The 67,263-nt window shown below is 43.9% G+C and overlaps 1 protein-coding gene and 1 pseudogene across 1 annotated transcript; both read left to right on the forward strand.

Annotated features, from left to right (window-relative positions):
- The first annotated feature begins 20,497 nt into the window (after nt 1–20,497).
- On the forward strand, nt 20,498–23,394 carry LOC100445784 (uncharacterized). Its single transcript, XM_002812599.5, has one exon. It carries the CDS (start codon nt 21,692–21,694, stop codon nt 22,349–22,351), a length of 660 nt encoding a protein of 219 aa, XP_002812645.1. The 5' UTR covers nt 20,498–21,691; the 3' UTR covers nt 22,352–23,394.
- Nucleotides 23,395–39,196: 15,802 nt separating this feature from the next.
- On the forward strand, nt 39,197–40,169 carry LOC129058035 (small ribosomal subunit protein uS2-like; annotated as a pseudogene).
- The last annotated feature ends 27,094 nt before the right edge of the window (nt 40,170–67,263 follow it).

Raw genomic sequence — 67,263 nt, forward strand, 5'->3', positions numbered from 1 at the left:
GTTTGCCCTCATTAAAAAGGGATCGGGGTACCTGAGTTGTAGGCAGGGATTCCCAGACATTTTGCAACAGATAATCTATCCTTTCTCTGGCCCCATCTTTCCTGAATGACAGGTACTTTGAAAAGAGGTAAACTCCTGAGAGTTTTTCCTACAGATCAGGGTAAATAAAGCTATCAACCCAGGAAAACACTCACCTGATTTTACTATGCTTTCTAGCAGGATAGCCCCCATTATCCTTTGTATATGGGAGCCTCTACCAAGGAGAAGGAAGATCTTGATTTCAACTTAAATAAATATTCTTGCTTGCCATATCCATCTCTGGCTCCATCAAATATCATTCAAGTCCTGTGTCCTTGCAGAGAAAACAGAGCTAAGTAAGAACTTAAGTGGAGGTTCTTAGAAGACTTAGACATTGTCATAAACTAGGAAAAGTGTTTTCTTAGATTAGCGTGGACATTTAATCAATCAATCAATATCCTTGTTTTATCCTTAGAAAAGGATGTAATCAAATGGCCTTAAAATGGCTCAGTTATGGTCGGTTACATATGTAATGTGAACTTCATAGGCAATTAGCACGGACTCTAAGCTTGAGAGCTTTAGGCCCAGGCCCAATATCTGAAAAACTCAAACTATAACAGCCAAAGCTTGAGTGCAATGAGATTTCCAAAGCCTAGTGGTTGACCCAGAAATTTAATCCAACAGAATTTTAATACAGCAGAAACTTTCTTAATGGAACACTACCTAAACAATTCAGTGCATTAACAGACACTGTCTATTCCTGTCTAACAGCCACTGACGCCAGTGTGTACTGAAGACTACACTACTCTTTAACACAGTATTTTTCAAACTGCAGGTCTTCATACCAATTTACTAGGTGAAATAAATTCATTGAGTCATGACCAGCATTTTTAAAATGAAACAGCACAGATCAGTTGAGCTGTAGGTTTAGACTTGGTGATTTGTCTTGAAACTTCTTTATGCCTATTACATATAAGAATGAAATATGAGTACAAAAAAGCCACCATGAAACAAACAAAAAAAAACAAATTATGAAAATGAAGTTGAATATTTTGAAAAGACTAAAGGCAGTTTACTTTAAAAAAAAACAGTAAAAATTGTTGTCAAATTAGTTATGGGCTAAAAAACTAAAAGATTAGGAAAAGAAAGTGTAAAGCCTAAAAGACTCCACACTCATATTGTTTTTTAAGTGTCTAAGCTCACTCTTCTCTATAGAAAAACAAAGGCTGGAAACCATAAACCCAGTGTATCATGGGCAGGGTTAATGCAAGAAAAACAATGAGTAATTTCAATCAGAGGATTCCAACACTGAGCCCAACATCAAATCATTGAGGAATGAATGTACAATTATACACTTTAAGTAAAAATAAAAAGTTTAGGGTTTTTATATTTTACAAATTTCAATCTTACCTGATAAAATGATTGATATATTTTTAAAATTTGGTCAGTTCTTAGACTATGGTGGAATAGGACTTAAATGTTATAAACTCATTGCATTTCTCAATGATGGAAAGAATCATGAAGCACACCCTTAATGTAGCAGAGAAAGTAATCAGATAGACAGTATATAAGACAACATGATTATGACAAAGTATAGAAAAAAACAATAGCCTCACGTCAGGAAAGACTACCCACTTATAAGCTAAAGATTCATAATCAGCCCAGATAACCAGTTGTCTCTGAAGTTCTTTTCTGCTCCCTCCTCTTTGCTGCCTCCCTGCCCAACTAGAACTGGCTTCTCATTTTTGTCCCACTAGCTGCTAGAAGTCTGTCTACCTGGATCTACTGAAGCCCTTGAGACAATTTTCTACATATCACTGTTTATATATGAGTGTTCATCAACTAGACCCTAAGCTTCTGAAAGATAAGGACCAGGTCTTATTTCTTGTTTCCAGCATCAGCACATGGCCTGGCACTTAGTAAATTTTTGTTGAATGAATGACTCTATGTACAGATAAATTGAAGTGTTGTCCTAATTTTCAGTAAAAGTGGAAGGTAACTCCAGTTGAGTGAATTATAACTTTGTAAATTGTTGCGTGTGTGTTTTTTAATCTTACGGTAATATAAGCAGAAGATCACTGGTACATCCTAAAGCCTTGAAAGAAAAAATAATAATAGTAAATAAATAAATAAATAAATAAATAAATCACAGGAGGCCAGCACAGTGGCTCATGTCTGTAATCCCAGAGCTTTGGGAGGCCAAGGCAGGAGGATTGCTTGAGGCCAGGAGTTCGAGGCCAGCCTGGGCAAGACCCCATCTCTACCAAAAATTTAAAATATTAGCTGGGCGTGGTGATGCACGCCTGTAGTCCCAGCTACTTGGGAAGCTGGGGCAGGAGGATTGTTTGAGCCCAGAGGTTCAAGGCTTCAGTGAGCTATGATTGCACCACTGCATTCTAGCCTGCACAGAGCAAGTCCCAGTCTAAAAAAAATAAATAAATAAAATAAATCACTGAAAAGGTGAAAGTTCACTAAGCTAGTTGAAATAATCATTAAGAACTTCCCCAATCTAGCAAGGCAGGCCAACATTCAGATTCAGGAAATACAGAGAACGCCACAAAGATACTCCTCAAGAAGAGCAACTCCAAGACACATAATTGTCAGATTCACCAAAGTTGAAATGAAGGAAAAAATGTTAAGGGCAGCCAGAGAGAAAGGTCGGGTTACCATCAAAGGGAAGCCCATCAGACTAACAGCGGATCTCTCGGCAGAAACCCTACAAGCCAGAAGAGAGTGGGGGCCAATATTCAACATTCTTAAAGAAAAGAATTTTCAACCCAGAATTTCATATCCTGCCAAACTAAGCTTCATAAGTGAAGGAGAAATAAAATACTTTACAGACAAGCAAATGCTGAGAGATTTTGTCACCACCAGGCCTGCCCTAAAAGAGCTCCTGAAGGAAGTGCTAAACATGGAAAGGCACAACCGGTACCAGCCACTGCAAAATCATACCAAAATGTAAAGACCATCGAGACTAGGAAGAGACTGCATCAACTAACGAGCAAAATAACCAGCTAACATCATAATGACAGGATCAGATTCACACATAACAATATTAACTTTAAATGTAAATGGACTAAATGCTCCAATTAAAAGACACAGACTGGCAAATTGGATAAAGAGTCAAGACCCATCAGTGTGCTGTATTCAGGAAACCCATCTCACGTGCAGAGACACACATAGGCTCAAAATAAAAGGATGGAGGAAGATCTACCAAGCAAATGGAAAACAAAAAAAGGCAGGGGTTGCAATCCTAGTCTCTGATAAAACAGACTTTAAACCAACAAAGATCAAAAGAGACAAAGAAGGCCATTACATAATGGTAAAGGGATTAATTCAACAAGAAGAGCTAACTATCCTAAATATATATGCACCCAATACAGGAGCACCCAGATTCATAAAGCAAGTCCTGAGTGACCTACAAAGAGACTTAGACTCCCACACATTAATAATGGGAGACTTTAACACCCCACTGTCAACATTAGACAGATCAACGAGACAGAAAGTCAACAAGGATACCCAGGAATTGAACTCAGCTCTGCACCAAGCAGACCTAATAGACATCTACAGAACTCTCCACCCCAAATCAACAGAATATACATTTTTTTCAGCACCACACCACACCTATTCCAAAATTGACCATATACTTGGAAGTAAAGCTCTCCTCAATAAATGTAAAAGAACAGAAATTGTAACAAACTGTCTCTCAGATCACAGTGCAATCAAGCTAGAACTCAGGATTAAGAATCTCACTCAAAACCGCTCAACTACGTGGAAACTGAACAACCTGCTCCTGAGTGACTACTGGGTACATAACGAAATGAAGGCAGAAATAAAGATGTTCTTTGAAACCAACGAGAACCAAGACACAACATACCAGAATCTCTGGGATGCATTCAAAGCAGTGTGTAGAGGGAAATTTATAGCACTAAATGCCCACAAGAGAAAGCAGGAAAGATCCAAAATTGACACCCTAACATCACAATTAAAAGAACTAGAAAAGCAAGAGCAAACACATTCAAAAGCTAGCAGAAGGCAAGAAATAACTAAAATCAGAGCAGAACTGAAGGAAATAGAGACACAAAAAACCCTTCAAAAAATAAACGAATCTAGGAGCTGGTTTTTTGAAAGGATCAACAAAATTGATAGACCGCTAGCAAGATTAATAAAGAAAAAAAGAGAGAAGAATCAAATAGATGCAATAAAAAATGATAAAGGGGATATCACCACCGATCCCACAGAAATACAAACTACCATCAGAGAATACTACAAACACCTCTACGCAAATAAACTAGAAAATCTAGAAGAAATGGATAAATTCCTCAACACATACACCCTCCCAAGACTAAATCAGGAAGAAGTTGAATCTCTGAATAGACCAATAACAGGAGCTGAAATTGTGGCAATAATCAGTAGCTTACCAACCAAAAAAAGTCCAGGACCAGATGGGTTCACAGCCGAATTCTACCAGAGGTACAAGGAGGAGCTGGTACCATTCCTTCTGAAACTATTCCAATCAATAGAAAAAGAGGGAATCCTCCCTAACTCATTTGATGAGGCCAGCATCATCCTGATACCAAAGCCTGGCAGAGACACAACAAAAAAAGAGAATTTTAGACCAATATCCTTGATGAACATTGATGCAAAAATCCTCAATAAAATACTGGCAAACAGAATCCAGCAGCACATCAAAAAGCTTATCCACCATGATCAAGTGGGCTTCATCCCTGGGATGCAAGGCTGGTTCAATATACGCAAATCAATAAATGTAATCCAGCATATAAACAGAACCAAAGACAAAAACCACATGATTCTCTCAATAGATGCAGAAAAGGCCTTTGACAAAATTCAACAACCCTTCATGCTAAAAACTCTCCATAAATTAGGAATTGATGGGACGTATCTCAAAATAATAAGAGCTATTTATGACAAACCCACAGCCAATATCATACTGAATGGGCAAAAACTGGAAGCATTCCCTTTGAAAACTGGCACAAGACAGGGATGCCCTCTCTCACCACTTCTATTCAACATAGTGTTGGAAGTTCTGGCCAGGGCAATTAGGCAGGAGAAGGAAATCAAGGGTATTCAATTAGGAAAAGAGGAAGTCAAATTGTCCCTGTTTGCAGATGACATGATAGTATACCTAGAAAACCCCATTGTCTCAGCCCAAAATCTCCTTAAGCTGATAAGCAACTTCAGCAAAGTCTCAGGATACAAAATCAATGTGCAAAAATCACAAGCATTCTTATACATCAATAACAGACAAACAGAGAGCCAAATCATGAGTGAACTCCCATTCACAATTGCTTCAAAGAGAATAAAATACCTAGGAATCCAACTTACAAGGGATGTGAAAGACCTCTTCAAGGAGAACTACAAACCACTGCTCACGGAAATAAAAGAGGATACAAACAAATGGAAGAACATTCCATGCTCATGGGTAGGAAGAATCAATATCATGAAAATGGCCATCCTTCCCAAGGTAATTTACAGATTCAATGCCATCCCCATCAAGCTACCAATGACTTTCTTCACAGAATTGGAAAAAACTTCCTTAAAGTTCATATGGAACCAAAAAAGAGCCCGCGTCGCCAAGTCAATCCTAAGCCAAAAGAACAAAGCTGGAGGCATCACACTACCTGACTTCAAACTATACTACAAGGCTACAGTAACCAAAACAGCATGGTACTGTTACCAAAACAGAGATATAGATCAATGGAACAGAACAGAGCCCTCAGAAATAATGCCACATATCTACAAGTATCTGATCTTTGACAAACCTGACAAAAACAAGAAATGGGGAAAGGATTCCCTATTTAATAAATGGTGCTGGGAAAACTGGCTAGCCATATGTAGAAAGCTGAAACTGGATCCCTTCCTTACACCTTATACAAAAATCAATTCAAGATGGATTAAAGACTTACATGTTAGACCTAAAACCATAAAAACCCTAGAAGAAAACCTAGGCATTACCATTCAGGACATAGGCATGGGCAAGGACTTCATGTCTAAAACACCAAAAGCAATGGCAACAAAAGCCAAGATTGACAAATGGGATCTAATTAAACTAAAGAGCTTCTGCACAGCAAAGGAAACTACCATCAGAGTGAACAGGCAACCTACAAAATGGGAGAAAATTTTCGCAACCTACTCATCTGACAAAGGGCTAATATCCAGAATCTACAATGATCTCCAACAAATTTACAAGAAAAAAACAAACAACCCCATCAAAAAGTGGGCAAAGGACATGAACAGACACTTCTCAAAAGAAGACATTTATGCAGCCAAAAAACACATGAAAAAATGCTCACCATCACTGGCCATCAGAGAAATGCAAATCAAAACCACAATGAGATACCATCTCACACCAGTTAGAATGGCAATCATTAAAAAGTCAGGAAACAACAGGTGCTGGAGAGGATGTGGAGAAATAGGAACACTTTTACACTGTTGGTGGGACTGTAAACTAGTTCAACCCTTGTGGAAGTCAGTGTGGCGATTCCTCAGGGATCTAGAACTAGAAATTCCATTCGACCCAGCCATCCCATTACTGGGTATATACCCAAAGGACTATAAATCATGCTGCTATAAAGACACATGCACACATATGTTTATTGCCGCATTATTCACAATAGCAAAGACTTGGAACCAACCCAAATGTCCAACAATGATAGACTGGATTAAGAAAATGTGGCACATATACACCATGGAATACTATGCAGCCATAAAAAATGATGAGTTCATGTCCTTTGTAGGGACATGGATGAAATTGGAAATCATCATTCTCAGTAAACTATCGCAAGAACAAAAAACCAAACACCGCATATTCTCACTCATAGGTGGGAATTGAACAATGAGAACACATGGACACAGGAAGGGGAACATCACACTTCGGGGACTGTTGTGGGGTGGGGGGAGGGGGGAGGGATAGCATTGAGAGATATACCTAATGCTAGATGACGAGTTGGTGGGTGCAGCGCACCAGCATGGCACATGTATACATATGTAACTTACCTGCACATTGCGCACATGTACCATAAAACCTAAAGTATAATAATAATAATAATAATAATAATAATAAAGAAAATAAATAAATAAATAAATAAAGAAAAGAAAAAAAATCATTAAGATAATTTGCCTCACTTTGCCTTGGCTCTGAATTTAGTACAAGACCCTTCTACAATTTTGATTCCCTGCCTGGAATCTTGACACTTCAAAGGAAGTCCCCTTGATAGGAAAGACAAATATTCTGGTCCCTGAAAAGGAAATGTCTCTACACTTCAAACTGACAAATTGATTTTCTGGCACAAAGCAGTAAAGGGTGGCTGCTCTGGGGAAAAAAAAATGAAGGAAAACTTAGAGGAACGCTATTGTTTTGTTCTCATGATTTTTTTTTTCCTCCAAGGTCATCACATCTCTAAATATCCAAAATGTGATCATTTTGATTGGCTAAATTATATGGATAATTGAAGTACTTTTCCTGAGCAACTCAGAAACACATATTGACCATAGAAAAGCTGGAAAGGACTAAAAAGTATAAAACAGGAGGGGAAAAAAATCACTCATACTCCTCCTACACTAAGACATCAACTATAAAATCTGGCATGTTTACTTCCAGTTTTGTTTTGCAGTTTTCTTTACATAGTTGAGATTACTCTACATGATACATTTTTATGGTTCTAAACTAACAAAGTTGACTTCATATCTCAAGTTTTATTCCTGCCCTATGAAGAGTTTTTCTTTTCTATACCTTCAAATTTTCTAGAAAAATCTCTTTCTAGGTATCACTGAGGTTTTATTTATCATTCAATCAACAAAAATTTATTGAATACAAGCTGTGTGCAATGCACTAAGTTGGTGCCTTTAAGTGTACATAGAAATAAAAGTGACTGTTGAAAGAACTTAAAATGTAGGTTGAAGAAACAAGCTATCTGTACACAAAGAAAACATACTGTCAAACAATCCCGTTTTATGAGTTAGGATCCAAAGTAAAGGGGGCGGACAGGGGGAGATACTAAGGTCAGCTTAGGAGAAAGAAGGCTCTTGGCTCTGACAGGTAAGACTAGATAAACTCCACGCTAATTATTTCATTTAATCAATTCTCCAGGCAACCTTGTGAGGTGGCTATTATTATCATCATCCCCAATTTACAGCAGTGGAAACTGTGGTGTAGGGAGGTTAAGTAACTTGCCCCAAGTCACAGAGCTATTAATACTTGGTGGTGGAGCCAAAGTCCATCTCCAGAGTTGGGCTCTTAACACTGCCTTTCAGATGTCCAAAGGCCTAGGGGAGACTGGATAGTCACAGTAAGGGGAATCCGCCGATCAACTGTTACTAGAAACAAAAGTATGAGTTTTTAAAATTATTTTGAGACAGGATCTCACTCTGCTGTCCAGGCTGGAGTGCAAGGGGCACCATCTCACTGCAGCCTTGACCTCCAGAGCTCAAGGGATCCTCCCACTTCAGCTTCCAGAGTAGCTAGGACCACAGGCGTGTGCCACCACGCCCAGCTAATTTTTAAATTATTTTTTGTAGAGACGGGGTTTCTCCATGTTGCCCAGGCTGGTCTCGAACTCCTGGGCTCAACTGATCCACCCGCCTCGGCCTCCCAAAGCGCTGGGATTACAGGCGTGAGCTACTGCACCAGCCTCTGGTGCATTCTTTAAGATGCTCAGCACTTGTTCTGTTGGAAGACAGGGCTTCCCTGGGGGCCACCTGCCCCACTGAACTTCGACAAGCTGCCCCCTGCCTTTCAGATAGGCCTAACCCTTCACCCCACCACTCGCTAGAGGTTTGGGGAGAGGGCTTCCGGAACCGGGGACCCTTCACCCTTCACGGGCGCTGGCTCGCGTTCACACCCCTTCCACCCCGGAAGAAGTGAGCTCCCTCATCTTCCTCTGCAAGTTTCCAACTTGGAGCCCACAGAAATGAAGACCCCGTTTTCAGGCCCGGGGCTCCCTGGAGCGGGTGGTTGAGGAGTCTGATGAGTCACACTGAACTCCGCCTTCCAGGTCTGAGCTCAGAACTGGGACGCACTCTGGGCCTCTGCTGTCTACCGAAAGCGTGGCTCCGCCACGCTCCGAAGCCGCGAACCCACGTGTGAGAGGCTCCCGTCTCTCTCTCCCGCGGGGCCCGGGCTCTGCCGCTCCTCCGCCGTGGGGTCCCCTCGGACTTCCGCTCCTGGCCCCGGGTGCCTCCGGCTGCGCAGTAAGAAGCCGGGGTTCACGCTGCCCTTCAACATTAGAAACTGCCGGCGGCCTCGGCCAGCGACTTCCCAGGGCCCGACTGGGCCTCCTCCCCTCCGGCGCCCTCTCTCCTCCCATACCCAGGCCTTCGCCTCCTCCTGGCTCCGTCCCAACCTCCCGCTCTCCCAACCCCTCGCCCCTCCTCCCGTCCCCTTTTCTTTCGCTTCCTCCTCCCTGTCTCTCCCTCATTTCCCCTTCCCTCTCCCGTCCTCCTTCTCTCCCTCTCTGCCCTCTTTCACTCTCCCTCTGTCTCTTCTCCTCCTCTCCCCGGCGACCCTCAGGGAAGCGGGACACCCGTAGAGGTGAAGGCCCCTCTCCTCCCCTTCCCCGGAGCTGGAAGCTGTGGAACTCGGACCCCCGCAGCGCTGCCCGCCAGTGTCCCGGCGCTTCTGGACCCAGGATCTGCAAAGCTGAGCAAGTGGCCTCTGCCCAGCCCGTTAAAGGCTCCCCCACGGGCTCGGAGGAGGCCCTTTCGGCTCATGAGCTTTTCACATGAGTGGCTCCTCCTCTAGGACAGGGAAATAAGAGGCAAGATTCCAACTCCTTAGAGAAAATGTTTGGACGCAGATGGTACTTGGGGCCCCAAGGCACAGTGGAGACTGGGAAAGATTGTAGGTGAAGGAGCAAAAGGCCCAGGTCAGCCCCAGCTTGCCTGTGTCCTGGACTCTTCAAGGGGATCTGACGTCGCTGTGTGCCTTCCAAGCCCTGGAGGTCCAGTCTGAGTGCCTTCCCCTGGTGACCTTCGATGCTTCACTACAGAACAGCAATCAGTATTTTATTTTGCGGGGAGAGATTACAACCCGCCCAAATCGTAGAAATTTCCACCCAACATTGTGATTTGGCCCAAAAGCTAAATAATGTGTTCAAGAAAAAATTGTTGGAGGTACCAGCAGAGCAGCAGATCTAGAAGAAAGAGTAGTTTAGATCTAGACATTGCCTCTGGCTAGCTTAGGGCCTTAAGCAAGAAAATGGAGTAATGATCCCTACAGTTCGTGTTGTTTTGAGGAGAAACTGAGATGATGCATGTAATAAACTATAAAATGCCATACAAATATAAGCTATTGTATCTTCAGAGATGTACGGCCAGCCAAAGAAGAAAAAGAATAGTTTAACCCTGACTTTCGACAAGACCACATTGAAAAAACCATGTTTCCCAATGCTGTTTTAGCAATACCCTAGGGAAGATCCCAGGGGCCTATGGGGCTGCCACAAAATTCTTGCAAAATTGTCTTAACCAGGACACTTTAATTTCACCATCATTAAAAAAATAACTTGCCATTGAGTACATCTGGGAACAGGAGATGTCAGAAAATCAAAGACTGAGTGTCAAAATAGTGAAATGGTAGATGAAGATTTAGGAAGCATTCGGTTAAACCAAATAAAACAAGTTATTTGCTGCTGTTTTACTCCAGAATTCCTCATAGCCTTTGGTATGCATATTGTGACTCAAAAAAGCCATCAGATCAGCATTTCAGGACTAATCCACCAAGAAATGCACATGAACACCAGCCTATCCTCACAGGCAGGTTGGACTAATCTCTTACTCTGTATTTCTACACTGTCTACCTGAGGCTCTGACACTGCGATTTCAGTTTCCTCATGGGTTGCCAAATGCTTGCAAAGAATTGACCCTCCTAGATTCATTCATCAAATTTTCATTGAGTGTTTTTGTGCCAGGCACAGGGCTATAGACACACAAGCAATATAAAACAAGTAATACTCCAGCCCTAGTGTCACTGGAGGAAACAAACACAAACAGTGACCATGACAATATAATTAGCTATTCACCATGAGCAGCTGGCAGTTGGCCTCACATAGGGGTCTGGTCTCAAACTCAAGTGCTTCCAGAAACCAGACACAAAGGTGTGGGGCAGGGGCTGTGGAGAACTGGGGGAGGTAGGCCTGGTCTGAAGGGGGAGCCCCATGAAGCATGGCCAAGTTGGCATCGTTGGCAGCCTGGCCAAGTTACCACATCGCCCACTTTTTCAAGAGAAGCCAGCAATCTGAATCTTGTGTGAAATCACCTAATTTTTAAATGTTGTCACCTGATTCAAACTTTTAGGAGAGGACTATCAGAACTCATTCTGTGAGCTACCAGTTTATAACTTCTACCCTCCCTGTGTCACCAAAAATGATTCAAAAATATGACAAGAATCCAAAAAGACTGAGAAATACGCCTCTATAGTGGCTATCACTAAAGGAGGCATAAATGCCAAGTAAATAATTTCTAAGCTTCATAATTATCCAAAAATATTTATTATGGGTTTAATATGTGCTGACATATCTATGAATGAGTCTTACTGTTTCAATTACAGTAACATGTGACTAAGTCATCAGACTGCTGTACCCTAGGTTATCCATAAAAAACAAAAGCAAAAAACTTGGCTCCACCTGAGTAGCAAAACATTCTAAATTTTCCAAAGCAAATGAATAGAAATGGTGAGAAGAACCTATTAATACATGTTTGCTGAAGCTAAAATACTGTTTTATGATCCCATCCCTTTGGGTTCTCAGAAGACTTGAGTTTTAGGGAGGAAGCCTGGGGTGCACACATATTATATTTATATCATTGCCAATTCTGTTTTTAAATTGCTGACCAATACACTTTGCATTTGTTTTGGGCAAATGACATGTGTCCAAAATGAGTGACATGTCACTCAATTATAGTTTGGTTTTGGTTTTTAAGGGATTGAAGTAAAGTTGCTGAAGGCATGCCAGAGAGGGACCCAAATACTATCCAGGCAGCTTGACTAGCAACGTGGCTCAGATTACATCAAGGAGAAAAAAGTAGGTAATTGATTTGTTTGGTTAAGACTGAAAATTAAATTATTTTAATTTTCATGTTGTTGGGGGCAGGTGCTGAATTTTTTGGGAAAGGAAGGAGAGGGAAAAAAGCCCTAATACAGCCCTTACTCATGCAGGCTATGAAAAGTACTATTATCCTAGTTTCACAGACAGAGGGTGTAAAATACATATGAGGTTTACCCCCATCGTTGTCTCTCAGCAGATAACCTAGCCTGCTTCATTGAGAAAATTAACTTTAAATCCCACAGCTTTCTGGCTTTCACTGTAAACTCACCTGCATTATAGCCATTCTTCCTCTAGTCTTAGCATAAAGGTGTCCTTCCTTCTAAGGTCATCCTCAGCAAGTCTTTCTCAGTGGTTCTCAGCCCCAACTCTCTGATACCTTCACCTGGGGACATTTTTAGAAAACACTGATGATGCCTGGGTCCCACCCCCAGGGATCTCAAATGGGTGGGATTCCCAGGTGCTTCTAATGTGCTTCCGAGAGCCCTTCATTGCCTCTCCCCTTTGGAATCTCCAACTTCTCTTCTCTGGCTTCTCCCAACCAGCAAGTATACATGCTTCCTACTATCCCATATTCATATCTCATCCTCTCCTACTCTTTCATGTCTAATCTCTTATAAAAGTAGTACCTTCCCTGCCCCAAACCACATCTCCTGTTCACCATCCAGCTTCTGCCCTCACCTTTCCACAGAAAAACTCCTATTATAAGGCCATTAATGTCTTCTCTTTGGCCAAAACCTCAACGATTAACTTTCAGAACTTTTCTGAATCATCTGACACTGCTTACCAAACCCTCCATTTCTGAAACATTCTCCCTTAGAGTCTGTGTGTCTTCTATTTCTCTGACTTCCCTTTCTCAGTCTCCTTAGTCACCTCTTTGTCCTTCCTTGCTTTATTAAGTTTACATCTTGGTGACTATAGTTTTTCAAAATAGATAAGAAAAGAATTCAAAAGCGTAAGCATAAAGAAAAGACATAGGCTGGGCGCAGTGGCTCACGCCTGTAATCCCAGCACTTTGGGAGGCCGAGGCAGGCGGATCACCTGAGGTCAGAAGTTCAAGACCAGCCTGGCCAACATGTGAAACCCTGTCTCTACTAAAAATACAAAGATTAGCTGGGCATGGTGGTGAGGCCTGTAATCCCAGCTACTGGGGAGGCTGAGGCAGGAGAATCATTTGAACCTGGGAGACAGAGTTTGCAGTGAGCTGAGATCGTGCCACTGCACTCCAGCCTGGGCAACGAGCGAAACTCTATCTCAGAAAAAAAAAAAAAAAAAGGCTGCCATGTTGGCTCACACCTGTAATCCCAGCACTTTGGGAGGCCGAGGCAGGTGGATCACCTAAGGTTGGGGGTTTGAGACCAGCCTGACCAATATGGAGAAACCCCGTCTCTACTAAATATACAAAATTAGCCAGGCGTGGTGGCACATGCCTGTAATCCCAGCTACTTGGGAGGCTGAGGCAGGAGAATTGCTTGAACCTGGGAGGCAGAGGTTGCAGTGAGCCGAGATCGCGCCATTGCAATCCAGCCTGGGCAACAAGAGCAAAAAAGACTCCGTTTCAAAAAATAAAAATAAAAAAAAAGTAAAGTGCTAGCAGAAAGAAAAGGGAAATATTTAAGGAGATGGACATCCCAAGTACATGGATTCAATCTTTACAAATTATATGAATGTAATAAATTATCACATGTAATAAGTTGTTTCGCCTCGAAACAATATACATCTATTATGCATCAATAAAAAAGTGAATCCCTTGGAAACAACCTAATTATCCATCAGCCGATGAATGGATAAACAAATTGTGTTATATCTATATAATTGAGTATTCTTCAGCCATAAAAAGGAATGAAGTAAAAATATATGCTACAACATAGGTGAACCTTAAAAACATTATGCTAAATGAAAAATGTCAGACACAAAAGGCCACATGTTGTATCATTCCATATATGTGAAATGTCCAGAAAAGGAAAATCCTTACAGACAGAAAGCAGATTACTAATTGCTAGGGTCTGGGGGTGCAGAGGGGGTGTTTAACTGGTGCAGAGTTTTCTGTGGGGGTGATTAAAATGTTCACAGATTATACAGTGGTGATGATTGTACATCATTGGGAATGTGCTAAATGCCACTGAATTGTATACTTTAAAATGATTAGAATGGTGAATTTTATAGTATATGGATTTTACCATAATAAAAAATGCACCTTGTTTTGTTGGGAAAAAAACAAACAAACAAACTAATGCTTGCTTTCTGTTTCTTCTTCCTGGATGAGGTCATCCATACCCACAGCTGCTGCTGCTTTTTTTTTTTTTAGACAGTCTCATTCTGTCACCCAGGCTGGAGTGCAGTGGCGTGATCTCGGCTCACTGCAACTGCCTCCCAGGTTCAAGCGATTCTACAGCCTCGGCCTCCTGAGTAGCTGAGACTGCAGATGTAAATCACAATGCCCGGCCATCTTTGTATTTGTAGTAGAGTCAGGGTTTCACGATGTTGGCCAGACTGGTCTCAGACTTCTGACCTCAAGTGATCTGCCTGCCTTGGCCTCCCAAAGTGCTGGGATTACAGGTGCCCACAGCTTCTTTTTATCACATGGACACTAGGACTCAGATCTGTTTCTCAAGCACATCTATCTGTCCTGAACTCTAGGTCACGGTCTTCAAAGACTAGACATCTCCAAAAGGGTATCCCACAGATCCCTCCAACTCTTCATGTGAATAGCAGAATGCATCAGCTTGACTCCAAATCCACTCTTCCTCCCCATTCCTATCTTTGTTTATGATATCTGTTACTTGTGTTAGAAACCCAGGAGTCATAAGCTCCTCTTCTTCTTACATCCCCCCCACATCGGGTCAGCCATCAGGTTTGATCTAGGTAGTTCATTATCTCCTCTTTGCTTCCACAAACTACTTTGGTTTAGTTCATCCCTCATCTGGACCATGCCGTCAGTAGTAACATCACTGGCCTCCTGCCTCCACTTACCTGCCTCCACCCCACAGAATCTTGAGTCATTTAACCACCTCCATCCCTTCTTTCCCCAGCCACCTTGCCTTCCATTCTCTTGGACATTGGGAATCCTAATGTTTGTCAGTGGGAACAGACATGTCCCTTAGTGTTAGAAGCGCTTACCACCAGTGTCATTGTCTTATTTTGGAGAAAACCGAGAGCCTGGTTTTCTCCTATAGACCCTTGTCCATTCTGTTCCTGTTCCCAGCCAGGTCACAGTGGATTTTTCCAAATAGAGAGAGGAGACCCCACGCAGCCATTGGCAGAGGTCAAGTGGCATTTCTCAGTGTCATCAGAGCCCTGTAGCTCCATGGATATCATTGTTCAGGAGGAAGTGAAATTGGGCATTCATGTTTTGAAGTGAATTTATTAAAAGAAAAATGTTAAACAAATAATAACCCATATGGTTTGTGGATAAAGCAAAACCTGAGGGTTGTTCACAAATGACTGCATTTGGGGAAACGTTTGTCAAATGAACAGCTCAAATCAGCTTCCAGGAGGGAGGGCACAGTGGGGATGAGGAAGGCAGAGGAGAGTGTGATGAAAGAGGGAAAGGGACTCTGCTCCTGAGCCCGGAGGACCTTCCCTCACCTCAGTTCCCCTCCACACTCTTCCTTGAGGGCAGCTTTGGCTGCATTTTCACACCAATAATAAGAAAATCCCAGTCAGACACAGTGGCTCACACTGGTAATCCCAGCACTTTGGGAGGCTGAGGCAGGAGGATTGTGTGAGCCCAGGAGTTCAAGACCAGTCTGGGCAACATAGGGAGACTCTGTATGTGCAATTAAAAAAAAAAAAAATTAGCCAGGTGTGGTCCCAGCTACTCAGGAGGCTGAGGTAGGGGGGATCGCTTGAACCCAGGAAGTTGAGGCTGCAGTGAGCCATGGTCGTACCACTGTGCTCCAGTCTCAGTGACAGAGCAAGACTCTGTCTCAAAAAAAAAAAAGAAAGAAAGAAAGAAAAAGAAAATCAAAGAAAATCCCAACATTCCCAGGAGGGAAAGAGTTTTCATGACACTCTGTCCTGCAATTAAGAGAGAGCAGGAATTGCCTTTGGATGCTTGACTCTTTGTGCACAGAGGAGAGGCCACAACTGTCACCCTGCAGCAACAAATTGCCGACTTAATTATCTATTAACGTCCTGCAAATTGTAAGTCATTTGATATTTTCTCCAAGAAAACATCTCCAAATTGTCAGCAGTCTCCCCTGCGTCCTAATTATTGTGTCACTAACTGTGTTGGTTCCATTTCTTTTTTCCACAAAATGGGTCCCTCAGCATTGGCTGATCATAGTTATCATTTTTTAACGGCCAAATGTGATGGATTTACAAAGAGTTTCCCCAAAGCCGCTGGCCGTTTGGGCCTCGTGCATCAGTGCGAGACAAATGTGAATTGAGTAATTCCATCACAGCCATTTGTCAACACCTCAGAGGAGAAAATGTCAGCAGCACATGATGGCGATCAAACTAGTTATGAATTTGAATTTGGCTGTTCTCCTTCCTCCTCAGGAGAAAGGATGTATGATCTGAACCATCTATTACCTTTAAATTTCATAATTTCCTTTTAAAACTAGCTAAATATTTTTCCATACTTCTTGGCCCACCAACCAAGGGTAGGATAACACCAAAGGAGCCAGAGATTTAGCCTGCAAGAATAATAATCACAAGTCTGGAGTGGTGGCTCACGCCTGCAATCCCAGCACTTTGGGAGGCTGAGGCGGGCAGATCACTTGAGGACAGGAGTCTGAGACCAGCCTGGCCACCATAGTGAAATCCCATCTCTACTAAAAACACAAAAATTATCCAGGTGTGGTGGTGCATGCTTGTAATCCCAGCTACTTCGGAGGCTGAGGTAGGAGGATCACTTGAACCCGGGAGGTGGAGGTTGCAGTGAGGTGAGATCATGCCACTGCACTCAGCCTGGGCAACAGAGTGAGACTCCATCTCAATAATAATAATAATGATAACAAAAACAGTAATAGCTAACAAGTGCTTCCTATACGCTGGACCCTACGAAGTATCTACCGTTCCAAGTGCTTTGTGTATATTGACTCATTTAATCCTCCAAAAACTCTATGCGATTATCCCCATTTTACAGATGAGAAACAGGCACGGGGAGTTTTACTAAGATTGCAGAACCAAGCAGTCTGCCTCCAGAGTCCAGGCCCTTAAAACCAATCACCCGGACCAGAAGCAGTTGTATCTTCATTATCATCAACACTTATTAGATACTTATGACAGGCATGTGACCTGCTTCACATGCACTTAATCCTCACAAGAACCCCATAAGGAAGGAGGACTGTCATTTCCCATTTTACAGACGAGAACACTTAGGCTGACATAGAATAACTTGCCCAAAGTCACATACCTCCTACGTGCCAGGGCAGGGACAATGGGCCTGTCAGACTCTTTACCACTGTGAGAGCTGTGCTGGTAAGAAAAGGATTCTGATCCTGGCAGAGCAGCAGACCCTAACTAAAGTCACTAGCATATCAGCAGGGAAGTCTGCAATGCACCAAGAGGCCCTCTGTGAAAGGGTGCATTATAGGGCTGGGGCAGCTGGGGCAGAAAATGCACAGTGAGCCTGGAGCATTTGACAGAAAGTAAAGGAGTGCTCAAAACAAACACCAAACAGAGCAAAATGCAAAAAAGGAGGAAGTCATGTCAAAAAGGACACAGGAGCAAGCCCAAAAAGTTTGCAGAGTCATAAACAGAAACCAATTGAGCAATTAAAAAACAGTACTGGATTCTAACCCAAAGAATAAAATAAATCTCCATAGTGCATACTGATATAAAGAAATGATTGAATGAATAAATAAACGAGTAGAAGAGAGAAACTGTCCTTACAGGATTCCAAATGACAAAGGTAGAAGGCACGAGGGAAGTAGAAAATCACCATTTGAACACCACAGTAATAACTGCTGCAGCTAAGATTCACTGATGAATGCTAAAATTAGTGGGTGAAACTTTAAGCAGAAATAGAATCTTTGTATAGCCTCAAAGTATCTACCCAAAATCATTAATAAGTCACTGTGGTGGTTTTAACGTATGTCCACAAATTCTTTGATACTCCTTCCTCTAGAAAAGGAGCTTAATTCCTTTCCCCTTGAGTATGGGCTGGACTTAGTGACTTACTTCTAACAAATGGAGTATTGAAAAAGAAAATCAGTAACTTCATAGTGGCAAAACCTGGCAGACACCTCCTTAACCAAGTGACCAAGCTTAACGTCACCTGTAATCTTTCAGGCTGATACCATGTACCCCCAATATGATGTCATGAGAAAGGCACTTCCCCTAGTGATATTCTTCCCCAAAATTCATAAGAAAACATTAGTTAATCTCAAACTGAAAGACATTCTACAGTATACCTGACCATAACTTTTAAAAGTGTCAAGGTCATGAAAAACAAAGAAAGCCTTTAAAACTGTCACATATTGGTGAAGACTAAGGAGACATGACAACTCAATACAATGTGAGACCCTGGATTGGATTCTAGGACAGAAAAAAAGGATGAGTGGGGAAATTGGTGAAATCTGAATGAAGTCTGTAGTTTTAGCTAATAGTTCTGTATTAATGTTAATCTCTCAGTTTTGATAACTGTACCATGGTTATGTAAGATGTTACCTTTAGGTGAAGCTGAGTGAAGGGTATGAGGGAATGCTCTGGGATGACTTTGTGGAGGGGAATGCTCAGAAGTTGAGAGACCAGAGGTGAGGTTCAGTGGCTCATGCCTCTAATCGCAACACTGTGAGAGGCTGTGGCGGGAGGATCACTTGAGCTCAGGAGTTCAAGAGCAGCCTGGGCAACAAAGTGAGACCCATCTCTACCAAAAAAAAAAAAATTAAAAAATTAGCCAGGCATGGTGGCATGCACTTGTAGTCCCAGCTACTTGGAGCTGAGGTGGGAGGATCACTTGAGCCCTGGAGGCTGCAGTGAGCTATGATCACATCACTGCACTCCAACCTGAGAAACAGAACGAGATCTTCTCTCAAAAGAAAGAAAAGTTTCAACAGCCTCCTACCTGAACACAGCCTCCTACCTAAGCCCCTGTGCTTTAGGTAGGAGGCTGTTGAAACTACCTTGCCTTTGTTGATTGCTTTGTAACTATGCAATGCTTCCTTTGTTCTCTCACTAGACTGGACTCACTCACCACATTTCTATGATTTTTCTCTGTTAGTTTCTGAAGACCTGGAAGAGAATTAGAGAAAACAGGCAGCAGAGTCAGGAAGCGGCAGAGTAGGCAAGGAGACAGGTCCAGTTGATGGTATAAACTAACACATACCGCGCTCATGTGAGATATTTAGTAATAGGGGAAACTGGGCCAGGTGTGGTGGCTCACCCCTGTAATACCAGCACTTTGGGAGGCTGAGGCGGATGGATCACTTGAGATCAGGAGTTCAAGACCAGCCTGGCCAACATGGCAAAAACCCTGTCTCTACTAAAAATACAAAAAATTAGCCAGGCGTGGTGGCGGGTGCCCGTATTCCTATCTACTCGGGAGACTGAGGCAGGAGAATTGCTTGAACCCAGGAGGGGGAGGTTTCAGTGAGCCGAGATCACGCCACTGCACTCCAGCCTGGGCAAGAGTGAGACTCTATCTGAAAAACAATAATAATAATAGGGGAAGCTGGGGTGGGGTATATAGGAACTCTGTCTGCAATGTTCTCAGTTTTTCTGCAAAATTAAAACTATTCTAAAAAGTAAAGTCTGTTTAACATAAAAAACAAAAAACATTCCTGTCTATGCTCCTAGGTAAACAGAGCAGAGACTTGGGTTCAGCAGAGCGGCCCTGGTTTGGCTCCAAGGCACTTGTGAGGGTGCCCAGAGAGAGAGAATGTGACATGTGGCAGAAAGCAGAGCTACAGAGATGACACAAGGGCCTGGGGAAGGGGACAGAATGTCATAGGAAGACAGGAGAAGAAGGGGTGGGGAGGATGGCGATGAGACAGCCCCTGTGCTTCAGGCCATTTCTTTTCCTAGTTGCCCTCCCCCGAGGACCCCTCTACCCCAAACTCTACTCCCACCCTGCTGGGTTTCCTAGGCTGCATGATTTTGCCAGGTACTCCCCTCCACTCCTCGCCACCCGGCCTCTGGCTTCCCTGGGGCTGGGCCAGTGGGAGGCCAGGGAGGGGAGTGGGCTGAGAGCACTTAGGCCCCTCCCCCACCAGTTTGCCTCCAGGGCCGCCTCTCTTGCAGGGGCGTTGCTCCTGTCAGGCAGCCCCTCCCTGGCTCTTCTCACTGGTGCCCTGGCTGGGAACTGGAGCTGTGCTTGACCCTGCAGGCCTGGCCATGGTGATGGTTCCTGCGGTGAGGACTGCACTATGCCTTGTTTCCCTGATCTCTGCCCACATCTCAGTAAATCCTCCCATTATTAAACACTTCTCAGTTACTCAATTGAGTACGTCATCGGTTTCCCCCCGGGACTGCAATGGACAGAAAAAAAAGTGACTCACTCATGGTGTTTCTTTAATGTTCACCTTCCCCTTTAGAACAGAAACTCCACAAGGGCAGAGATTTTCTATGCTTTGCTCATTGTCACTGCCGAGTCACTCCATAAATACTTGTGAAATGAATGAGTGAATGCTCATTTGATCCGCAGTGTCTCATATGGCAGTCACTCTTGCATGTGGCAGTCACTAGCACGAAATGTGGCTAGTGAGACTGAAACACTGAATTTTAAATGATAATCTACAGAGCTACCTGTGGCTAATGGCTACAGCCTCCTTTCTAAGGGGATCTCCTGCACTTAGGCAATTTCCCAGCTATTCAAGTCTATTCCGCCCCAATAGGGGTTAAGAAAGTTGCTCAAGGCTGAGGCAGGGAAAGTAACTAAATCACTTTAGCTGTTTCCCTCACCATAGGGAACTGGGCTGCTGCGTTTTCTGGCTTCTCTGGGCAGGCAAGCTCGGGAATGTGTGCCTTGCTTTGGGACATTTGCATTTTAATTTCCATGCAAACTTTCTGTTTCTTGGATAACTGTGCTCACCAGGCCCTTAAAAACTTGCGGCTTATAAGAGCGCTGGCCCCGAGCCAGGGGAGTCTCCAGCTGCTGACTGACCCTGCCTGGAAAGTCAACTTGGAAGAGCCACAAATGTCCTAATCCTCTTCCAAACCGCCTAAGTAGGTTTATCCAGTGACCTGTAAAACCAAATTAGTAAAGGGACACTTTAATTCCAGCTCGTTAGAGAGCTTCTAAAATCGTTGAGAAAGCCAACACAGCAAATTCTGCGCTGGGGGGCTGAGAAATGCATCCCATTTTCAAAAGAAGATGTCCTTGCTTTCTCGTGGTTTCTCTCACCCACGCAGTTCAACACACAGCAAACCTTCTCTGTGGCTTTCACAGGGATCTCCAGTGAAGGTGGGAAGCCGTTCTTGAGAACGAGAAAAATACGGTGGCCCAGCAAGGTCAACTAATTTTCCCCAAGTTCTGCCAAGTCCAGTCCCAGCTCTGGTCTCCTGACTCTGGCAGGGGGAACATTTGCACTGTTCTTGTTCCTTACCCCAGGAGCTGGCCTATTGCACAACCTAAGGAAACAGCCCCTATGCAATCCTGGCCCACAGAGCGGACATGTTCTGGTTTTTATTCAGCAGCTTTTTTATGAAGTGTGTTTTCCTTTCCCATCATGTCATCTGGAAGCAATTCCTCCCAACAGCTGGATTTGCTTTCACAATTGGTAAACACGGCGAATGGAAGGCCGGGGACGATGCGGAGCTCCCCGGAGGAGCCTTGTCCCCACCCGCTTGGCTCGCCTTCTGAAGCTTATCGCGGGTCCCTGCACAAGCCTCATCAAAATCGAGGGCGTCCTCCAGCAGGCGACCCACATTGCATTCCCCGCTTAAGAGGGTCAACGTGTTCTTTGGGGGAGAAATTTTCTGAATGCTTTGCAGATAAAATTGATCAGATGCAGGCCAGATTGCCAGCTGCCGGGGCCGCGTGCGCCTGTGGAGGCCCCACCAGCGCGGGGCACCAGCGCCTCGGGGTCCGCGGGAGGCCTCTCTCTGCACCACCGCCACCAAAGCCAGTAAGAGAGGACAAAAGCCCAAAGAGCACTGACTGGGCCGTCAAGGAAGATGAATGTCTCCCCAAAAGTGCTCCTCGGGGACGAGTTTCCACGCAGATGCAACCGGAACGCCGGCCAGGCTCCGGAAGGCGAGGCCCAGAGCGCAGCGGCCTCCAAGCGCCGGCTCAGCCTGTTGCCTCCGCAGCCAGGGCCCAGGAGGCCGCTCTTCCGGGGTCACCAGCACGGCTCGTTCTGAGCCTAGAGGCCCAGGGCACAGTGTGAGCCGGAATACGGTGTAGGGGACACAGCTCAGGCCCCAGGCACTCCCTCCTGTCGCGGAAGAAATGCTGTTCTTTGATCAACGTTTCTAATGTGGGGAAACCAGCCGAGCACGTGGCTGAACTCTAGGAGGGAGCACGGAGTGCTGGTGAGCCCCGCTCTGATGCACGGAGACGCTGCTGGCCAGGCTGGGGTGGGTTGCAGAGGCTTCCTTCCATGCACCACCAACCCTGTGGGCAGCCAGGGCCTAGCTCTCATGAAGGGGCCTTCCCAGGGGGCAAAGTGGGCCTCTGACTGCAACGTTCTCTGGGCAGAGATAGGCATCCTTCCCACTGGACAAACAAAAGGAGACCGTCAAGGGGAGAGGCTCACCAGAGGACCCTGGTGAGGGAGACGCCCAGCTCCTCAGCACAAGTCTGTGCTTCTTCAATGGAGCCCGTTTGCCTGGGCCCAGCGCGTGCGGAGTGCGTTCCTTCTCGCTCCCTCTGGCCTGTGGGCCCTCCTCTCTCTCTCCCTCCAGCCTGGTGGAAGCTTTATTCTCATCGGGGGCCAGAGGACAGAAACTACATCATACATTTTCCCGTGCGTCATGGTATCTTGCCTGGAATTTTGAAAATCTGTGAGTTTCTGGTTTTTCCATGGCAAGGCTCATTCCTCCAGACCTTAGTCACTCTGCTCTGGCTGCCTGGACTGCTAGGGAGGGGCCTCAGGGTGCACCTGGAGAAATTCACTGGGGCCCAGGTCAGAGGGATGGGTGGGTGAGAGCAACCCCTTCCTTAATAGTTCAAAATGGCCCTCTGGCTTAAAGAGACCGAAGTCATGTAACAACCAAATGCAACGTGTAGGCCGTGTTTGGATCCTGATTCAAACAAACCAACTGGAAGAGGAGATTTGGGGATAATCAGGAAGATTTGAATTGGGACTGTGTAGCAGAAAATAGCAAAGAATTATTGTTAATTTTGATGTGTGCGATAATGGTGTGGTGGTTATAGAAGAAAACATCCTTATCTTTTAAATGGTGTATATTAAAGTATTTAAGGGTGAAATATAATGTCTGGAGTTTGTTTTTAAATACAAAGAAAAAAACAAAAGATGAACCAAACATGCTAAGGTGTTAATGGTTAAATCTAGATGATGGCTGGATGGGATTCTTTTATACTATTCTCTCTGCTTTTTTTTTTTTTTTTTTTTGAGACAGAGTTTCGCTCTGTCACCCAGGCTGGAGTGCAGTGGTGCAATCTCAGCTCACTGCAACCTCCGCCTCCTGTGTTCAAGCGATTCTCCTGCCTCATGCTCCCGAGTAGCTGGGACTACAGGCGCCTGCCACCACGCCCAGCTAATTTTTGTATTTTTAGTAGAGACAGGGTTTCACCATGTTGACCAGGCTGGTCTCGAACTCCTGACCTCAGGTGATCCACCCATCTCTGCCTCCCAAAGTGCTGGGATTACAGGTGTGAGTCACTGCACCCAGCCTCTTCCCTCCACTTTCATACACATTGAATTTTTTTTATAATAAAGAGTTTAAAATACAGGCTCCTCTGGGCACATTGCCTATGGGGTAGCCTGGCTGTGCAAAGAGTAGTAAATAAATAAATAAAATATGGACAATTTTATCACAAAAACTCATAGAGGAGAACCAAATACACACCTACGCACCTGTTTATGCACGTGTACATTTACACATTGATTACTCGATTCTGTATTTTGGTCCTTAATCCTCCCAGGTGTCAGCTCTCAGGTATAGCAGGAAAGTGACAAGGAAGGGTAGTCAACAATGACTCCTGGAAGCTTAAAAATTTTTTGTTAATATCTACTTATTTATCTATTTATGTTTTTGTTTTTTTTTTTTTTTACCCTATTGTCAGCTAATCCTACAAACTTTGACCAGGGGTTGCAGTACCACCCTGACCCCCCTCTGCTTGGCAAGAAATGGGAAGGGAGCTTCTCACAGAATCCCAGATCTCAGCAGCTGTTAGGGCTGTGGCTTCCTCCTGCACAGGCTGCATTGCTGCAGGAGCGGTTCAGGGGCCTGTGTGAAGGAAAGCAGGACACAGACCATATGCCACGGAGTCAGGACTCAGTAAAGTTCCTGTTATCACAGCTTTGGATTGCTCCTGCTGCCCTCACCCCCACATTTCTACACTGTCCCATCAGCGTGCCGCTGTCATCCTGCCCTGACTTATTCAGGACTTGAATCCAGGAATAATCCTATGCCAGTCCCCTTGCTAAACACCAGGTACAGAGAAGGGCAAGATAAAGACTGTCCATCAGGGGCAATGGAGAGGCCTCCTGTTAGAAGAGTTAAAGCAGGGCCTGGCCCTGGCACCATTCTAGGTTGGTCTGCGACCTTTAGGCTTATCCTGATCCTGGGAAGGATGAGCTTCTTTGCAGTTTTCTTATCTCCTCTTTCTGTCCAGTAACATAGGCTTTTTTTTTTTTTTTTTTTTTTTTTTTTTTTTTTCCTTAGAAAACGCCTTTCCCGCCTCTGCATTGAAACATGCCGGCTATTCTATTTTCCTTTATGTCCATGAGTAACAGGTAAGTTCCTCATGGACTGGGCCATGTCTTGGCCCTTTTTTGGTACTGACCACAGCACCCAGCCCTCCAGCATGGAAAGGAAGTCCTCACGCATAGAGGTGGAGAATGCTGTTGCTGAGAATCTAATGGAGGGATTGCCAACATGTCATAAGAAAAGACTGCTCTTTCATAAACGAAAAATCATTTTTAAAAATCCTAATTATACTTTATCTGTTTGGCTCAATATTTAATATCCCTACAGTATTTTAAATGGGCTGTCTAATTTTGCTCTTTTTTCTTCCTAATGATTTCTATCTTCATCTCAATTGTAAGAAGTTAACAAGAACTACAAGTCTTGCCAATAGCATCCACACTTTCAGTTTTAAAATTTCTGCTATTTTTTGGTGAGCAATAAGGCTATTGACACCACAGAACAGACAGGGGGCTGACACTTCAGCAACTGAGCGTAGTCCCACTGGTGTGCTGTCACGAGACAACTGAGAAGTTTTGCTTGTCCATGTGCACTCGAAAGTCCAAATTCAACCTACAGAAGGTGATTGAAGAGGGTAAAGTACAAAGTTTGAAAGCGTGGGTTGTTCATAAGCCAAATATATAGAAGTTGAAAATGTTGTCCAGCCCCACACAGAATGTAAGCACCTTGCAGGCAGGAACATTGTCCATTCTGGACATTGCTGTATCCCAGTGTCTAGAACAGGGGCTGGCTCACAGTAGCAGATGCTCAATACTTACTGAAAGCATCAACTGTCTATGCTTTGGAGTTTTTGTAGCCACTTGTCCCATTCTACCTCGTATTACCATTATTGTATTTTATTTCAAGACCAAAAGTTTTTGAAAGCAGAAATAAGTCTTCCCTCCTATTACAAGTATCTCATTCATAACTAGGATTCAACAACTCTGTAGTAAATTATCTAATTTAGCCAATGATTAAGTAATTTAGAAACAAAGTCCTAAATAGGTCATGAGGAAAGCGATGGCCCATGTGATAGAAATGGACAATTGCTGGAACCCCTAGAAGGCCTAAAGTAACTGTGTGGCAGGCAAGTAAATTTCCTGCCCCAGAAATCTGGCAAAATAATTCACTTGAGGATTTAAGTCTCAGAAATAAAGACCCAAGGTAGGAGGCAGAGAAGGGGAGGTCTTTTTCAGGGCCTATAGATTAAGGGTATTTAGATACCAGTTAAGAAAGGGACCAGATGCCAGCCAGGTTTGTGCTTCAGTTTAACCATGTTCCTTGCAAAACTTGCTTATGGGAAGATCAGAAGCTCTGACGATCATTACTGAAGAGGATTCAGAGAAATTATCGCCTACTCCCGGTTGAGGAGAGAACAAGTCATGGTCTTTTTTTGGTGTCAACCTCTATTGAAATGTGCTGTTGTCAAATCAAAAAGGGGACAGATTCGGAATTTTACAACTCTGATGAAAGTGAAATAAAAGGAAATCTGTATCATCTTAATCAAAGCATGTGCCACCTGAGTCGGCTCCCCGTCTCGTCCCTTGGCCTTGGTGACTCTCGTGTGCTGGAGGTTAAGGGTTTGTTAAAGAAGATGGGTTTTGATTAAGTGTCACATTTAGTGTGATGTGACATGCTCTTTATCATTGCAAGGGAAGATTGGGGGCCAAGGGGAGCTTTATAGCTAGTTCCCAATATAAATTAGGAGTCTTGGGGAATGGGTGCTTTGCAGTTGGCCTTGATCTTTCAAGGGCCCAATGAATGTGTGTATGTGAGAGTGTGCACGCATGTATGTGTGTGTGTGTTTGGAGAGATAGCAGAAAAGTCAGTTTCCAGGTTCCTGCGCTAATGGGCTGGTTACCCCCTCTTGGAGTTTGAGTTGCAATTGAACACAAGGCTCCAGTTCTAAATTTGTCCACATTCTTCATGTACCAGGCAAAGGTCTTCGTGCTTTTTCCTCCTTTGGAATTTCAGTGTTGCCACTGCACAAATTTGAAGATAGAGAAGCAAGAGGAAGCATTCCAAGCGCTGAATGCCATTTCTAACCAGAGGCCATGGATGATGCCTCCCCTGACTTTACCCAGATAATGAAAACGTACAAATTCCCTTCAAATCTAAGGTGCACAGCACACCTGCAGACCCTGATTCTGGCTTAACTTGGAGCAGGGAGAGCACAGAGAAAGGGGTCACAGGAAACATCCAGAGTGAGCTGGAGTTCTCACAAGGAAGGGGAGGAGGGGATGAAGATTGAGGAATACATCCCAGAAGGACAATTCCACCCCATGGATTCCCCACCTGCAACTTAATCTTCTGCAAATATCACTCGCATGGAGTCTCTTCCCTGCTCGAAATCTTTCAATAGCCCTCCTCTTCCCTCCTATTGCCTACAAATGAAAACCCACACTCTCCATCCTGGTATTCAATGCCTACATCCTGAGCACCACCAAATGAGTCTTCTGTTCATTGCCCACAGAGTGACTTACTTGTTCCTGTCTTCAAGCACCCACTCATGTTGCTCCGCTACCTGAAACGCCTTCCCCCTTTCCCTCTCCCATGGAAAGGCCACCCATCTTCCTTAAGATGGAGTCACAGCCTGCTGAGATCACTCCTTTTATTTATTCCAGAAATATGAATTGAGAGCCTACTAAGTGCCCAGAACTGCTCTGGGCACCTGGGATAGGACAGAGGACAAAACAGATAAAGCTGCCTGCCTTTGGGGAGCTTGCACTATTGCAGAAGGAGGGACTCTGATACTAAATGCTAAACGCAGTACATCAGCAGGATGACTTAGTAGCTGAGGTTGCTATGGAAAAAAGAACAAAACAGAGCAGGGAAAGGGAGACCAGGAGCTTGGGCATCGGGGGCAGAGGCCGGTTGCGGTATTAATAAACATGGACGGGCCCATCTCACTGAGGTGGAAGACTCTGGGGAGGTGAGAAGCCAGCTGAGCAGATGCCTGGGGGAGGAGAGTTCTGGGCAGAGGGAACATCTAGAATAAGGATGTTCTCTGTCCACACACAGTTGCCCTGTCCTTAAGAGAGATGGAGCACCCCTCCTTCTCTCTCTCCTCCTCACTTTTCTGCAGGCAGCAGGTCTCTGCAAAAGATGCCTGTGGACAAAGAAGATATAAGAAGATCCATAAGGTTGACACTGAAGGGAAAGGCCTCCATTGTTTGTTGTGGCATTAAGGCAGAGAAATTAGAAGAGTAGTGGAGAAGTGCTTAGGTTTTTATTGCTGTGTTCAAAGGTAATTTTTTTAAACATCAAATTTATAATAGTATCACCTGGCTATCGCCTCTTGATGCGGGAAGAAATGCCAACTACACTTGGGAAATAGACAACACCCCTTTGCTCCTTGGAACAGCTCCTCCTGGCTCAGTTCCTCCCTCCCGCTGACTCACCCATTGCCCTGCGGCTTGTCTTCCGCCCTCATCACTGAGACCTCATCAAAGCTTTCTAATGTCCATCGCCCTGGACAGGGTCCCAGCCCCATCCTTACGTGCAGATCGTCTTGCCTTAATGTGGAGTATGGAGCTGAGTCTCTGCTCTTTCACTTCCTCCCTGTGTGACCTTGGGTGAGTTACTCAGCCAGTTTGGGCCTTGATTCACTTATCCATAGAATGGGGTTTATCTTAACATCCTTCTGTGGCTGACTCCATGCAAAGCACTGGGCGTAGGGCCTGGCCCACCGTCAACCGCAAAGAGCGATCGGGTTGTCACTCTTGACTCTGACTCCAGGGTTTCAGGCCTCCTGTTGCAGCCGTCTTCCTCTTTTTTTTTTTTTTTTTTTTTTTTTTTTGAGACAGAGTCTTGCTCTGTTGCCCAGGCTGGAGTACAGTGGCGCAATCTCGGCTCACTGCGACCTCCACCTCCCGGGTTCAAGTGATTCTCCTGCCTCACCCTCCTAAGTAGCTGGGACTACAAGCACCCGCCACCACACCCAGGTAATTTTTGGTATTTTAGTAGAGACGGGGTTTCACCATGTTGGCCAGGCTGGTCTCGAACTCCTGACCTCGTGATCCGCCCGCTTCGGCCTCCCAAAGTGCCGGGATTACAGGCGTGAGCCACTGTGCCTTCCTCTCTTGCTGCTTGTGCTTGCAGTCCCTGCTCCCTCCCACGTTTCTGCTCATCCCGTAAGCACCAGCGAGGTTTCCCAGAACTCTGGCTTCTCTCCCTGCCCACACTTCCTACCTGGCCTCTTCACAGCCACAGCCAGGGCTTCAACCACCCCCATTTATACTAGTGGCCACCACCCCCACTTTCTCTATCCCAGCCCCTAGCCCGAGTTCCAGACTGGTGGATCCACTTCGTGCGGAGTAGCACTCAATCCAAGACTGTCTGGGCTGACCTCATCTCTACCCCACCCTCACCTCCTCTTCCTGATCCCTGTATATCATTACACCCGCTCCCTCCCAGCCTGTCATTCATTCTTTTAATCATCAACACTCTGGAATGTCTGTAAAGTTAAACAAAGATCCCTGGGATGTGGTCCCTACCCTCAGGGATCTCCCAGGGCAACAGACAGAGGCAGTAATTACAATTCAAAGAAGGTGGCTTGACAAAAGGAAACATAGGCCTTAGATGAGTGGCCGCAGAGGGGCCTACCTGGCCTAGGGGTTCAAGGGACTTCTCTAAGAGGGCTTGAGGAACCCAGGCAAGAAGTCAGCAGGAATGGCCTTGAATACATTCTTATTTTGGAGGACTCTTAATCGGTTGCTTATTGCCTCAGGAAAGAAATAAGGACAGGTGGCTTGCAGATCTTTCTGGGCCCCAGGCACTCTTACTTGTGGAGACCACGCCCCACCATAGAATAGGCGTTAAATGCATGCCTGTCCCACATCAAGCATAGTTATTCTGTTTTGCTGTTTCTGAGAGATCTCTGATAACTTTGCTTTTTAAAGTTATCTGATTACAACCCCCCTAACCCCTGCTAACTTAATATACGTTGGCTATGACTTCTCTCAAGGCCATGAATAGTCAGAAACTCTTGTATAGGAGAAAAACCTAACCTACAAATTGCTGTAAAATGTACTGAAATTTCTATGAAATCAAAAGTTAACAAGGGAGCTGACACAATTTACATTTTGGAGCCATTGAAATATTTGTTAATTTTAATTTTGCACTTTTCTTCTTGTATTTTGGAGCTACCACACCCCCACACCACCCCTTGCTGCTGGGTTTCAAGTCTTTTAGTAGGACCCTGGCAAGTTTGTAGTCCTGGTGATGAGCTTAGGGAGGTTACTGGGTAACTGGGCCATCAGAACAAAGCCTGTGTCCACCAGCATGGAGAGGACAGGCAGGACAGTTGGTATTAAAGAGACATTTAGGAGAGAGACATTTAGGATAAGATTTAGTGAAAGATCAGAGTTGTGCAGAGAGGACTTCAGGTGACTCTGAGAGTCTGAGTGGCTGGTGGGCCCATTCCCCAAAGACACAATGAAGGAGAAACAAATGGAGGGAAGATAAATGGTTAATTTGGGGTGGGGCACATTAACTCCAAGACAGGCAATCAGTTTGCCTGAAGGACCCCCAAATGGAGACATCCAGGGGACTTTAGATGGATGGGTCTGGGGATGAGCAGATGCTCTTGGCTTAGGAAGGGCCAGCCCCTGCACTTTGTCCTCTCAACGGCCCTTTGGGGTAGGTGCTGCTACCATCTCCACATTATCTCCAGATGAGACTGAGCTGCAGGGAGGTGAAGGAACTCACCCAAGGCTACACGCAGATGTAGGTGGGGGCACTCTGCCCATACTCTGAGCCACTCAATCTGGGAGATGGGAGGAAGTAGGAGGTGCCCAAAGTCTTGGGAATAGAAGTAAAGGTTAAAGTGCACGGAGACAAGAGATGATTCTGAGGGAACACTCACTATTTTAGGAGAGTCCGTGGAGGAGCAGCAACTAGAGAAGGAAGGGGAGACCTGGACAGGGTTGGGTCCTGGATGCCTCTGGGATGCTGGAAGGAGGGTGGCAGAGCCATCATTGTGAGGGGCTGCCACAATGGCACTGGAGGTCCATTTGGCAAATTGGAGCTAAATCAGCAGGGCTCCAACTGAGGTTTGTGGGAGTATTCAAAGGCACCCAAGTAGAGCAGAGATGAGGATGAGAGCTAAAACTCACCAGCATCCCTCTCCCCAAGCTGGGTACCACTCCCCACCAAGTCCCATATGAGGCAGAACAGAGCAATGGGGTGCAGGTTGGGGGGTAGGCAAACGATGGACGTAGAAGAAGTGTATCAAAGACTTGCCTTTCAAGTTGTTTGGCTGGAAGGAAAGGAGAGTGAAGGTGATGTCTAAAGAAGGAAGCAGAGTTGAACATTTCTCCCTGAACCGAAAGAACCAGCAGACAGGGGAGGATGAACGAATGAACTGGGCACTGCAGTTACCTAGTGACCCAGCAGAAGACTTTCCAACTGAGTCTTCCTTACAAACCACAGAACGTAGAGCTCCGTCCTGAACTCCCTACACCTTGCTTCAGTAGGGCCCTCAGGGTTGACAGTTTTTAGTCAGCCCTGCAGAAAGGAGACAGATAATCAGTTTGCTCCTAAATATCACTGGCTCCATTCATCCTGGAATGGCGATATCAGGCACCAAAGCACAGACTGCTGGGGCGTGGGGGACCCGGGAGAACCATAGGCAGCACTTCTGAAACAGAAGAGTCACACACAAGGATGACTGAACATTCCCTCTTTCAACAAAGCAATACGGGCTCATTAAATAACATTTGGAAAACACAGGAAAGTTAATTAAAGAAAATATCCCACTCATAGTCCTGTTATACAAACACCAGTATTACTCATTTTTTAAGATCTTCTGGAGATTTTCTCTGTGCAGGGTTTTTGTTTTGTTTTGTTTTTTTAATCTTAGCTGTAATCATGTCTACAATTTCATATCCTGCATTTCCTACTTACTATATTGTGTTTTCTTCTGTCATTACTCACTTTAGTTTATTGTAATGAGTGCATAAAATGTCATCGTGTGAATTTGTCAAAGTTTATTTAACCATTGCCCTAGAGTTGGACATTTAGATTACTTTCAATGTTTTGATGTTGTCAATTTTTGTTATTATAAATGATATTGTAATGCATATGTGCACATAAACCATTTTTTGGCATTTAGGGTTATTTCTTTAAGACAGAGTCTCAGAAGTGAAGTTATAGAATTAACAAGTATGAACACTTCTCAGAGTTTTACATTCATACTGCCAAATTACTCCCCAAAGGTCACTATATTCATGTATACTGTGATTAGCAATACATAAAAATGTTAGCTTTGCGATGGCTTAAACCGCACTGGCTAGTATTACTAAAAAAAAATTGTTTTTGCTAATTTAATAAGTAAAAAGTGAGCTTAGCTTGATTTTTTAATGTAAACTTTGTAGTGAAGTTTATCATGCGTTCAGAAAAGTACACAAATCACGAGTGAATTTTTACAAAGTGAACACCCCTGAGTAATCAGCACCCAGATCAAGAAACAGAACCTTACCAGAAGCCTAGAGGCCACTATTGTGGCCCCGTTCCCCCTTCACTCCACCCAAGGGTCATCGTTGTTCTGACTTCTCCCACCACAGGCTAGTTTTGGAAAGTGGCTCTGTTCTAATTTTCATTTCCTGGATTACTAGCGGAGCTAACCGCTTGCCACATCTTAGTTGATGAGCTGTAGTTTCTCTTTTGTAAATTGTCTTTTTAAGTTCTTTGTCTAGGAAACAGTTGATTCTTAAGCTATTTCCCAATGTCGAGTTTGGCTAAAGGAGAAGTGTAGTCATCATGACATTGTTTGAAACTGGAGAAGCATGTCGTATGTGTGTCTATGTGTGTATGTTTTTTGCTCTCATGATCTCATCCTGACAATGTAGCAGTCCCCCCAACCAGAGTTCCACTTTCCATAGTTTCAGTTACCCATGATCAGCCTTGGTCTGAAAATATTAAATGGAAACACCAGAAATAAACAGTTCCTAAGTTTTCAGTTGCATACTGTTCTGGGTAGCATGATTAAATCCCACACTGCCCCACTCTGTCCCGCCTGGATGTGACTCACCCCTTTGTCCAGCATCTTGGCGCCATAGACGCTCCTTGCCCGTGGTTGCTCTGTAGCCCCCTTGGCAGTATCACTATGCCTGTGTTCCAGTAACTCTTACTTTACTTAATTGTTCTATCTTATTATTAGTTATTGTTGCTAATCTCTTACTGTGTCTAACTTATTAATTAAGCTTTATCATAAGTATGTATATACAGGAAAAAACGTAGTCTATGTAGGGTTCAGTCTATCTGTAGTTTCAGGCAAACACTGAGAGTCTTGGGGTGAATTCCCTCCATGAGGGGGGACAGGTGTACTCCTCTTATTTATGCTTCTCCATTGCAAAGCAAGATGGCATCTCTCTAGGCAATACCTGGAAGCCAGAGTAACTTTTTGGTGACAGAGCAGAGCCTAAATAGTCTCTGCTGTTCTTCCAGTGTCTGTGAGAATTATAGAAATAGGTCACTGAACCTTTTTAAAAATAGAACTGACACATTTGGGGAAAGCATTTTTTCTGCTGAGATAGCACACAGTACAAGATGAAATGATCCCTAGAGGGTAGATGAATTTAGACATTTGGTATTAAAAATAAATAAATAGTCTTGATGACTCACAGGAAACATAGCACCTTTCATAAGAAAGGTCTCTAAACATTGTTACCTGAACAGACAACAATAAATTTCTAATATACAAGGTACAAGCCATTGCCAGCCCCTGCCCACCTACACCTGGCAACAGCCTTTGATGGGAAGAGAAGGGCCACATTTGCTGTGGGCAGTTCCCTCAGCAGTGCCAGATGTCCTGTCTCCCTGGGTTTGCTTGATCCCCTCTCAATTTCCTACACAGCCCACCAGCTCACCCTTGGACAGGCATATGGCTGCATAACAGGCAGGAAGGTGTAGGGTTACCTCACTGCCTGCGAGCATCTCCACTCCAGCTCTTCCAAAGCCTTGACAGCTTTGTATCGGGGCAGCCCCAGAATCCTTTACTCAACGCTCCCCGTGAGCTGTCTGGGACCCCAGATCTGCCTGTGCGGGGCCCTTTTCCACTTCCTCCTGAGCCATCTTCAGAAAGCTCCCTCTGGCTATTGCCCAACCCCTCTTCCCACCCACTACTGCCTTCAGGAGCCTCATGAACCCACAGTGGACCTCAAGTCTTCTTAAGAGATTCCTAAGGAACTCCCTCCCCTACCATGCTGGGCTCTGCTACTGAGAAGAGCAAGGTCTGCCAGCTGGAAGGCAGGGCCTTGGGGTACTGCGGGGAAGATGCTTTGATTCAGTCCAAGAATGGCAGGAGAATACCAAGAGGGATTGGCTGTCCCAGGAGTGGGGCGTGAATGGAAGCAAGGGGTGAAGTAGAGCGGCAGCAGGGCCACTCGCCTTTTAGGAAGAGTGGACAGCAGGGAGAAATGTACAGGGCTGTCACTACCCAGGTATCAGAGCAGTGGCTCTGGGAATGTGGGAAATAGGAGGGGACAGAGGGATAGGTATAAGACATTCTTCAGAAGTAGAACCCACTGAAGATTGGAGATTTGGTGACATAGAGTTGGCACCAAGGGAAAGACGAGTCACAGATGCCATGCAGCACCTTCTAACAAGAACTCAGCTCCTTTCATGATACACGTGTCCATCCCATAGGAGTGTACTGAGTGCTTACTTTGTGTCAGATACTGCCGTAGACTCTAGAAATGACATGTAGCTACTACCCAAAGGGAGTTTTAATTCTGTTGGGTGAAAGGCAGGCAATGCAGGCAACAAAGTAAACAAATAAAAAAGATGATTTCCCATGGTGACAGATGCTCTTGGAAAATAATTTGGGCCGGGGGAATTGTGTGATCAGGGAGGACTTTTCAGAGAAAATGACATTGGAGCTGGATAAAAAGAAGGGGCCAGTCCAGGAGAAACCAGGGCAACAATATTCTAGGTAAATAAAAGAGCCTCTGCAAAATGCCCCAAGGTAGTATCAACCTTGGCACATTTGAGGAACAGAAAGAGGACCACTGTGGCATGACAAAAATAATTTTGCAAGACTAAATTGTTTTCTGACCTCCTGCAGAGCTGCTGTTGAAGCCTTACTAACTTAGAGTTTCACCTCTGGTTTCTAGACACTACAAGCCCTTCCCGTTTCTCTTTTCTCTTTCTCTCCAGACCAGCTACAGCAAGGAGGGAGATCAGTAGCCTTAAGACCCCATGTAGGACTTAAGAAAGGACTGGAACCAGTTCAGTCCTCCCAGAAGCCAAATGGGGAGGGGGTCCTGAGGCCAGTCTGGCTTCCTTTTTCAAGAATGTGGTTCTTAACCACCTTTGAGCTATGAACTCCTATAGCAATCTGATACAAGCTGGGAAATATTACACACACACATAATTCTGTACACAACCTCAGAGACACATTGTAGACCCTCCCCTAAGGTCGCTACTTTGGCAGTTCTTTCCAAACCAGTCCATTTTCTCATTAAGGCTGTGTCCCTTTCACAGAAGAGAGGATGTGTGAAAAAAAAAAAAAAAACACCTTATAAACAACAAATCAACCTATTAATACAGCCTATAAATACAAATTATTGTAAGATATAGAATAGATCGGCCGGGTGTGGTGGCTCACGCCTGTAATCACAGCACTTTGGGATGCTGAGGTGGGTGGATCACGAGGTCAGGAGGTTGAGACCAGCCTAACCAACATGGTGAAATCCCGTTTCTACTAAAAATATAAAAATTAGCCAGGCGTGGTGGCATGCGCCTGTAATCCCAGCTACTGAGGAGGCTGAGGCTGGAGAATCGCTTGAACCCAGGAGGTGGGGGTTGCAGTGAGCCGAGATCATGCCATTGCACTCCAGCCTGGGCGACAGAGTGAGGCTCCGTCTCGGAAAAAAAAAAAAAAAAAAGAAAAAGAATAGATCTTCCATAGAGATGCATCCACATATAAAATATAACCATAATAATGGTAAAAACATATTTACACAGTGTTTTTACTTTGCAGCACACATATATCATTTTATCCCATTGAAATCCTTGGCACATGGTTAGGGAAGACATTGTCCCATTTTATAGATGAGGACACTGAGGAAGAGAGGGCTAGGTGGCATGCCTGCAATGACAGGGCCGGGTGGCAGCAGCACTGGGACAGGAACCAAGGTCTTGTCACTCCGAGGCCCAGGCTCCCCAAGAGGCACACGGCAGGGCAATGCCGTCTTGACCTGTCTTTGAAGTCTCTCCATGGCCTTACGCAGGACCCGGGGGCGCTCACGGCAAAGGCAGTCTTTGTGCACGCACACTTGGCCCACATCAGCCTCCTGGTGGGAAACAGAGACACAGAGGAAATGATGTTTTCTAACACAGGGAAAGAAGCACAGGGCCTGCCTTCAGAAATCAAGGTTGCGTAGACAGAGGGGAACTTTTTACTAGGGCTTCCTCTTGGCCAATTAAACCTAATGACTCATTTCCTTTTTCTTCTGAAAACATGCACCATTTTCTCCTATCGTCCTGAAGGAGGAGAAACCTGGAAGATCGCCACCTAGTGGCCCAGACCATCAAGATCGTGGCTCCTTCTCCCCCTGCTACCCCACCCCCACTTCATAGGCCACCTTGCCTGTTAGAAAACTGGACCCATACCCCTCACCATGCAGCAAGATAATCTCAAATGGATCAGAAATTCAAACGTAAAAAATGAACACAAACAAGTATTAGAAGACACATCGGTGGACTTCTTTATACCCTGGGTGTGGGAAGTCTGTCTATGATTCAAATCCCAGATGCAAACCAAAGGGCCTCTGGGTGCTTGCTCCTCCAGCTGACACAGGAGTTGGGGGGGAAAGGGGATGTGTGTGCAATCTTCACCTCCATGTGGCATCTGTCCTACCCCATTAGAGCTAAGTGACTGTCCCCAACCTGGGCTCCTGGGATCAAGCGGAGGGAAACAGATAAAAAATAATTAAACTGACCGGGCCCACTGCCCTCTTTGCCTTCTTGGCAGACAGGAAAAGAGGCCTCAATGCTGTGCCTCACAAAAAGGAAGACACTTAAGATATCGAGGGGCATGGAGCTGGGCACAGTGGCTCCCACGTGCGATCCCAGCACTTTGGAAGGACAGGCAGGAGGATCCTTTGAGTCCAGGAGTTTGAGACCCGCTTGGGCAAAATATTGAGACCCTGTCTCCACAAAAAGTAAAATAAAATAATTAAAAATTAGCCAGGTGCAGCACTGCACCCCTGTAGTCTCAGCTACTCTGAAGGCTGAGGCAGGAGAATCATTTGAGCCAGGAGATCGAGGCTGCAGTGAGCCAAGATCACACCACTGCACTCCAGCCTGGGCCACAGTGGAAGACCTTGTCTCAAAAAATAAAATAAAAAAAAAAAGTAGGCTTTTTTTCAAATAAAAATTTTAAGAGAGGCATGGAAACCCAGTCCAAGCTCAGCCTGACACCAAAATGAATGCTTTTCTAATGAAAAATAAACTACTCCAATGGAATAAAATAAAGTATTAATAAATTCAACAACTTTAAAAAAACCTGCTGCATGGCAAGAAAATTGGCACATTGTGAGAAGTATTTGCAACATTTTCACAGAAACAGGTTAATCTGTAATATTAGGAATATAATGAACATTCAAATATTGAGGGGAAAAGGCCAAAACTTGATAGAAAATTAGGCAAAAGGCGTGAACAAACAGTTCACACACACAGATACAAAAATATGTAGATGGACCTTAAAATACAGAAAGATGTTCAACTTCACTCATTATGTTATAAATATATATTAGAACTACATTGAGATACCAATCTTTATAAAATTGTCAGAATTTCAGAAGTTTGACCATGCATTCCATTGGCAAGGCTGTAATGATTCTCATAATCATTGGTGGGAATGCAAAATGATACACCCTGTGGAGGGAATTTGGAAATATCTAGCAAAACTATATATGCAATTTACCCTTTGACTCAGTAATACTAACTCCAGGAATTTATCCTGAAAGTACACTTCTACAAATATAAAACAACGTATTTATAAGGTTGTTCACGGAGACATTACTTAAATAGCAAAATATTAGAAACAATTTCATTCAACTAGGATAGTAATTGAATAAACTGTGATGCATTCACACAATGGAGTACTACACAGGTGAAAAGTGTTGAGGAATATTTCTCTGAATTAACATGTAGTAATTTCCAGGATATAGTAAGTGAAAAAAATTAAAGTACTAAATAATGGATATGTTATGCTACTTTTTTTGTATAAGAAAGAGAGACACAGGAAGAATAAACCAAAACCAAGCAGTTGCCATTGGAGATTGGCAGGAATGGAGCGGAAGTAATAAGGATGTGAGTTTACCCTTTCGTATTAGTCTGTTCTCATGCTGCTAATAAAGACATACCCGAGACTAAGTAATTTGTAAAGGAAAGAGGGTTAATTGATTCATAATTCAGCATGGCTGGGGATGCCTCAGGAAACTTACAATCATGGTGGGAGGGGAAGAAAACATGTCCTTCTTCACATGGTGGCAGGAAGAAGTGCCAAGCAAAAGGGGGAAAAGCCCCTTATAAAACCATCAGTCTCATGAGAACTCACTCACTATCACGAGAACAGCAGCATGGGGGTAACCACCGCCATGATTCAATTACCTCCCATCAGGTCCCTCCTACAACTCACAGGGATTATGGGAACTACAGTTTGAGATGAGATTTGGGTGAGGACACAGCCAAACCATATCAAATTCTGAGTATAGTTTTTGATATATAGTTGTATATAACTACATATATAATTTTATATATACATATATATAGTTTTGACTTTTGAACCTTGTAAAAGTTTTACATTTTTTTTTTTTAATGGAGTCTCACTCTGTCACCCAGGCTGGAGTGCAGTGGCATGATCTCAGCTCACTGCAACCTCCAACTCCCGGGTTCAAGTGATTCTCCTGTCTCAGCCTCCTGAGTAGCTGGGATTACAGGCGTGTGCCACCATACCTGGCTAATTTTTGTATTTTTAGTAGAGATGGGGTTTTGCCATGTTGGCCAAGCTTGTCTCGAACTCTTGACCTCAGGTGATCCACCCACCTCAGCCTCCCAAAGTGCTGGGAATACAGGTGTGAGCCACCACGCCTGGCCCATATCTAAAATTTTTAAAATTTTGAGATTTGTCAAAAAGAAAAGCTTAAAATTAAATGCAAATATAAACAAATGAACTTAACTGCATCTAAAATTAATAATAGAACCATACAGAAAAAAAAAGGTTGAAATGACCTGTGAATACAGTATTCTGACTATCTACCCTTAACCGATGTATTCTAAGAACAAATAGTACTACAAAGAAGTCTTGAACTTTTCTTAGGCCTAATGTTGGAAATGGGCTTCTGCACTACCCAGAGAGGGGTCCATTCTGGCTTGTTCTGGATTCCTGTCTTAATTTAAAGGGAGACGTTCACAATGTCCAGAGTCCTTGATGTCCTGCCAATGAAGGAGGAGGATGTCCTCAAGTTCCTTGCAGCAGGAACCCACTTAGGTGACACTAATTTTTACTTCCAAATGGAACAGTACATCTATAAAATGAAAAGTGATGGCATCTACATCCTAAATCAGAAGAAGACCTGGGAGAAGTTTCTGCTGGCAGCTCGTGCCATTGTTGCCATTGAAAACCCTGCTGATGTCAGTGTCATATCCTCCAGGAAAACTGACCAGAAAGCCACACCGTTGTTTGCTGCTGTCACTGGAGCCACTCTTATTGCTGGCCGCTTTACTCCTAGAACATTCTCTAACCAGATCTCAGCAGCCTTCCGGGAGCCACAGCTTCTGGTGGTTACTGATCCCAGGGCTGACCACCAGCCCCTCACAGAGGCATCTTACATTAACCTACCTACCATTGCTCTGTGTCACACAGATTCTCCTCTGCGCTATGTGGACGTTGTCATCCCGTGCAACAACAAGGGAGCTCACTCAGGGGGTTTGATGTGGTAGATGCTGGCCTGGAAAGTCTTGTACATGCCTGGCACCATCTGTGAATGGGAGGTCATGCCTGATCTCTGCTTCCACAAGGATCCTGAAGAGATTGTAAAGAAGAGCAGGCTGCTGCTGGAAAGGCTGTGACCAAGAGGAATTTCAGGATGAATGGACTGCTGCAGCTCCTGAGTCCACTGCTACTCAGCCTGAGGGTGCAGACTGGTCTAAAGGTGGCAGGTGCCCTCTGTGCCTATTCAGCAGCTCCCTACCGAAGACTGGAGCGCTCTGCTTGCCACGGAAGACTAGTCTGTAGCTCCCACTGCTCAGCCACTAAACGTGTAGGAGCAACCACTGAATGGGCTTAAGCTGTTTATCCACAGGCTTTTAAGCACCATGAAAAGAAGGTAGACAGAAATAAACACCAATTTATTTTGAAAAGGAAATGGTAGGCCGGGCGCCGTGGCTCACACCTGAAATCCCAGCACTTTGGGAGGCTGAGGTGGGTGGATCACCTGAGGTTGGGGGTTCAAGACCAGCCTGACCAACATGGAGAAACCCCATCTCTACTAAAAATACAAAATTAGCTGGACATTGTGGCGCATGCCTGTAATCAAAGCTACTCGGGAGGCTGAGGTAGAAGAATCACTTGAACCCAGGAGAAGGAGGTTGCGGTGGGCTGAGATTGTGCAATTGCACTCCAGCCTGGGCAACAAGAGTGAAACTCCGTCTCAAAAAAAAAAAAAGAGGAAGTGGTATTGGAGCAGTCATTCTGAAAGTATTTGGGGTGTATTGTAGAATAGAGCAAATGATTAAATATATTGATGTTTCCTTTTTGCTACTAGGTGTGTTAAAATAAACTAAATAAATGAATGTATTGATGGTGTTGGAAGTCAGAGTTCCCATTGTGGAGGAAGCAAAGATACAAATATGGATTGGGGAGATGAGGAGGAATCCTGTGGAGCTGGGTTTTAATTGGAAGAAATTAAAAAAAAAATACTAGCTTTCTAAAAGTATGCATTTCTTAGCTCTGTCCACCGAAAGGGTTTATAAACAATGATATCCCAGTAGCAATGAGCAAACCTAGTGGCCAGAGCTTGGTTTCTGAATGCCATTTTCCACTAAAAAAAAACCTTAGAGAAATGGCTGATTCCAGACCTGAAGCAGGGAAAATCTGAAGTGAGCCACAAAGTAAGGAAGTGCTCAAAGACTGATGGGGTTATGTCAAAAGGATACTGACATCAGCTTGGAGGAACTTCCACTAACCAAATTTGGGACAATCTGACATCAAAAATAAGTTATTGTAGTAGATTGTAATGCAGACCTCAGAAGATTCGCCTCAAGATCCTGGGGGCCCTTCCATAGGGCTTCTTGACAGCACGGCAGCTGGCTTCCCCTAGAACAAGCCGTGTGACAGTTCCCAAAATGAAAACCGTAGTGTTTTTATAACCTCATCTCAGAAGTGACAGTCTATAACTTCTCACTTATTCTATTGTTTAGAAGCAAGTCACTAAGTCCAACACATACCTAAGGGGAGGGGGAACCCAAGGATGTGGACACCAGGAGGTAAGGACCAATGGGGGCCATCTTAGAGGGCACCCACACCAAGTAATCAAGTATAACCACATCACCAGTAATGGAACAAATTGACATTATGTGCCTCCTGATACACCACAATGCATGATACAGATATGGTATTCTTGGGGGAAAAGGAAGGAAGAAACAAACAGACAAATCCAGAATGTGGGACACTCTATGAGAGAACCAGTTTGAATTCTTAGAAAGTGTCAATATCATGAAAAAGATAAAATAGTTGCTGTAAGTTACAGAAGACTAAAGAGACATGAAAAATCAGTGAGATTTGTGATCCTTAAAAAGATTCAGGATCAGACAGGTGTGGTGGCTCACACCTGTAATCCTAGCACTTTGGGAGGCTGAGGCGGGTGGATCACCTGAGGTCAGGAGTTCAAGACCAGCCTGGCCAACATGGTGAAACCCCATCTCTACTAAAAAATAAAAAAAAAAAGCTAGGTGTGGTGGTGGGTGCCTGCAATCCCAGCTATTTGGGAGACTGAAGCAGGAGAATTGCTTGAACCAGGGAGGCAGAGGTTGCACTGAGCCAAGATTGTGCCATTGCACTCCAGCCTGGATGATAAGAGCAAAACTCGGTCTCAAAAAGAAAAAAAAAAAAAAGATTCAGGATCAAAAAACAAAAAGAGCTATAAAAGACATTTTTGAACCAATTTGAATATAGACTACATATTGAACTATTAAGTATATGTTAAATTTGTTGGGTGTGATAATGGTATTATGATTGTGGAAGAGAATCACTTTCTTCTAAGAGAAACATGCTGAAATATTTATGCATCAAGTTTACAATATCTGCAAGTTGTTTTCAAATAGTTGAGGAAAGCAAAACCAAAACAAAAAGCCTCTAACGTATAAATACATATACAAGTGTGTATATATGTTTGGAAATGTGAAGGATATACTCACGTTCATTGTCCTGCTCTTTCCATTTTTCTAAGTTTAAAGTTTTCCAAATAAAAGGTTGCTGAGGTGGGAGGTGGGAGTGGATATTAGGAATTTTAGGAATTTAATCAATTATTTATGGGAAAGACCCTTGGTATGTGTTGGGCTGCCCTAGGGATTCCAGGGAACCCACAAATGGTCTCTTGGTGGTGCCCAGTGTACGTGTTGGGGATTCTCTGAGCCAGTGCTCACACCATGTTGAGAGGTGAAAAGGCAACGTCTTAGTCTGTTTGTGCTATAACAGAATACCTGAGACTGAGTGATTTGTAATGAGCAGAACCTTATTGGCTCACAGTTCTGGGGGCTGGGAAGTCCAACTTCGAGGCACCAGCCAGTGAGCACCTTCTTGCTGCATCATCACATGGCGGACAGCAGAAGGGCAAAAGGCAAAAGGGGGCCAAACTGGCCGTTTTATAACTGCATTAGTCATTAGTTCCCATCGTTAGCAATCACATTTCGACATGAATTTAGTAGACAAACATTCGAACCATAGGGAGTCAAAGCAGACCTGGATTCTAAACTTTGCTCTGCCCCTTCCTGGCTGTGTGACTTTGGATAAGTTATTAATCCCTCTGACCCTCAGTTTCCTCAGTTGTGAAGTGAGAGAGATCATGCCTACTCAGCAGGGTTGCTTAAATGTGCTAAATAAATAGTACTTCCCTCATATTCCTTTCCTTGTACCACCTCTCAAATCACCAATTTATTCATTCATTAGCTATTTATTGTTATTCCTTACAATGGGCAAGGGGTACAAATCCGAGTCAAGTTACTCTTTACTAACAAAAGATAAGCACTGGGTGTTAAGAAGTGAGGAGTTGCCCCAGAAGACTTCATAGAGGCTGGGCTGTCGGGCAGAGTCTAGGATCATGAGCTTGGTGGCCTGCACAGGTGACGGAAGAGGAGCCTAACCTGCAATGAGGGGCCTCAGAGGCAAAGGTAGTGGGTAGTTCAGGTGTCAGGAGGGTGGCTGGACTGGGGGCGTTTGGCGAAGTGGGCAGCGCCAGGTTAGGAAATGGGTTGGGCCCCACGTGAGCAGTGTAGGGCCTTGTCTAGAATGACAGGGTGCCCCTAAAAAATGCATTTCCAAAGATCACTTAGTACTGACCATGACAAGCTTTGATGTTTGGTTCAGAAAATGCAGTAGGTGGAGCTCAGCTGTATTATACTGGTTTAAAAAAACAACACTTGAATGGATAAATAGAAGGAAGCTATGGACCCTAAATTTTTCTGTGGCCTTTCTCACCACCTTCTTCCCAGAAGGGGAGGAAGAAGCCTGGCTAGGGGATTAGGCCTGACAAAATAGGGCCTGCCTTTGAGAAGGGTGATATTTTTCAGGTAGAGGCACACAAAGAAAAAAATAAAGAGAGAAGGGAGGTATTGATTGCAGAATAAAGCTCTTCTGTCACCTGTTGTCACCATCTCCTTATGCAGCCTCTGTCCACAAGCACCTAACGCCCTTACCACCACCCTAGACTAGATTGCAGGGACTACCACTTTCTAAATCACATGTTTCTGTAATATATTAATTTTCTTTTTGCCGCAAATGTATATTACTTTTGTAATCTGAAAAAAAATGACCAGAGAGAGAGAGAAACCTTAAACGTCCAATTCCCATACTAATCTAGACTGATCTTCTTGAAAGAGCTGCTTCCTCCCACATCAGTCCCCCTATAATCCCTGCCATTGCTGGGTCTCCTCTGTTCCTTTCTCCATTTCTAGATTGCCAGAAAATAAGAGAGAGGAGGGGGCATCACAGTGGCCTGGCTTCAAGCCCTTGCTGGGGGACACATGGAGGACCCCAGCCTGTGCCAGCCCTGGTGCTGAGAACTCCAGGTTCCCGGTCCCTGCGGGGACCCCAGGGCTCACCACTGGGATCCTGGCAGAGCGGCCCTGGGGTGCCCCGGCCAGGGAGCCTCAGCCCCCGCCGGATGTGCACACGCAGAAGGAAGCTTCTTGACTCATGCTAAATCATTTTTCTAAGAACAAAAACTATGTACAAATGAGTATTTCCATCTTTATTTCAAATTCTAGGTTTCAACTGCAATATTAATGCTACTCCACAGTGTAATTTACTTGTAATAATATATCATTATTTCTATTTTACAGTTCTCTTCTTAAAGTAGTAAAGCAAATGTTTAAAACAGCACAAATCCGAAGCCCCACAATTCTCCATTCAGGCTCAGAATTTGTGCTCTCCTTTCAGAATGGCACATAATTGAAAACAATGAAAACCCCCGATGTGCTAAATGCTCTAGTCATTAAAGCATTTTTTTACTTTGCAATAAAAGACTGTTCTTGTGGTTGTGGTTATTTATTTATTTATTTTTAGAAACCCCAAACACGCTGCTTCCTGTTCCCAGACTGACATCTGCTGGGGATGTCAGGCTGACCGGCTCCCCGCCAGGCCCGCAGCCGGCTGCCACTCGCGCCCACGAAGGGCAGCGGAGGGACGCGCCCAGGGCGCAACCCGCGGCCTCTGCTGGGCGCTTTCCCTCCGGCTGGCGTGCAGGCTCAGGAACTGGTTCTGGAGTCCCCAGTTTCTTTCCGGCTTGTAGCAGCTGAGTTAAATCCCGGAATGGCACTGGCTTGGCACAGGATCTTGGCTGTTGGCGGCTCAGGTGAGATACTGATGCGCAGGTGAGGATTTGGGGGCAAAAATAGGCACACGGGCAGAGTGGATGTCCTCTGCGTGCTGGATGCTCAAGTTTCCTTGCTTTCTGGAGGACGTCTACCCTGTGTATCTTTCACTTTTTTTCTGTAGTGGTTCCTGCGCCTTTGGTAGAACAACTCCCTGTTTAGGCAGCCCTGGGCATCGGGTCCTGTAAGGGAGGATCTCCGTCCATCCCCATCAGATTCCAATCGGCCACCTTCAAGCTTAACAACCAGGAGCCGAGCTTCCTGTTCCACCCAGAATGAGTAGAATGAGGGCCCGTTTGTCTTCTCTTCTAACCCCTCTTGTGTCCCAACCTTGTTGTTGTTTACCCTGTGGCTGGGGCAGGGGGTTGAAGCTGTGAGGGGCTGGGGGAGGGCAATGTTCCTTTTCTGTCTCCTGGAGACGTCCTCCAGCTCTAGGAGCCTCTTACTATCTGTGAAAGGATGGCGTCAAGCCTGAGTCTCTGACGCTGCTCTGGGCAACCCGCCCTTCCAGGCCCTTGCAGGACATTTTCTTTTCTTTCAAAAAAAATTTTTTTAATATATTTTTTACTTTTCAGGGAACGACCCAGAACATTGCTGAACATTTTCGTGAGATGCCCTTGGCCCCTCACAAAGCCAGCATCCTGCCCCAGCCAGCCCCTAACACACTCTTCTGCATACACCTCCAGGGGATCTGCATTCCTGCCTCTCTGAACCCTCCCGTTCACCCACATCTGTCCCTTCCTGGCCATCAGCCTGCCAGCCTGATCACTAGCCTTTCCCTCCTGCTCCCCAGTCTCTTTCCTCTCTGGCCAAACTTCTCACCCCAATCCACAAACAATACTCTCAAAGGCAACCCCAACCCACTTAAACACCTTTAATGAAATCTCATTGCCACAGAAAAAGCCCTATCCTTCGGCTTGATGTCCAGAGACAGCATAGCCTAGCCCAGCCCAGCCAGGGTTTCCCAAAGCCTGGGAGCCTACCTTGGGGTCAGGGGAGGTCCATGGAATCATTTTGTGGGGATGAGGTGGGGGCATTAAGAATGGAGTCACTGAATGAGAAAGTGATTGTATTAGTTCAATTTCACACTACTATAAAGATACTACCCAAGACTGCGTAGTTGATAAAGAAAAGAGGTTTAATTGACTCACAGTTTCACATGGCTGGGGAGGCCTCAGGAAACTTACAATCATGGAGGAAGGAGAAGCAGGCACCTTCTTCACAAGGCGACAGGAGAGACAGAAAAAGCCCAGGGGGACTGCCATTTATAAAACCAACAGATACCATGAGAAGTCCCTCACTATCACGAGAACAGCATGGAGAAAACCACCCCCATGATCCAATCACTTCCCACCAGGTCCCTCCCTCAACACCTGGGGTTACAATTCAAGATAAGATTTGGGTGGGGATGCAAAGCCTAACCATATCAGTGATTCTATTATGGAGAAAGTCTGGTTTGGTGTGAGTCAGCTTTTTTTTTTTTTTTTTTTTTAAATAAACTTTAAATTTCAGAATAGTTGAAGATTTACAGAAAAATTGCAAGAACATTACATACAGTTCCTAAATACCCAACACCCAGTTTCCTCATTGTTAACATTGCTAGTGGAAGCTTTGAACACCTCCCTGATGCCAGTGAATCTCCTTTCAACAAGGATGCACCTCTGTAGCCACAGCTGGGAGGCTGAGCTGGACTCTAAGAACAATGCTTTGTATGCAACAAATATATTTTCTGTTACCTTCTAGTTCCAGCAAGTGAGACTACTCATCCACATTCTAAAATCTACAAATCTCTGAAAAATGAAAGCTTTTTTTGTAATGCTGGGGCCAAAGCTCCTTGAGGCAAGCTATATATAACCTCTATCCTACTTGGTGTAAATATTCATACATTTCTCTGAGAAATATTTATTGATTCTTTGGCTTCTGGGGGTGTTAACTACTGCAGGACATATGCACTATATCTCCTTTCTAAATCAGAAAAAAATCTGAATTCCCAATCATATCTGGCACTATAGTTTTCCATTTTATGGTTGTGATATAGTTCAAAAATAAATTTATGCCAGGAGTGGTGGCTCGCACCTGTAATTCCAACACTTTGGGAGGCTGAAGCAGGAGGATCACTTGAGTCTAGGAGTTGGAGATCAGCCTGGGCAACAAAGCAAGGCCCCATCTCTATTTATTAAAAAACAAAAATGAAAATCAATAAATAAATTTAAGTAAAAAGAACAAGTCACTTAAAGAAAAACAGTAAATAAATTGTAAATACAAATTACCTGTATTTTTAAGTTTCTCTTTTACTTTTTCCCACTCTTCAAATAAACATACTAATTACTAGCAACAAAAACAAAACAAAGAATCTGCTTTGCCTTCAGGGTCCAATCTTAACTCCTCCACCCCCGGCCATACCACGGTCCTGCTATATACCAGGCCTGCTCATGCCTCCAGGCCTTTACACGTTCTGCTAGTCTCCTTGAAATGCTTTTCCCACTTCTTTCCCTGGCAAACTCTAGGCCCTTCTTCCAAACTCAGCTCACATGCTACCTCCTGCAGGAAGCCCTCCCTGGTTGCATCCAGTCTTAATTAAGTGGTCATCCTGTGTGGTCCCATGGTATGCTGCACACAATACTGTAGGTAAGGAAGGGGTTTGACCCCTAGCTCTGCCTCTTTTCAGCTGGATAATTCGGGTCACTTAATTATGCTCACTAAGCCTAATTAGTAAGATTAATAATGACAGTTACTATTTATTGAATTCATGCATTATTCTAAATGCTTCACATGTGTAAATTCATGTAATCTTCACAACAAACCTGAGAGGTAGAAACTGTTATGATCCCCATTTAACATATTAGGGAATTGAAGCCCTGGGAGGGTAATTCCTTATCAAAGTCACAATAGGCAGGGGCGGCCAGGACTTCTTCCCCTGTTTCTCTTATTCCCCACTGCAGAGTAGCTAGGGAAGAGCCTATATCACAGGTTACCAGGAGAATAAAATGAGATAGCCCAGGTCAAAGGCTTCATCTTTGCAGGCTACCCTTGGCCAAACCTGTACTTGATACCCGAGACTTGGCAGGCACTTATTTATCTGCGTCTGAAGCTAGCTCAGCCAGGGGGCTGCAAGCCACTGTTCTCTGCTGCTCCTCTTGGTTTTATTATTGCCTCATTGGAATCTTCCTGCCTGGCCCAAGCTGGGTGGGGCCTCTTCACTGTGCTTTCTACTGTAATCAGTATTTACAATTTTGGCCTCTCCCTCTGAGCTCAGCAGAAAGAAATGTGCCCCACGCACATTTGCCTTTCATCTAGCGCCCTGCACAGGGTTTGAACCAAAAGAACTTCATAAACATGAGAAGAATAAACGATTAAATAAATGCATGGATGAAAGGATGGATGGATGAACAAAGAAGGAATGGACACATTTTTGTCTTTAGAATTTCTAACACATGGACATACCATAACTAGAGCAGAGTGAAAAACATTATCCAGATAACACTCTTCTAACCAGATGTTCAGAGACTGAAAACAAAGGGAAGGAAAGAAAACAGCTCTTTACACTGCATTGCACTGTATGTCTGCACTTGGAGTAAAATAATGTGGTAGTGGTATTCAGCTCTCATGGTCCTCCCTTGAGATGGGAAGCTGGAAAAGAACAGTTGGCATTCATGATAAAGCTAAAACATCTTAACGGGCACTGAATAAGTTTGATGTTATAAATGCCATTTATAAGTGAATCTGAGGCAAGATCCTAAACAACAGAGAACAGCTGCGGCACATGAGCACTTACTGACAGCCTCCAGGCCACACAAGCTCTGGATTTGACGACTGCCACACTTCAGCACTGGGGCAGGAGCTGCTTATGGAAAAGCTGCATAGATGGCCCAAAAACCACCGAAGACAGAAAGCCTATATTTCGATGATTTGCAAAAGGATGAAATGACATCGACATTCAGTTTATTAGATTACTGCTTCTTATCTCCTTTCTCCTCTTTTAAATTTGGCACTAGGAGGATAACATGTTCACTAATGATTGTGGTTTTTAAAGGTAAAAATGTTTAATTATGAGATAAAAGGAAATTATTTGCTGGAGAGCACGGAGCAGCCAGTGTGAGTGTGGGAATGGCACCCTTAGGCACTGCTGTTTAATTTACAAGCTATTTATCTCCTCACCTACACCCAGCAGAAACAATTAGCACTTGGTAATTTGTTCATCTTATCTAAGTCATAGGATCTGTTATCATAGTTGCCACCACAGTAAAGGCTACACTATGTGAAATGAACAATTTAGAAATGGCTGGCTATTCAGTCATGCTCATTTAACTTCTTTCGAATTTATTTTAGACTGGTGAAGTCTTCACATTTTGGTCGCACTTCTAAATCAATGCATTAATTTTGGGAGGGATTTTAAGACGTTTTCAGAGACTTGTATTTAATACTATCACAGTGGGGACCAGACTCCGTTTCCAAGGAGCCACCCAGACCCCTTTTCCAAGGAGCCACCCAGACCCTCAGAAAGCAGTACCTGTGGAAACACAAGTGAATGGGATGAAGAATGATGCGATCTTGTATGAAAGTTTTCAAACAGCCGCCAAGAACAGCAACTCCTCTCCCATCAGCCCTTGGCCCCCCGGGACTCAGTGACTCCAGGTCAGCTGGGATTCCCAGGCTCTACCCTCCCTCTCCTTTCATACCTAATCCCTTGAAGGGCTGAGATGAAAGTATTTCCAGACTGTCTTACTGTCTGTCACAGATTGTGAGCCCAGAGGTCACTCTGGCACCTCCTTGGCACCCGCTGGTTTTGCAAGAGACCATGGGAAGCACTTATAGAGTTTCCCTGAACTGTGCTCCACAAAACTCTCCCAAGGTCAAATCAGTGTGGTGGAGGGAAAGGGGGTTTTAGATAGGAACTTTTTCTCATCCCTCCCAATTCCATACCGTTCTTCCCCCATTGAAGCAGGCGGGGCCCAGTGCTCATTACCTTCTGGAGGCTGCGGATCAGACGGGAAACAAAGCCAAAGTCCTTGGGAGAATTCAGCTGACTCTCAAGCAAAGGCTGGATGAAGGGAGAGAGATTTACTCCAGCCTGGAAAGGGTTTTTGAGGAAAGAAGAAAAGGGGAAGGGGAGACAGGAAGAAAAGGAGAAAAGGGAAGGGAAGGAGGAATGCAGCAGGGAAACAGGAGTCTGGAAGAGAAGTAGGGGGCGGGGAAGGAAGAGGGGAGAGGGAGGGAGCCAGGGTTTGTGGCTCAGGAGAGCCCCAGGCCCAGCCTGCAAGCAGAGCACCAGGGAGGTGGCAGAGACAGGTGGTCAGGAAGTGCACCTAGGCTGGGCTTGCAAACGCAAATGCTTTCAGGAGTCAGGCAGAAGGGGTGAAACAGGCCTGAGAGGCAGTGGGAAATAGCAGAGGCTGAATCACCTCTCCAGAGAAAGCCAGATGCCATGTCATGAGGGCTCTCGAGTGGCTCTGGGGGGAGCATGCACCCCCACCCAGAGGACAAGGATCCCTTTCCCTTGAGCATCTCTCAGAAACTGAGCTCAGTCCTCAGACCTGGCAGATCCTGTGAACAGGGATTCTGGGCATCTGAGCAGTGCCTGAGTGGATCAACAAGTGAGAACCAGGTGGTTGTTTGTTGTTGTTTTTTTCCCCCATCAATCTGGAAGAAAGGGGAGTCAGAATCAGAAATTAAATAGCTTCTTAGACACTTGGGTCTGTGCACCAAAATTTATATCAACGTCCTATGTTTGGGAAATGTTTATTTCACAAAGTTAAACAAATTTCCTTATTGTGGGACTTCTCAGAAATTTTAACATGATAAGATACTACATTCAGGATCTCAGGAAAAGGGATTCAAAAGATCACTAGTGTGCTGGTAAATTATTAATAACCAACTCAAGGTTTAAATCAGGGATTTCAAAAATCCTAATTTGACTGGGTGCAGCAGCTCATGCCCGTGGTCCCAGTGCTTTGGGAGGTCGAAGTACGAGGATGGCATGAGGCCAGAAGTTTGAGACCAGCCTGGTTAACATAGTGAGACAGCCGTCTCTAGAAAAAGTAGGTGAGTCAGGCGCAGTGGCCTGTACTTGTAGTCTCAGCTACTCAGGAGGCTGAGGTGGGAGGATTGCTTGAGCCCAGGAGTTTCAGGCTGCAGTGATCTGTTAATATGATAGTGCCACTGCACTCTAGCCTGGGTGACAGAGCGAGACCCTGTGTCTAAAAATAACAACAACTCTGATTTGTAGCACTGCCAATTTTCATGGCGTAAATACGTTGATGGGCCATCCTAGCTCCAGAGCTTCCCTTGGGATTGGCTGAGGGCTTTGTTGCTCCACAATTCCCTGATCCCAATGCTAGTTCCTTTGCTCCCCAACAAGTGGTGGTGATCCAGAGGGTTCTTTTCCACAATAAACTTCTTGCATGCTAGTGTCTCCCTTGGAGATGTCTCCCAGGCAACTTGACCCAAGACTGGTCCTTTTACTCACAGTCATGAGTTATAAAAAGAATTTGCTTCATTTTTTTTTTTTTTTTTTTTGAGATTGAGTTTCGCTCTTGTTGCCCAGGCTGGAATGCAATTGCTTGATCTCTGCTCACCGCAACCTCCACCTCCCGGGTTCAAGTTATTCTCCTGACTCAGCTTCCTGAGTAGCTGGGATTACAGGCATGTGCCACCATGCCCGGCTAACTTTTTGTATTTTTAATAGAGATGGGGTTTCTCCATGTTGGCAGGCTGGTCTTGAACCCTCGACCTCAGGTGATCCACCTACCTCGGCCTCCCAAAGTGCTGGGATTACAAGCATGAGCCACCGCGCCTGGCAGAATTTGCTTCTTGATTCATTACGATATTTCTGCATAGTTCGGGCTGATTATGGCTATGCCAGAATCTGATCTATAAGGCATAACATACAGAAGGAATAAAAGACAGGGTCCCTGTGGTAACCAGCCTCTAAGATGGCCCCAAATGATTCCTGCTTCCTGGTATTCATGACCCTGTGGAGAACTGATCTAGATACCCAATAGGATATTTTGGAAATGACAGTGTTTGACTCCTGAGCCTGGGCCATAAAAGACCTATGGCTTTTGCCTTGCTCTTGCTTGAGTCACTCACTCCAGAGAAAGCCAGATGCCATGTCATGAGGGCTCTCGAGTGGCTCTGGGAAGCAGCTCCACTGAACAGTCCACATGGTGAGAAACTGAATAGCTCCAGTTTGGTGGCCACAAGAGTGAGCTACCTCAGGAATACTGTCTGCAGCTCCAGCCCAGCCCTTGGATCGCTGCGCACAGATGAGCTGCTTCCATGGACTTCTGGCTTGCAGAAACTGCTAGATCATAAATGTTATTGTTGTTTTAAGATGTTAAATCTGGGGTGATTTGTTATGCAGCACTATGTAACTAATACAGCACCTAATCTATAAGAGCTTTATAACTTCACAGGGGAGAAAAGATGGATCTGAATATATAAAACTATGTGAAATAAACTAGTATGTATGAATCATATACCAACTGTTACAAGTTCTGAGAAATGAGAGGAGGAAAAAAGGAGGCTGTACAGTTGACAAACAAGGACCCCCAATTAGGAGGTCAATATTAGAAGAAAAGGAGGTTTGAAGAAAGGCAGGACCACATCTTGGGTTCTCTCCATTTTTGTTTTTTGTTTATTTTTTTGAGACAGGGTCTTTCTCTGTTATCTAGGCTGGAGTGCAGTGGCATGATCTTGGCTCACTGCAGCCTCTGCTCCCGGGCTCAAGTGATCCTCCCACCTCAGCCTCCCTAGCAGCTGGGATGACAGGTGCAAACCACCATGCCTGGCAATTTTTTTTGTTATTTTTAGTAGAGACAGGGTTTCACCATGTTGGTCAGGCTAGTCTCAAACTCCTGACCTCCTGATCCGCCCTCCTTGGCCTCCCAAAGTGCTGGAATTACAGGTGTGAGCCACCTTGCCTGGCCATTTCGTTTTTGAAGAAACCAAATTCTTGAGGAGTTTATGCAAATATTCTTTGCAAAATGTGAAATGCACTTGAAAATCAAGAATACATCTTTAGCTGGGCACAGTGGCACGCACCTATAGTCCCAGCTACTCAGGAGACTGAGGTGGGAAGATTGCTTGAGCACAGGAGATGGAGACTAGCCAACACAGCAAGACCCCAACTAGGCAACACAGCAAGACCTCATCTCTGAAAAGAAAAAAAACCTAAAAATAAAAAAATAGACATATCTTTAAAACAACATGTAAGTCAAACAAACTACTTTTGGTAAGGTAATTCAGCCTTATAAAAAATGCAAAAAATTTACCAAAACACAAAAGTGGTTTACCAGTCTGTTATATACCATCATCTATGCTGGGCTGAGAAATTAAAGGATATTTATTTATCAGATTGATTTAAGTTAAAGAATAAAATAACTCAGTTCCTGGTGGGTTGGTTTCCACACTGGAGCAATGGAGAGACTCAGCTAAAATAAAGGATATCTATTTAGATGAGAGGAGGAAACAAACAAATAAAAGCTCCTCAACCAACCAGAGAAAATTAGTCCCTCTTTCCAGTCTTCACTGTTTTTCATTTTGCTTTGCTTTTTTTTTAAGGAAATTTAAAACATAGTGGAAGTCATGATGGTGTGGAAATGCTGGCTGGGAAAGCATCCTGGTACCTTTTCATGTTGCCTGAATCTCGCTCAAGATATCAGTTTCCAATGGAATGGGGAAATCTGTGTTAACCAAATAGAATATTAAAGCACACGAACAAGCAGCCTGAAAAAGAAAAAGTTCAATAAAGTAAATGAACAAATATATAAAACAGACAGCCAACTTCACCAGTAAAGAAATGCAAACAAAACCACAAGGAGATTGAAATGTTAAAAATCAATTGGATTGGCAAAGACTAAAAAGGTTGATAATGCTCAGTAGTTGGGGGTCTGGGAATCGAGCACACCATGGGGTGAGGTGGGAATGTTAACTGGTACAACCATTTTATTTTATTTTATTTTATTTTGATTTATGTATGTAGTATGTATTTATTTATTTTTAAGACAGAATCTCCCTCTGGCTCCCAGGATGGAGTGCAGTGGCATGATCTTGGCTCATTGCAACCTCTGCCTCCCGGGTTCAAGCAATTCTCCTGCCTCAGCTTCCCAAGTAGTTGGGACTACAGGTGCACACAACCATGCCCGACTAATTTCTGTGTTTTTAGTAGAGATGGGATTTTGCCATGTTGGCCAGGCTGATCTCTAACTCCTGACCCCAAGTGATCTGCCTGTATTGGCCTCCCAAAGTGCTGGGATTACAGGCATAAGCCACTGTGCCCGGCCATGGTACAACTGTTTCAGACAGCAATTTGACACCACCCAGCAATGCATACCCTTTGATCCAGCAATTCCATTCCCAGGAATTTATCCTAAATGTGAAAGTATATGTAGAAGCTCAAGCATATTCACTGCAGCATTTTGGGAATAATGGAAAAATTAGAAATCTCAATGTACACAAGAGAGGGCTGGCTACATAAACAAATAAATGAGAACAAACACGTGGTGCCTGCTTATTCTGTGCCAGCACTGTTCTAGGAGCTCTATGCACATGAAGTCACATGATCTCTCAAGATCCCTTAGACTTGGTTCCTGTCTTAGGATAGTTCAGCCTTACAAACAAATATCACTCAGCCATCAAAAAGCTCAGGAATAGGTCCAGATGTGCTGACACAAAAAATACTCATGACATGGAAGTGATAAAAGGAAGTTTCAGGGAAAGCTATGGAGCACAATCTCATTTATGATTTAAAAATAGACTGTGTATACATGTTTATATTTATACAGAAAATGTCTGGAAAGATAAACCAGAAAGAAACAGTTAACAGAGAAATCCTCTGGAGAAAGCCAGGGAAGGGAGGAAAACCGTCCATTTTTTACCTAATATCTTTCTTTTTGGTTTTATTTTTAAAAAATAAAGCCCAGAGTCAGCCAAACTGCAAAGGCTGAGGTCACAATTCCTAACCCTGCTTTCATTTTTGACACCAACCTCATCTTTGGGGGATTCCCCAAACTACTCTCAGATTGGATAATTCACTAGGAGGACCCGCTGAATTTATTGAAAGCTATTATACTCATGGTTTTGATTTATTACAGAGAAAAGACACAGATTAGAATTAGCCAAGGAAAGAGACACACAGGGCAGTCTGGGAGGCTTACCAAACATGAAGCTTCCATTGTCCTCTCCTGTGGAGTTAGAACACATTACCTTCCTGGCATCTATGTGTGAGGATACACCTTGGGTACTGTCAACCAAAGAGGTGCAAGCAAATTTCAGTGTCCAGGGTTTTTATTGGAGCTTCATTCTGTAGGCCTGATGGGTTTATTGATTGCCCACATGGCTGATCTCATTCTGAAAGTCAACTGACACTACATGACCCAAATTCTCACCCTAAATCACACTGCTGGGTCTTTCTGGCATGGCCGGTATGTACCCTAGGATCCAGTGTGGTTATCCCATCCCCTAAACCAAGATACTCTTATAAGTTATGACTGAGGTTAATCCCAGAAGCTGAGGGCAAAGGGCAGATCACCCTCTGGGCAAGACCAAATGCTTTACTACACATTGTTAGAATGAAGACACGGAATAGCCATATGGCTAATTGTTTTTCCACGTGCTGCCTGGTGCATGGGCTACTTTCTAAATTGTGTGTTTATGTAAGATGATTGATCTTCACTGAGATGCTCTGATCATGTGGACTTTTGTTTTGTGTTTTCTTAGATTCTGTATTTGTCTGTTTGGTATTCATTAGTCACAAGGCCAAATTAATGGCCATGATTATTTCTATTTCCTCTGCAATCCAGCTTTCCCAGATGCACAAAAATCATATTACAAACCCTCTAACCAATCATTTGAGTCCATACTCCCAAACACTTCTTTATCTCACTCTTACACACCAATCAATATTTCCTCTGCCCGAAATCACCCAGGGCCAGGTACCAGACAACTACAGACCACTCCTATAGCCCAGAGCCTGCCCAAATTATTTGAAATAGCCAATCCTACACTGTTTCTCCTGCCCTGCCTTGTTTTTCCCGAGGAAACCACAATAAACGCTGTGGCCTGGGCTTTCTTCTCACCACTTCTCCTTCCTGACTTAGCCTGGTGCTTCCCCATGTGGCCCTGCATGCATGATGTGCCCTCATCCCTTGGCAAATACAACTCATAAATTCTTCTTCCAATGACATGGCCTCTCCATGTCATCACTCAATCCCCTCCCTGAATTAGAATCTCCAGTAAAATTGAAACAGCTTTTAAATCTCTGATCTACAGGCCTGGGTTTCAGTAGGTCAATAGTCCTTACTGCCTGGTGCAGGCCTGGGCTCATGCATACTTGTTAAATCTAATGAACGGTCTGGGTGCAGTGACTCATGTCTGTAATCCCAGCACTGTGGGAGACTGGGGAAGACAGTTTGCTTGAGCCCAGGAGTTTGAGACCAGACTGGGACACATGGCAAAACTCCAACTCTACAAAAAATATGAAAATTACTCAGGCATGGTGGCATGCGCCAGTAGTCCCAGCTACTCAGAAGGCTGACACAGGAGGATCGCTTGAACCCAGGAGGTGAGGCTGCAGTGAGCTCTGATGGAGCCACTGCACTTCAGCCTGGGTGACACAGCAAGACCCTGTCTCAAAAAAAAAAAAAAAAAAAAAATCTAATAAATTTTACTCTATCAGTTTTTGCTGTAGTGATGCAGGAGATAAATTATTCATGTAGCTTAATGCAATCAGTACTTGATGTGGAATTTGAAAATATGTTAAGCCACTTTCAGAAATGCTCATCAGCCTACATATCTGCACTGTAAAAGTTCTGTCCTAACTTGTTCAGTGTTCTTTTATCACCCTCCTTTCTCCTCCTCCTTCTTCCCCACACCCTGCCCCTAATTCATTTAGTTAAGCAAATAACCTGTATCCACTGCCAGTAACTAAATCTGCCTGGATCACCTTAGAAGCTAAAACCCCGAATGAAAAAAAAAGTTATGCTTCTTTCATTTGGGCTTGTTGAATGGTTTACTTTAGGCTCCGAATAAGTGCTATTTTATTATTGTTTTTGCTTGTTACTATCAGGGGATTTCTGGAACTGATTTTAATATAAATGCCTTAATTGTACTCTCAGGAAAAGATATGAAAACAGAAAACCTGATAAACTAAAGACGTACATTTGATAGTTGATTCTGTAACTCTTCACCTTGTTGTCATCTGTGAAACTGACTTAGCAGTCCCCACGATGAGGTCTGGCCATATTCCCACATTTTCAGGGACACAAGGTGTAAAGATATGAATGAACTGGAAAGGACAAAAAGTGTGAAAAAATATCAACAAATTTAAGCCTCCAGTGATAAATATGGGTAAAGTGCTGAAGTGATAGATGAATAAGGTTAACAAAGGACAAGCCATAAAGGATGAGGAATATTTTGGGTTTTAATAATACAGGTGAGCTTTTACAGAAAAAAAAAGTTACTGCCTCAGGCAAGAGTAACTGTTTATGGTAGGTTTCCAATAATTCTCAAAGTCTGATCCAATTAAGAACTCAAATTCTGAACCAGAAAGTTTAAAAAACATTTTAAAGAAGAAAACCTTAAAATAGCTATTTAGGCTGGGCATAGTGGCTGATGCCTATAATCCTAGAACTTTTGGGAGGTTGAGGCGAGAGGATCACTTGAGATCAGGAGTTTGAGACCAGCCTGGGTAACATAGCAAGACCCCCATCTCTACAAAAAAATAAAAAAATAGTTGCGCATGGTGGTGATATGCACCTGTAGTCCTAGCTACTTGGGAGGCTGATGCAGTAGGATCACTTGAGACCAAGAGTTTGAGGCTTCAGTGAGCCATGATTGTACCACTGTACTCCAGCCTGGGTGACAGACCATGACTTTGTCTCTAAAAAATTTTTTTAATAAAATAAAATGGTTGTTTAGAAATACTGACATTCTCTTCTCTATAGATGAGTTATTGAAACATTATTTTATTTTTAATATCCCACTTAGCCAAACTGCACTAGAAAACCAGAAGAATCAAAACACTTTGCTTTTGTAATACTCTTGGGTATTTAACAGTACTTAACAAGCTAGTAAGGAACCATGGCTTTATAGCCAAGTGGGGGATGGGGAATTGTTTTTGCTAAGCCAGGATGAAGGTGTTAGTTATACATGCTCTTGAGCATAGCAAGTTCTGTGAACTCAGATGTATCTGGAGGCTTTTAGCTGTAAGTTACAGAATATTCAACTACAAGTGACTGAAATCATGAAGGCATTTAATTCTTACACAAAAGATGACGTCTGTGGGTGGCTGCTCCAACCCGGATTGGCTAACAGAGTCTAGGGGCTGCTTCTCTGCCTCTTGGTTTTCCCTTCCATAGCTCCAAATACAGTTCTTCATCAAATCTATTTTCAAATAAAAAAAAGGAATGATGTCCAGAGGGCCCTGGAATTCACCCTAAGCCCTCGCAGCAGGAGGAGAGTGAATGGATAGCTTGGCCAGGCACCGTGGCTCACACCTGTAATCCCAGCACTTTGGGAGGCTGAGGCGGGTGGATCACTTGAGCCCAGGAGGCAAAGGTTGCAGTGAGCAACCCCTGAACTCCAGCCGGGGCAACAGAGCAAGACCTTGTCTCAAAACATTAAAAAAAAAGAGACAAAATGGATAGCTTTTCTTGTCTCCCTTTTTGTATCAGGGAGGAAAAATTTCCCCGGCAAAGCTTTGCCAAGCCTGCTCCCCAGACCCTCATACTTTCCAGGCCAGAGCTGGCTCACCTGCCTAGCCCTATCACTGGCAAAGGAGAAGTGGGATATCATGATGAATTTAGAGCCATAATGATTCATTTCCTGAAGCTGAGCACACTTGCTGTCTATGGAGCAAAATGAGATTTTGTTGGCAAGGGAAAGGGGTGTGTGGTGGGTTTGTGAGATGGCAATGGTTAGACAATCAATAGTGTTTGTGATGTCTGGAGGCATTAACAGGTGAAAGGTGGGACCCTGGTCCCAGTGCCTGAGTTCATCATTACTATTCAACGAGTGCATAATAAGGAAATACATCTTCCATTTGCTATATTGTCAAATTGGATAAAGCCCTCAGTCAAACCAGATATCCTACGTGGCTTTGTAGGAGTTAAGCCACAGAATAGGCTCCTTCCTTGGAAATAAAACTTAACCAAGTCTCTTCCCTAGAAATATAGTTCTTCATTAAATCTATTTTCAAGTTTAAAGTAATGATGTCCCAAGGTCCCTGGAATTCACCCCAAAATGACACAAATACAATAAGCCAAATGGCTGAAATCACTTACACACAACATTTGACCAAAGCAAATCAGCTTGCTCTCATGCTGTGATCAGAAGAGCAGCAAACTGGAGGCTTTGTTTGAAGCAAAAAGAACACTGAATTCTAAAGACAAGGATCCTCAGTGGGAGAAGAGAGATATTAGTAAACAGGGTTAGTTAATCCACTCAGACAAGAGCCTCAAAAGTTCAAGGGGTGGTCTCTTGTCTGCACTTCCATGGGATTTCAAAGGATTGCAATGAGAGGCCATGAACCAAACACAACACTCTCCGCAGCCCCCGTCCCATTTATATCATTGATATCAGCAGCCAGGACTGCTCTATTCTACGAAAGGGACGGAACTTTCTCGAAGAAGTGTAGTTGCCCCAAATAGAGACTGCTCAGATTTGGCGGGCCTCTTGAGAGCAAGAACTGAGGAATCTTATCACAAAAATGGGAAGATAAAAGGCAGAGCCTAATGAGAGATAACTGAAACCCTCATATTTTTTATTCCCTGGAGCAAAGTAAAGAACAGGCTCGGAGGAGTCAGAGGGCCTGGTTCTCCTAGGACTGACCCCAGCTGGGAAGCGCTGTAGACCGCCCAGGTTGATAAAATGTTGTCACCCTGTGAAAGCAACACAATCCAGTAACTAAAGCGTTCATGAACGGGGCCCTGCAGGGTTCTGTGTTAGCTCTTGGAATCTAGGTTCAAAAAACAAAAAACAACAGGGCACGTTGAAGAGGGCTGTGTCAAAATTTCTCCTTTCCTTTCACACCCACTCCTTCCACACCCGCTCTGCTGATGGCGTTCACTCCAATTTCATTGAGAAAATGGAAGCTACACATCTAGCCCTGCCTTCCCTTCTATTTACTGGAAGCATTCCTGCTTCTACCAAACGCCAGTCCCTCCACCTATGCTCCAGTTCTCATCCCCTGTAGCTTCGTAAGGACTGGGTCTCTTTTGTCACCCCTCTCCCTCTTGCTTCATCAGCCTCCAGCTCTCCTCCTCTCGGGAACTTTCCCCTCAACATCCAGACATGCCCTGGCACGCTCTATTGCTAAAAAATCTACAGCCAGCCAACCAACCAACCAACAAAAAAAACCTCTTTGCTTCCCATCTCCCCCATTTCCATTTCTCTTGTCCCATTTATGGCAAAACTTCTCAAAAGAGTAATCTGAACTTGCTTTCAAATTAAACAGAACTTGTCCAACAGCACCTTTTTTTTTTTTTTTTTTAGAGTCAGGGTTTTGCTCTGTCACTCAGGCTGAAAAGCAGTGGCACAATCATCACATCCAGCTAATTTTTATTTTTTATTTTTTGGTAGAGACAGAGTCTTGCTATGTTACCCAGGCTGATCTTGAACTCCTGGCCTCAAATGATACTCCCACCTTGGCCTCTCAAAGTGCTGGATTTTTTTTTCTTGTTTTCTTTTTTATCGTTGTTGAGATGGAGTCTTGCTCTGTCGCCCAGGCTGGAGTGCGGTGGCACGATGTCGGCTCACTGCAAGCTCCACCTCCCGACTCCACGCCATTCTCCTGCCTCAGCCTCCTGAGTAGCTGGGACTACAGGCGCCCGCCACCTCACCCGGCTCATTTTTGTATTTTTAGTAGAGATGGTGTTTCACCATGTTAGCCAGTCTGGTCTCAAACTCCCGACCTCAGGTGATCCGCCTGCCTCAGCCTCCCAAAATGCTGGGATTATAGGCATGAGCCACTGTGCCCCACCCTCAAGCGGCACATCTTTCATCTTCGTTTTTTCCAACTGCTCAGCAACATTTGCTCTCTTCTTGAAACCTTTTCTGTCTCCCGGCTGCTCTGACAATATCCTCTCTTGGTTTGCTCCTCTCTCATTGGCTTCTTCTTCTTTTTTTTTTTTTTTAGACAAGATCTCGCTCTGTTGCCCAGACTGCAGTGCAGTGGCACCATTTCTGCTCACTGCAACCTCTGCCTCCTGAGTTCAAGGGATCCTCCCACCTCAGCCTTCTGAGTAGCTGGGATTACAGCTGTGCACCAGCACGCCTGGCTAATTTTTGTACTTTTAGTAGAAATGGGGTTTCACCATGTTGGCCAGGCTGGTCTTGAACTCCTGGCCTCAAGCGATCTGCCTGCCCCAGCCTCCCAAAGTGCTGGGATTACAGGCGTGGGCCACCGTGCCCGGCCTCGGCAGTTTTTTTTTTTTTTTTTTTTTGCTGCGATTTGCTGGTCTGTCCTCTTTCCAGAGACCTTTGCATCAGGCTCATTCCTGGGCCCTCTCCTCTTCTCTTTCTGTTCTCGCCTGTCTAGGTGAACTATTCTGGCCCTCAGGTTTTAAGTAATATCCATATAGTAATGATTCTAAATTTATATACCTGCTTCCTCAAACTTTCCTCTGAGCTTCCAATTGAGACACAACAATTGGTCTTGGTATCTACCCAGTCTGATATCTACCCAACGGTGTTTAATGGCCATCTCCAACCTATCCTCAAGACATTTAATTGGGTTGTTCATTTTCTTATTTTTGAGTTTTAAGTTCTTTGCATATTTTGGATAACAGTCCAGAAATGTTCTTTATCAGATATGTCCTTTGCAAATATTTTTTCCCAGTCTGTAGCTTGTCTTCTCATTCTCTTGACAGTTTTTCACAGAGAAGTTTTTAATTCTAATGCAGGCCAGGTTATCAATTCTTTCTTTTGTGGATCATGTCTTTGGTGTTGTATCTAAAAAAAGTCATCGCCAAACCCGAGCTCATCTAGGTTTTCTCCTGTGTTATCTTCTAGGAGTTTTATAGTTTTGGGTTTTACCTTTAGGTCTATGATTCATTTTGAGTTAATTTTGTAAAAAGAGTAAGGTCTGTGTGTCGAGATTTAGTTTTTTGCATGTGAATGTCCAGTTGTTCCAGCACTATTTGTTGAAAAGGCTATCTCTACTCCATTTTATTGCCTTTGCTCCTTTGTCAAAAATCAGTTGACTACATTTATGTGGGTCTTTTTCTGGGCTCTCCATTTTGTTCTATTGATTTTTTTTTTTTTTTTTTGGTCTATTTTTTCACCAGCACCACACTTTCTTGATTACTGTAGCTTTATAGTAAGTTTTTTTTTTCTTTTTTTTTGAGACTGAGTTTCACTCTTATTGCCCAGGCTGGAGTGTAATGGCATGATCTCAGCTCACTGCAACCTCTGCCTCCCAGGTTCAAGTGATTCTCCTGTCTCAGCCTCCTGAGTAGCTGAGATTACAGGCATGTGCCACCACGCCCATCTAATTTTGTATTTTTAGCAGAGGCGGGGTTTCTCCATGTTGGTCAGGCTGGTCTGGAACTCTTGACCTCAGGTGATCCACCCACCTCGACCTCCCAAAGTGCTGGGATTACAGGCGATTACAGGCGTGAGCCACTGCACTCGGCCTTTTTTTTTTTTTTGAGACACAGTCTCACTCTGTTGCCCAGGCTGGAGTGCTGTGGTACAATCTCTGCTCACTGCAACCTCTGCCTCCTGGGTTCAAGCAATCCTCCTACCTCAGCCTCTGGAGTAGCTGGGATTACAGGCACTCGCCACCACACCCGGCTAATTTTTATATTTTTAGTAGAGACGGGGTTTCACCATGTTGGCCAGGCTGGTCTCAAACTCCTGGTCTCAAGTGATCCACCCACCTTGGCCTCCCAAAGTGCTGGGATTATAGGCGTGAGCCACAGCCCCTGGATGCTTTATGGTAAGATTTGAAGTCAGGTAGTGTCATCTACATTCAAAACAGATTCTTGATTCCCGCCTCCGCACACACTCTCACACCTGTTTGACCCCCAAGTCTTTCCCATCTCAGTCAATGGCACCACCATGCATCCACGTGCTTAGGCTAAAAACCTACAAATCATTCTTGATTCTTTCCCTCCCAACTTGCATCCAGCCCATCAATATGTCTTCTCGATCCTTCCTCCAGCGGACAGTGCAAATCAGGTTGCATCTTTCTGTTTCTACTGAGTTCGAGAATGAATCTCATTGGTACTACTATAACTGTTGTACCTTTTGTCCTCTACAATAGAACAGGCGTGAGTGACCACACTCGGCCCGAGTGGGTTTTTTATGACACGTTGAAATCAGATGGGGATGAAGCTTCAGTGTAAATCTCTTAGGAGAAAAGTAAAGCCCTGCACTGTCCAATTCAGTAGCCTCAAGCCACATGACGTCACTGAGCACTGGAAACGTGGCTAGTTTGAATCCAGATGTGTTGTTAAGTATAAAAATATACTCTAGGTTTTAAAAACTTTGTATGAAAGTAAATATTCTAAAATATCTTTTTAATAATTTTAGGTTGATTACATGTTAAAATGACAAAATTTTGGACATACTGAGTTAAATAAATCATTAATATGAATTTTGTTTCTTTTTAAAAATGTGGTTTTGCTGGGCATGGTGGCCTATGCCTGTAGTCCCAGCTACTGGGGAGGCTGAGGCAGGAGAATGGCGTGAACCCGGGAGGCGGAGCTTGCAGTGAGCCGAGTCAAGCCACTGGACTCCAGCCTGAGCGACGGAGCGAGACTCCGTAGCAAAAAAAAAAAAAAAAAAAAGCCAAAGCCAAAAATGTGGTTGCTAGGAACGTTTAAATTACATGCATGTGCCCCGTTAGGGGGTCTATCAGGCCACGCTGCCCTGGACAGTCATGGCTGTAGGCTGCAGTTCTCTGGCCCCGACCTCCCTGCTTCCTGCTCACCCGGTCTCTTCTCCTCCTCTCCTCTGTAGGTCAGCCAGCACCTCAGCTTCGTCCTCACAGGGGGCTCTCACGACTGGAAAGACTTGGTAAGATGGCAGAGGGGTTCGGAAGCCAGGTTATTTTTCAAAGTCTAGCTCTCATGTTCAAAACCCTCTAATGGCTGTCTATTTCAGTTAGAATAAAATCCCAGTTCTTTATCATACATGCAAGGTCCTGCCTGATCCCCCTCTCCCATTGTGCTTCAGGCTCTTTCCTGTCTCACAGCCTCTACGTTTGCTGGTCCTCCTGCCTGGGAGGCTCCCACCACACTTGCTGTGACGGCTGGATCATTTCCACTTAAGTCTTGGCTTAAATGAATTATCATTTAACTTAAATAAGTTATCAAATATGATGTAATAATTCTAGATGCATTTTTACATTGCTTTCAAATCTTTAGTTCAGTTCTTTAAGAGAAAATTACATAACAAGATGTATAGGATGATCCAATTAATATGTAGATCTATACATATTTGTAAATATATTGATAACTATTTAGAAGGATACATACCAGTTAACTGAGGTTACCTCTGGGGTCACACTCTATTGTTCTGCAAGGTACTTTTTCACACAGCAGTGTGATTAAGAAATCTCTCTATGCCAGCTCATACAAGATGTACTTTATTCTATTTTTTTTTTTTTTTTTTTTGAGATGGAGTCTTGCTTTGTCACCCAGGTTGGAGTACAGTGGTGTGATCTTGGCTCACTGGAAACTCCATCTCCTGGGTTCATGCAATTCTTCTGCCTCAGCCTCCCAAGTAGCTGGGATGACAGGCATGCACCACCATGCCTGGCTAATTTTTGTATTTTTAGTAGAGACAGGGTTTCACCATATTGGTCAGGCTGGTCTTGAACTCCTGACCTCAAGTGATCCACCCACCTCAGCCTCCCAAAGTGCTGGGATTACAGGTGTTAGCCACCACACCCAGCCAAGGATATACTTTATTCTTTTAATGGCCGACAGTATTCTTTTGTATGGATGTATTACAGTTCATGTCACCATTTTCCTGTACTGATGCACATTTAAATAGTTTCCAATTGTTTTTACTACTACAATTGAATCTTACTATAACTGATATGTATTTCAATTCTTTGGATCATAGAAAATAATTTACCTTCTCTTCTACAGGAGCCAGTTCTTTATTATAGTTTGAAATAATATTATAGTATGAAATAATATACCCTGTTCAATTGTGAAATGTGGTCATTCTAAGCATGAACAATTTTTTTATGTGCACTTTATATATTGCTATAATTTCTAGTCAACATCTTTAAAATTTTACTGAACATATGAACTTTACGAAGCCTCAATATTCTCATTTCTTTAGGATGAGTACTCCTTTATGCTTCTTCTGGTACTAATAATTTGGAGAAGAGAGAGTAAGTTTAAAAAAAAAGAGAGAACCACAAGGATCTGTTTGTTTTCTCATCTCTACTTACCCTTAATCATTTACCTTTTTTTAAAAGGAACTGCTTCTGAGTGTACTAGGCAGGATTCAATGGGAAAATCATGAATTGCTGAAAATTTTCAAGCTTATTTGATCAAAACTGATGGAATCTTCATTGTACTCACCCAACCTTGTTTTATTCATTAAGGCCAATATGAATCATTCAATGCAAAGAATGCTATACTGTACTGGTTTTAAAATTATGGACAATCAATCTTTTTTTTTTTTACAGAAGAAATAATTAGCTCTGCAATTCTGGTTAGGTAATTTATCTGTATCTGTACAAGAAAATGAATAATGGCAGAGAAAACCAGAGATGTACGCTGTAGCCAGATCATCAGCTGTTAAGCTGAGATGTTTGGACTTCCTGACTCTTTTTCTTTTTCTTCTTGGTTGTCCAAGACCCCCTAAAACACTTCAGTAACACTGTGTTCAATAGAATTTTGTGGCTACTTTGAAAGTCTAATCACAATTTTCTGTCAGAAAATTAATTCCAACTTATAAATAATTTATAAATCAATTTTTGGCAGTTTATTATTTCACTACTGGTCATTGTGTTTAGTATTATTTAATCTAGCTATGTGACTTCAGGTAAGCCACTTAATCTTCTGCCTTCTCAGTAACTTCTTTCATAGTAGATGAGTTAAGCAAGATACTCTCAAACGACATTTTCAGTCTGAAAATTCAGTGATTTACCTGAAATCCTGACGTGTTATTAGCAAGATGTCAACACTTACCACTCAATACCCAAATTTCCTTTCAGAGTATTCTTTAGCAACGTAAAAGATTAACATTTCTTCCTCAGGGTAGGTAAAGTAACAGAAAAACATGCTCCGTAATTTCCTTGTGTGTTATATATAAAGATTGGGCCTGTTAATGGTGCTTCCTTTTAGGTGATGTTAAAAAGAACTGTACGGGAATTGGCATTTATTGAGCGGCTTATATCTGGAATTCTCCTCAGTCCTTTGATACTAGGCCATTTAATCCACACATTAGCGTTATCTTCATTATACACAGGAAGAATATAAGGCCGGAAGAGTTAACTTACACAAGATGACATCTAAGTGGTGGAAGTGGAATCTGATTCCAGATCTGATCAAAAGCTCTTTCCACTCTATAAAGCTGTGTTCATAACACAACAGGAGCTATACACTCCAAATATAGTATAATGGAAACAAGTACAGAAAACGTGTCTACATATTTGCTAGGGTAAAAAGCTAAGCTGTTACGACGGAAATATGGTAGCTCAAATACAGTAGCTTAAAGAACACTCAAATTCATTTTTCTTTTTCTTTCATGTACCAGCCCCAAGGTAAGCAGCCAAGTTACTGGGTAGCTCTGCTCCCCACAGTCATTCAGAGACCCAAGTTGCTGCCAGGCTGCTCCATTGTCCCCTGGGTGTTGTCCCCATATGCATTATTAATGACCCGTGCTCTTCCAGAGCACGTGAGGGGAGCACGCATCCAGGTGTGTAAGACCTGTCTCTGGAATCAGCCTGCATCACTTTGTTCATATTCCACCGATGAGAACTTAGCCATGTGGCCTTCATCTGGCTGCAAGGAAGCCGGGAAACAGTCTACAGCAGGACAGCCATGCACCCCTCTGTACTCTACTCAAATTAGAAAGAAGAACATGTTCTGGTAGACAACTAGCACCCCCTCAGACCTCCTCCAATGTCCTTTCCTCAGCGTTAAATCAACATAGACAGGATCAAACAATCTGCAAACAACCCCCTTCAAACAGATAGGAGTTTATTATGATCCTGAACAGTGTTTTATAAAACTGTATCAAGAGGACCAGGGAAATATGCTATCATGTAATTAAATGAAGATGTGACCTATTCCTTGTACCCTATGGCAACCAAAATGCATTATCTCACCAGAAAAAAAAAAAAACAATTTATAAGACC

This window comes from Pongo abelii, chromosome 11, assembly GCF_028885655.2.
Source record: "Pongo abelii isolate AG06213 chromosome 11, NHGRI_mPonAbe1-v2.0_pri, whole genome shotgun sequence".
Lineage (NCBI taxonomy): Eukaryota > Metazoa > Chordata > Mammalia > Primates > Hominidae > Pongo > Pongo abelii.

Coding starts and splice junctions, on each gene's coding strand:
- LOC100445784 (XM_002812599.5), top strand. CDS start 21,692: ATGTCATCTGGAAGCAATTCCTCCCAACAGCTGGATTTGCTTTCACAA.